The 65,478-nt window shown below is 37.7% G+C and overlaps 1 protein-coding gene across 1 annotated transcript; it reads left to right on the forward strand.

Annotated features, from left to right (window-relative positions):
* The first annotated feature begins 28,133 nt into the window (after positions 1-28,133).
* LOC143595662 (uncharacterized) lies at positions 28,134-28,574 on the forward strand. The gene has a single exon (XM_077074628.1). It carries the CDS (start codon positions 28,134-28,136, stop codon positions 28,572-28,574), a length of 441 nt encoding a protein of 146 aa, XP_076930743.1.
* Positions 28,575-65,478: the final 36,904 nt, after the last annotated feature.

Below are 65,478 nucleotides of genomic sequence, written 5' to 3' on the forward strand. Positions count from 1 at the left end.
AATGAGAGTCTCATTCGTATGTCTTTAATGTAACGAATGACACATTCATTATGTGTTAACTTAATGAATGTGGTCATCCCCTATATATATCTGTATTTATCATTAACGTAATAAGAAGTTTTTGATAATCATATTGAGCATTGTTACTCTGTCCAAATACCCACAGAACACACACAAAAACACGCACTAACGTAATTCATCCATCCTAATCGTATAATCATCAATATGAACGTCACCATGTTATCATCGATCTAGATCTGGCTCGAGCTTAATAAGCTTTCTCAACTGGTATCAGAGCTATCGATATGATCTTCATGATTGTTCATGTTCTAAACAAATTGAATCTATTTGTAATCAGTATTCAATTGAACAATTTTAAGAAACAGAGGTTCAATTAGAGATTCATTGAGTTTAATCAGACTGATTAATGGTATTAGAGGTTGAACTAAGAGTAATTGACTGAAAACTATGGTGATTTGAGGTTTTTGTTCAGTAAATGGATTGATTTGAGTTTTGATTGAGTTCTCGTTAATGGCAGGAATGGTTGAGTTTTGAATTGGTTTAATTGAGGTTTGGATTTAGTGGTTTTGAGCTCGGTTTAAGTCTGAAACAGATCGAATTCGAGTTCCGAGTGAATTGAAATAGGTTTTGTGGTGAAATTTGATTGATCTGGACTTAGTTGAAGATCTGGACTTGTTTGAATATCTGGACATTGATGAACACTTATGAATGCACATTCGTTACGATGAATGCACATTCGTTCATTGTTTGATATCTCATTCGTTAGAAAAACTACCTGATCATTCGTGACATAATTGTTAGACTCAGTCTGCCCAAGACTCAAATTATAATTGATGTGGCTAGTACGTTATGATCCAAGTCAAGTCATACCTAATAACAAGCTAGACAAACATCGATAATATTTGTTTATATATGATATGATCATAGTAAATAAATATTAACACTTATGTTATTTGGAAAAAAGGTTTCTAAATACATTGTACTTGTGTAATAAATAAATCATATGGATGATTTATATTTTGAGGAAGAGATTACATAGTGTTATTTAAGTTGGTTAATTAACAATATGCAAGACTAATTAACCTTGCATATTACTTATGTTATGTAACTATTTATTTATAAACATAACATATAAGTTTTATAATATAAAACTTGGTTTTTGAAATTTGAGAGGGAGAGAGAGCATGTGCCCACCCCTCACTTTCCTACACACTCTCTCTCTCTTTCTTGATTATGTAAGACATTCAATGGATATAATTGGTAGAGAGGGTGATGCAATAAAATCTATCAAGTTTCTCTCTCACACACAAGACCAAAACCTCTCCATCCTTTCTCTCTTGATATTTTCGGCCAAGGGACAAGAAGGCAAGGAAGAAGAGTTTTCAAGTGTGAATCCTAGCTCTAATAGGTGTTTTGTTGGAAGCTTGGGGTATGCTAACTTGAGGAGCTTCTCTATTGAAGTCTTGCCTTTCATCCATCGTCTTTTTCATCCGGTTTTGGTTTCTTGAAAGGTAGACTTTACATGCATGAACTTCTTGTGGTTGCATGTGTTTGTAAGTATGTTATTCGTATTTGGATCCGGGTTTTGGATTTTGCATGTATAAAATCGGTTTTATATTATCAAATTAACAAGATTTAAATATTATTCCTGCTGCGTTTTTCATATTGAGGTTTTATGACTTCGATAATCTTGTTAAAACCCAACAATGTCATCAAGAGCCGCTTATACAAATGAATGCTTCATTAGACCCAATTATTTTCGGGTTTATGGTGTGGTTCACCATTTGGTCGAAATTTTAAGGGTTTTGGTTACCCCTTGGTTTTTCAAGATTATACTTTACATACATGTGGTAATATTAAAAAAATTAAGTCATTTAGTTGATTGATTGTTTTGTTTGGACAAAATCCGAAACATTCGGTTTGGCTTTGTTTTGGCCGAAAGTTTTAAGGGAAAAAGGGGAGCCATTTTGGTCTTGTGATTATTGCATATATGGATATGTATTGGATGTTCATAACCTAGCCTTGGCCTTGTGTTTGGATGAATGTTTGTGTTGTGGTTGTTTGTTCATTCATATGGTTGTTTGTTCATTCAATATGGTTGTAATATTTTTTTATTTGGGTTTTGTAATCTATTTATTTATTTCATTTGGTTTGTAATAATAAATAGATTAGTTGTATTTCTTTTACTATAGAAAATTGTATTAGGATATAATTTTGTAAAAGAAGATGCAATGAAGGAAGCCCAAATATAGTGAAGAAGACCACAACACGGAGTGAACACTTGAAGCATTTGGATTCGGGATCAAGTGGGAGTTCACCGAGACAAGCTTGTGTCTTTTTGGGTCCCTTATGAGAGACTTTTTGGCACACTTGTTTCGGTCAACAAGTGTAGTCAATATTAGGTGGCTATGGTTATGAACTTGTGATTGTTTGTTTATACTTGTTTGGTTGATTTACATTTTGTTTATCTTATTGCAATATGGATTGTTAATAACTTAAAATCAACAATTTGCATAAAATCTGCTCCTTAGAAATCGTTAGATAATAAAATTGGTTTTATTAAATGCTAATGATTTCACAATAAAATGGGCTTTATTAATAGGAACTTTGAAAATGGGTTTTTCAACTAAGTACCATACATTTGAATGCATGCAAATACAAGGTACATAAATTTTTTTCCAATCTAGAATTTAGAAAACGAAAATCCCTTTTAAAAACAAGTCAAACACCATCATTTTGGGAACTCGATATGGGATAAAGGTCACCTAACCACATTGGAGGAAACATGTGAATTTGAGGTGGGTTTGTCATATTTGTGGGATAAAGGTCACCTAACCACTTGTATGTGTAAACTCACGCGTATGTGTAAGTAGGACGACTTATATTGGAAACCATGTGAATAGGGTCACCGAAGCATGGCATACAATGGTGTTGATGGGATAAAACATGCCAACTAAACATAAGAGGTTCCAATCGTCAAACATTGACTACCTTGTTAATTTAGAAAGTAGGATAAATGTTACCTAACTACTATTTAAATGTGATGTTGGGTTCTAGATTTTAATCATTAATTGTCTTGGAGACATAAAGGGTATTAACAAATAAAATTAATTAATGATATCGAAAATACTAAAATTGAGCTTTGTTAAATTTGTAGATGGCCGCAATCAACAATCCACCTAACGCTATTATCTCACCCATTCATAACCTTTCACTAAGAGCTATACTCAATAAGGATCGTTTCAACTATAACAATTTTATTGATTGGTATCGAAACTTGAGAATCGTTCTCAAGAAAGAAAAGAAATCCTACGTTTTAGAGGATCCCATTCCCGATGAACCTAGCGTTGACAATACCGATGACTATAACGATTGGTTAAAACACACCGAGGATTCGGTGCAATTTTCTTGCCTCATGTTGGGAACTATGATTCCCGAGATTCAAAAGGATTTTGAACTTCATGGGGCATACTACATGATCACCCAACTTATGGAAATGTTCCTTACACAAGCTAGGGTGGATCGCTTCGAAACGGTTCGAGCGCTTTATGCATGTCATATGGAACAACCCCATCGTTTCCTCTTATGCGCTTAAGATGAAAAGCCACATTGATAATCTCGTACGGCTAAATTTTCCCGTCTCAAAAGAGTTAGCCACGGATTTAATCCTAAATGGCTTAACCAAGAAATTTGAGACTTTTGTTATTAATTATAACATGAATGGATGGGACAAAAGCATTGTTGAGCTTCACGCAATGCTCAAAACGGCTGAGACGGGAATGGGTAAAAGGGTTTTACCGGTTTTCAGAATCAATGAAAGTGGAAATAGGAAGAGGCATCACCCAGAACCCAAAGCAAAGGTTGCTAAAGGTAAGGGACAAGTCATGGGTAAGTTCAAGGGAAAGGCTAAAGCATAACCACTCAAACCAAAAGAAAAGAAGCCAAAGGTTTGCATGGAGGACCTGTGTTTTGGTTGTGGGGAGATAGGGCATTGAATGGGGAATTGTCCACTATCTCAAAGAGTTGAAAGCAAAGAGGGATGCGGGGCAAACCTCAGGTACAAATTTCATGATTCATATTGATCTTAATATTGTTTCTTCTAACACATGGGTATTGGATACCGGATGTGAAACTCATATTTGCAATTTGTTGCAGGGGTTCAAAGGAAGTGATCAATATAAGAAAGGAGATACAAGTCTCTTAATGGGCAACGGAGCAAAGGTTGATGTTGAAGCCCGAGGAGACTACATTTTGAAGCTTCCAAATGGTTTGGAAGTTATTTTGAATAACATTTTGTATGCTCCTAGTTTAACTAGGAATATTATCTCCGTTTCTCTTTTAAGACAATATGGTTTTGATTTGAAGTTTGTGGACAATTATATTTGTGTTTTTATAAATGATGTCTTTTATTTTAAGGCGATGCCGTCTAATGGCATTTATGAATTAGTTCATGATAACACATCTTATGATAACACATTGTACCAATCAAGCACCAAGAAACTCAAAATGGATTTGAGTAAGACTTATTTTTGGCATTGTCGCCTTGGTCACATAAACAAAGATCGCATACATACACTTCAAAAGAATGTTCTTTTGGAATCAAATGAAGATTATTCATTTGGTAAATGTGAGTCTTGTTTACTAGGAAAGATGACCGAGGAAACCTTTAGTGGAACAAACGAAAGGGCAAAAGACTTATTTGGTATTATACATTCGGATGTATGTGGTCCTTTTAAGGCAATGCCAAGGAATGGTGAAAATACTTCATTAACTTTATTAAAGATTATAGTTGTTATGGGTATGTGTACTTGTTAAGACACAAAGATAAAGCTTTTGAAATGCTCAAAGTCTTCCAAAATGAAGTACAAAATCAACTCAATAAAACCATCAAAGTACTTCGTTCGGATAGGGATGGTGAATACCTAAGTGATGCCTTCCAATATCATCTTAGGAGTTGTGGGATCATCTCACAACTTACTCCACCCGGAACACCACAACATAATGGTGTGTCCGAGAGGAGGAAACGAACTCTATTGGATATGATTCGATCTATGATGGCTAGAAGCACATTATCTCTATCATTTTGGGGTTTCACATTGCTCTCCACGGCCCGTATTATAAATATGGCCCCAATCAAGAAAGTGGACAAGACACCTTTTGAAATATGGAATGGAAGGGCTTATCGGTTATCATATTTAAAGGTATGGGGTTGTGAGGCTTATGTCTAGAACAACACCCAAAACAAACTTGAAATTCAATCCACTAAGTGTATCTTTATAGGATATCCCAAAGACTCTATGGGATATTATTTCTACAACCCAACCAAGCAAAAGGTGTTCATTGCTCGAAAGGCCGAGTTCTTGGAAACTAAGTTCCTTATGGAAGGTACTAGTAGAACAGTGGAACTCGAGGAGGATCGATAACCACAAGCCGATACACGTTTGGTTGATACTAGCAATCAACAAGAGGTTGTTGAGAATGATCAAATAGTTGATCAAGACACACAAAACGTTCTCAAATCTGGGAGAATTAGTCATCGCCCTGAAAGATATGGATTTTTCATGAATGGATGCTATGTAGAAGATTCGGATGAACCCATCACATATCGTGATACAATGTCACAATCTGATTATGACAAATGGCTTGAAGCCATGAACGTTGAGATGCAATCCATGCATGACAACCAAGTATGGGATTTGGTTGTACCACCTCTTAATTCCAAACCGGTTGGAAGTAAGTGGGTTTTCAAGAAGAAACCGATATACATGAAACTTGGATGCTTATAAAGCAAGAGTTGTAGCAAAAGGTTTTACTCGAACTCAAGGGGTTGATTATGATGAGGCCTTCACTCTCGTGGCAACGCTAAAGTCGATTAGGATATTATTTGCCATAGCCGCATATTATGATTATGAGATTTGGCAAATGGATGCCAAAAACGCTTTTCTAAATAGACATCTTGAAGAAGATGTCTATATGGTTCAGCCCAAATGTTTTGTTGATCCACAACATCCTAACAAAGTATGCAAGTTAAAGAAATCAATCTATGGATTGAAACAAGCATCTAGAAGTTGGAATCACCGTTTTGATGAAGAAGTTAAAAAATTTGGATTCATCAACAACGCTGATGAAGCCTGTGTGTATAAGAAAGCTAGTGGGAGCATCATCACTTTCTTAGTATTGTATGTTGATGACATACTACTATTTGGAAATGACATTCCAACTATGGAAGGTGTAAAAACCTGGCTTGGAAGTTGTTTTTCCATTCAAGATCTTGGTGAAGCCGCCTATATCTTGGGAATAAAAATCTATATGGATAGATCAAGCTGGTTAATAGGTTTAAACCAAAGTACATACATTGAAAAAATCTTGAAAAGGTTTAAGATGGAGAACTCTAAGAGAGGTTTGGTACCTATTCAAAGAGGAACGATATTGAGTACATCTCAAGTCCAAGCTCAAAGGATGAGCAAGAGAAAATGAAAGGAATCCCATATGCATCGGCTATAGGATCCATCATGTATGTAATGATATGTACTAGACCGTATGTGTCATGCACTTTGAGCATGACAAGTAGATACCAACAAAATCTGGGAAGTAGCCATTGGATGGCGGTTAAGAGTATATTGAAATACCTTAGAAAGACTAAGGATATGTTTCTAATATACGGTTCTAGTGAGGAGGAACTCGTTGTAAAGGGTTACACGGATGTGAGTTTCCAAACCGATCGAGATGATTCTTGATCACAATCGGGATATGTTTTAGTTATGAATGGTGGAGCAGTTTCTTGGAAGAGCTCAAAATAAGATGTGGTAGCATTGTCCACCACATAATCGGAATACATCGCCGCTTCATTGGCAGCTCAAGAAGCTACGTGGATTAGGAAATTCATTGCTGATCTAGGGGTGGTTCGTACCATTCAGGACCCTTTAGAGATCTTTTGTGACAACGACGGTGCGATTGATCAAATCAAGGAACCTCGTGCACATCAAAAGACAAGGCACATTGTGCGGAGATTCAACTTCATAAGGGATGAAGTTGAGAAATGAAAGATATATATATTCACAAAGTTCACACCGATCAAAACATTGATGTAGGAACATGGAATGTCTAGTACTTAGGTCTTGTGTTGGTTAGGTCTTGATAGCATGTGTTAGTGAACTTGTACCTTAAATGTCAAAATCAGAAGAAGCAACTTATACGCCGTATATGTCATATGTCGTATAAGTTATAAGCCGTATAGCTTATACGTCGTATATGTCTTCATGTGTGCCTATTAATAGGTTGTTGGATCACTTGTTATACTTGATGCTCCTGACCAGTTGATGGAGTGATCCATGTTGTACTTTGGGCTTACACTGTCACATATCTTGTAATACCTTTGCTATCAATGATATAGATGAGAGATTAAAGAGATGTTTTCGAGTATTTTCACTGCGTTATGATTTCCGCTCATAGCGTCGTGGGGTAGATCTATTCGTGAACGTTCTGACACGTCACTATGAAGTCCCCTTCCTGGACTTTCAATTGGTATCAGAGCCTAGAGGCTCTTGATCTACCTAGAAAAGCTCAAAAATGTTCTTTTTATACACATTTTCGATCATTCCAGACGATGTAGCCGTTCAAATTTCACCAAAACTTCAAGGATTGTTATATTCATGGTGTTGAACAACATAATCAAGAATCAGATCATTCCTACATCATTTTCCTAGAAAATTGTGGCAAAAACTTAAAAAGACACAACATATGCGCCGCATAAGTTCATTACTATATATACGGTATATTTTTACATGTTGCATCTTCATGTCACATCCTCTCCGTATAACTTATCTGTTGAAATGGCAACGTATAAGTATTTACCTGCTTCTAAGATCAGTTGGCTCATACAAGATTATGCAATGCATACTAGACGTACATGTTGAAATATGAGCATATCCGTTATTGTCTCTTACGAGCTATAGTTGTTTGTACCTTAAGGATTCAAGACTTGTTATTTGGAGAGAAGATATGGAAGTGATTGGTTGACTTCTATGTGATTGGATGGTTGTATTGTTGGATCAAATACAAGTTGCTTAAAAGTTTGTTGTCAAGATGTATTTGTGGATTCATCATGGATGAAAATGGGAATTGGAATGAGATAGCAATTGGTTTGAATATTGTGGGGCTCATGAAAGATAGAAGACTTAAAAGTATCAAGCCGATGGAAGTAGACTTTGATTATTGGAATTTTCAAAAGTGGACTTAAATGTAAATTCATTCAAAGAAGGTCGGGAAAGCTTAAATGTGAAGACAAGTCTTTTACCTTGATGATTGAGTAAGTATGATGACCTAAATCTAAGCAATATCAAAAGGGGAGAGTTTGTTGAAGCTCGAAAAGTTTATTTGCTTGGATGCCACAAGACAAGTACTATCCAAGGGGGAGTCTGTAGGAACATGGAATGTCTAGTACTTAGGTCTTGTGTTGGTTAGGTTTTGATAGCAAGTGTTAGTGAAATTGTACCTTAAATATCAAAATCACAAGAAGCAACTTATACGACGTATATGTTATATGCCGTATATGTCTTCATGTGTGCCTAAAAATAGGTTGTTGGATCACTTGTTATACTTGATGCTCCTGACCAGTTGGTGGAGTGATCTATGTTGTACTTTGGGCTTACACTGTCACATATCTTGTAATACCTTTGCTATCAATGATATAGATGAGAGATTAAAGAGATGTTTTAGAGTATTTTCACTTCGTTATGATTTCCGCTCATAGCGTCGTAGGGTAGATCTATTCATGGATGTTCTTACACGTCACTCTGACGTCCCCTTCCTGGACTTTCAATTGCGGATCCACTCACGAAGCTCCTTGAAAGGCCAAAGCATGCAGGTCAAACTTGTGCCTTAGAACTTCGATATTCTAGTGATTCGATATGATCTATTTTGTATTTGGATATCGGAACAATTGTTAATTTTTACTTATTCATATGATTATAGTTTATGATTATGACATTTTGAGTTATGTTCCATTTTAGCATGTTTAAATCCATGAATAAGTTATTTATTCTAAATGTACGTAGTCGCTCATATTTGTGGGAACAAGTATGAAGGTAAGACTATTAGGAACTTGGATTGGTGGATATTCATAAGGTATGAATATAAAGCAAAAGGTTGCTGCCAAGGTTCAGAGATATTTATGGGATATAAATATTGGACTGACCCACTCTCAAATGTGACTACATGGAATCATAATACCTTCGATCTGAGATGCATATTCGGTCTTGATATTCACCAAATATTATACTTTGACTTAGTTCTTCGATGCTCTAAAACATGACGGTGCATAAGGATAAGATCAGGTATAGTACAAGGTGATTGTGAGAGACATATGTAGTTAAAAGGGGATTTGTCCCTCTTATTTGTTGAGAGTAAGATGTCTAATTCCTGCTAAGTTAAATCAACAGAGAATGATCGCTCTGTGTCTTTGGATTTGACATGACATCTGAGACAAAAGGATAAATGATAATTTCACCTAAATCATTTCAAGTAAGGGACTTGAAGGGCATGATGTTATTGAATGGCACTTCGTCATGCGTATTAGGGGTAGTAAACCGTATTTAGGCGGTATTTGCTACTTGCATCAATCTTTTATGTATCTTTTGCAAGTGGGAGATTGTTGGACCCGGTCTGCCCAAGACACATATTTTAATTGATGTGGCTAGGACGTTATGATCCAAGTCGGGTTATACCAAATAACAAGCTAGACAAACACCAATAATATTTGTTTATATATGATATAATCATAGTAAATAAATATTAACACATATGTTATTTGGAAAAAGGTTTTTAAGTACATTGTACTTGTGTAATAAATAAATCATATGGATGATTTATATTTTGAGAGAAGACATTACATAGTGTTTATTATGTTGGTTAAATAACAATATGTAAGACTAATTAACCTAGCATATTACTTATGTTATGTAACTATTTATTTAATAAACATAACGTATAAGTTTTATAATATAAAACTTGGTTTTTGAAATTTGAGAGGGAGAGAGAGCATGTGCCCCCCCCCCCCCCCCCCACTTCTCCCCCCCCCCCCTCTCTCTCTTTCTTGATTATGTAAGACATGCAATGGATATAATTGGTAGAGAGGGTGGTGCAATAAACTCTCTTAAGTTTCGATCTCTCACACACAAGACCAAAACCTCTCCATCCTTTTTCTCTTGATATTTTCGGCCAAGGGACAAGAAGGCAAGGAAGAAAAGTTTTCATGTGTGAATCCTAGCTCTAATAAGTGTTTTGTTGGAAGCTTGGGGTATGCTAGCTTGAGGAGCTTCTCTATTGAAGTTTTGCCTTTCATCCATCATCTTCTTCATTTGGTTTTGGGTTTTTGAAAGGAAGACTTTCCATGCATGAACTTCTTGTGGTTGCATGTGTTTGTAAGTATGTTATTCGTATTTGGATCTGGGTTTTTGGGTTTTGCATGTATAAATCGGTTTTATATTCATCAAATTAACAAGATTTAAATATTATTTCCGCTGCGTTTTTCATAAAATGAGGTTTTATGACTTTGATAATCTTGTTAAAACCCAACAATAACGGTTCATTCGTATCAAATCATTCGTGGATTCATTCGTTACGGAGACAAGTTACTGTACACATTCGCTAAGCCAGTCATTCGCTATTCAGAACACATTCTCTCAAACTTTCATTCGTTAAATCACTATACACATTTGTTAGACAACATTCGTTCGTCATTCTCTTTTAGAAACCCATTCGTTGATCTACTCATTCTCTACTCAAACATCATTCGTAAAATCAATCATTCTTTATCTCAAAACACCGTTCGCAAAAACTCATTCGTGTAAACAGTATTTTGCTCATTTGTGTTCTTAAAATAATACCCATTCGTGTGACAATTTTCTGATTTTGTCAATTCAAGTCCTTTGATTTTCTGAAATTGACAAAACATGTCTTCACCAAACCAAGCTTCGTATTACGCACTTTCTTCTCAAAATGTGCTGATGCAACAGATGCTTACTATGGACAATGAGATCGGATCTCATAATAAATGTCCTAAATTACTTAAGCTGTCGGACTTTGCTCGATGGGAACCAAGATTCCGAGCTCACTTAGGGTCTGCTCATTCGGGTTGAGTTAGACATCTTGATGTCGTGTATCTGGCACCACAAGTGGGTAGTGCTACAACTGGGTACACTAATAAGTTATTTCATTTGTATGAGGCAACTGAGATAAGAGATGCTGAAAACCAGATGAAGGTATATTCAACGTTGACAATGAATTTACCCGAGAATATCTTTCATCAATTTAGCTACGTCAAACCATGAGCTACATTGTGTGCATCACTGAAAACACGTAGTCTTGGGAATACTCTTGAAAGAAATAAAAACCATGGTAAAGTTTCAATTCAGGAATTTTACGCTTCTCAAGAACGAAACCGTTGAGGAGATTTTCAGCCGTTTTTGTAATCTCATTGCTGAAATGTCTACCGTTAAGTTAGAGCCGACTGAGGTGGATAAAATAGACACTTTAAAGAATGTGTTGCCACCGACGTATCCGACCTTCCTACTCGTACTTAAGGAAAACAGCCAATTCCGTAATGATGAACTCACTACTGAAGAATTCATCAACAAATTGGAAGAAAGAGAGTATGATATGAAGTGCCAAACTTCACTGAAAGACAGCCAAATCCTACTCTATATGGAGGGTCGTTAACGGCAAGCACCTCTACAGGCTCAGTTCCGATTACATCCTTTTATTCACAAAGTTCTACCGATGGAACTCAAAGTTGTAATTCAAGACCTAATGTATGTTTCATGGCATCCAGTGCGAATACGAGGCCAGGATCGAGTTAGTCTTGCTCTCCTCTAAATGTGAATTTGAAGGAAGCGGAGTAGCAGTTCGCATTCATGACTTCTTACGAACAACTAGTTGGGAGTAAAATAACAATGAGCGAACTGACTGATGAGGACTATGATCAGATTGATGCTAATGATCTCGAACTCATGGACCTGAAATGGAATATAGCCATGATTGATCGTAAAGTAAAACGATTTATGCGGAGAACCGGTGCAGATCTACCCTCGTGAACAAGCGGGTAGGATTTGATAAGTTAAAGGTAAAGTGTTACAACTGCAATGAATTCGGACACTTTGATTAAGAATGCGACAAGCCGAAAAAGGAGTATAATGGTCCTCGTAATGCTGATCGTTCTTTTGGAAAAATTGTACTGAATCTGAGAAAAAGAAGACGACAGAGGGGGACCAGGTTAAGGCTGGTAGCTTACAAGCTTTAGTCATGAATGAAGGGCTTGATTGGTCGCAAAGGTTATTGAGAAACCAGAAAAACCTCGCCATGGTTGAACCTACGGAGCATTTTGAACATGCCAGTGGGGATAATTTAACTGAAGACTGCGACAGTTTAGAATCAGAGATGGATTCTGATAATTCGACTGGTGAACAAACTGAGTCGTTCGCTTGTATGGCGAAGATCGAGGAGGTTTGTACCAATTCGTCTTTTAATTTATCTGTGAATGAGTCACACTAGACAATTACAACTCAAGTCTTTACCAAGTGTGAAAATTGTTGTGAACTCAAGTGTAAACTTGAGTTTGCATTACAACAAAACGATCTACTTGTGAACGAGCTTTCCATGTTGTAAGATTGCCACAGACAAAAATCCAATTTATCTTTGAGTAATCACGACTTGAAAGCTGAGGTTAAATGTAAACTGGTGATCATTGAACAATGCTTTTAGGAAATCCTAAAACTTAGAACCAGCATTACAAAACTAGAGAATGAAGTCTTAGAATTGAAAAATAATATCAGTAAATTTAGAGACTCGTCATTTCTTCATAATGAAATAATTGAGGTTAACCATTCGCATCAAAAGAATGGTAAGGTTGGTTTAGGTTTTGTGGAGTTTCCTTCACCTTTTAAGAGTGATTACACGAGCATTCCTGAGGTTGTTAAGCAAACTACAACCTTGGAAAAGCCCGATGTTAATCCAAATAATACGGAAAATGTTGATTCGATGAAACCAAACACTTAAGAATCAGTGCATATTAAGAGTAACTCGGTCTTCATTAAGAATGAATTTGATGGTTTGATCGAGGAATTGAATGAACCAGAGGTGATTGTGAAAAATAAGAATATTCCTTCTAACAATCACATCCTCTATGAACCGGAAGAATTCGAACAAGCGGTTTATGGTTCGAAATCTTTGGTCAATTCCTAACAAACCTTAGGTTTCAGTTAAAGTAAAGAAATCAGACAAACCACAGGTATCTAATGAGGACGTAATGATATTTGTTAATCCTCAACGTAAGCCTAAAGCAAACAAAGGCCGAGTCTTTAAGTTAAAAGGTCTAACTAAAGTCTTTTCGGATCATGAGGTTCGTTTGAATCTTTTAAAACACGAAATGATCGAGAGTGTCTACAATGATGACACGTCAAAGGTTACTAAGCTTGAAAAAGAGTTTCTTAAATCAAAATCATCTAATGTTCAAGCGAAACCAACTATGACTGCTTTTACACCAATAAAGTTTGTAAAATCTTCAGGTTTAAACAGTTCATCGATCACGACAAATCTTGAATTTTATAAAAATAAAAAGGGACTAAAAGAAACAGTTTCAAACAAGGTAACTCAAGACATTCCGAAGGTTGAAGTTGTTCAACCAAAGCCTGAAATCAAGCCCTCTGTTCCACCACAAAAGATTTTGGACACACGTTTGTGTTTCAAATGTGGTCAAACAGGTCATGTAGCGAAAAAGTTGAAGGCTAAGGTTGAAAATATCAAACCAACAACTAAAGTTAATACTCTTGTTTTTGACATGAAACTACAACCTAAGGAATCTCAAGTAGACGACTCTTTCATAATGTATTCGAACATTAATCCGAGAAAAGTGGTTTAGGTTGATGCTCCTAACGTATCAAGCAAAGTTGTTGACTTTTCTCAACCTATTTGTAAAAATATTGATTTGGGAGTGATTAGAGATGGTTATCTGAAAAAGAAAACCAAGAAACTGAATGAAAATGTTAAATTAAATAGTTCTCTGAAATTATCAAAAGGAGAGCCTAAGACTAAGGCTTGGGCTGCCTTTTTGAACTAATCATTTACTTTGTGTGCAGCGTTCATCTAGATCTATATCGAGCGATAAGTGGATATTAGACAGTGGATGTTCTCGACATATTACCGGAAACCTCGATATCCTCAACAACGTTAAAGACATTCTGGGAGGTTATGTGGCTTTCGCGGGTAATCACGGGGGGATGACTACTAAAGAAGGAGAAATCTCGAACGGACGAATTATGTTCGAGAGGGTAAATTATTGTAAGAAGGCAGACCAGAATCTGTTGAGTGTTTCAAAGATTTGTGATAATAAGTACACTACCATCTTCACAGATAAGGAGTGTGTTATCCTTCAGCCGGGATACACTATTCCTAAAGAAATGGCTATCATGCGATCTCCCAGATTAAATGATATTTATGTCCTAGACATGAGTACTGACATAACAGTTTCACCTTCTGAAACTTTTTTTGTCTCCAAATCAACGGAGAAAGACTCGATTTTATGGCACCGACGCATAAGACACATCCACATTCGTAAAATGAATCATCAGATTGCGAATGATCTGGTGGATGGTGTTACCCTTAAGAATTTCAAGCTTAATGATCATTGCGTTGCCTGCATGAAGGGGAAGCAGGAGGCGAAGAAGTCACACCCGAGCAAATCGATTAACTCGATTAAAACTCCACTAGAACGACTTCACATGGATTTATTCAGTCCAGTGAATAGGGCTAGTAGTGGTTGATTACTATTGTCTAGTTGTTACCGAAGACTTCTCTTGTTACTCATGGGTGTTATTTATGCGGTCTAAGGATCAGACACCACTTTTGATTCAGAATCATATCACTAAGATCGAATCGCTTTATAAATTGAAAGTGAGACGAATTCGAAGTGACAATGGTACTGAATTAAAAAACAATGTGATGGATTTCTTTTGTACTCAACGTGGAATATAGAGGGAATTCAACGCACCGTATATCCCTTAACAAAACGGTGTGTCTGAACGGGAAAACCGAACGTTGATCAAAGCAGCTAGGACGATGCTCGCAAATTCTAAGCTTCCCGTTCAATTCTGGAACGAGGCTATGAATACAGCTTGCGCTACGCTTAATCGTGTCCTAACGGCTAAGAATTCAAGAAGACCAGTTGTGAACTTCTGAATAACCGGAAGCCAAACTTAAAGTATCTGGAGCCATTCGGGTGTCCATGTACGGTATTGAAGAAAGATGCTGGGAAATTCAACGAAAAGGCGTTTGAAGGTTATTTTCTTGGGTATAACTCACCTAAGAAGCAGATCTTCAATTTTTCTACAGGGTATGTAGAAGAGTGGTACCGAGTTGACTGTCAAAGCTACACTACACCTCCAACCGGAAAGGGACCTGATTGGATGTTTGATTATGAAGCATTATTTAATTTGTTCACACCGGCAGCTGAAGAAACATCTAAAGACTTGGTTTGAGCTTATTTGGAGGAACAATGTCTTCCAAAGCCAAGTTCTTCTACACATGACGTGAACGAGATAAATAATGTATCGGAAACATCGAACGATGTTTCTGAATCATCTGATGAAACTGAATTCGTTGATTGCTCTTCGGTTCCTTTGGATGAAGCTCAAGAAGTTCATGAGCCGATTCAAATTAAAGACGTGTCGTCGACTATCTCTTTAGACACAGCCAAGGAAAATATCACCAATCTCGGTGATACTGTATCTGTTCTTGGGAATCCTTCCTTAAGGATTCTCACAAATCATCCCTTGGAGCAGATCATCGGTAATGTAAATCATGGTGTTAGAACTTGACACCAACTGGCTAATGTATTGATGAAGATGCTGATTCTAACGTATCTCCTACAAAAGACTCCGTGATGTGTGCTAATGCGGATATGCACGCCACGGGTATTCTGAACATTGCACGATACACCTGCTTCTTATCACAAATCGAACCGATGATTGTCACAATGGCACTCAAGGAACCATCTTGGGTAGAGGCTATGCAGGAGGAGCTGCAACAGTTTGTACGACTGGGTGTATGGGATCTAATTGAGAAACCCGACCGAGCAAAGCGGGCGATACCGACTAAGTGGGTATATATGTTCAAGAAAGATGACCGCAGGGTAATTGTGCGCTATAAGGCACGATTGGTCGTTCTTGGGTATAATCAGCAGGAAGGCATTGATTACACTGAAGTGTATGCTCCAGTAGCACGACTGGAAGCGATATGCATCTTTTTAGCCTATGCAGCATTTAAGAACTTCAAATTATATTAAATGGATGTTAAGTCTGCATTCTTGAACGGGGAGATTCACGAGTAAGTATGCGTGAAACAGCCTCCCGGATTTGAAGACCCTGACTATCGAGAGCAAGTTTACTGATAAAACCATATAAGGTTTACACCAGGCCCCGAGAGCCTGGTACAGCACGCTTGTTGACCATCTTATCGATAGTAGCTTCAAACGGGGGGGGGGGGGTTGATTGTACGCTTTTCTACAAGAATGTTGGTGATGATCTGCTCCTCGTCCAGATATACGTTGATGATATCATATTTGGCTCAACAAATGACAGACTATGCAAGGAATTCCAGACTACGATGCAAATGAAATTTGAAATGAGTTCCATAGGGGAGATAAGTTTCTTTTTGGGACTGCAGGTTCACCAGTCTGAGACGGGATCTTTATCAAGCAGACTATATATGTGAACAATGTCTTGAGCCGATTCAAGATATCTGCCAGAAAAATCCCATCTACACATCTTCCCGTGGGTCACACTTTGTCACCGGACGAATTGGAGGATACCGTAGATCCGACCCTATATCAAGCTATGATCGGTTCACTTATGTATTTGACCGCGTCTCGACCTGACATTACATTTGCTATTTGCTTGTGTGCCAGTTATCAATCAAGTCCGCGAGTGACACATCTTGCAGCGGTTAAGCGAATCTTACATTATCTGAGGGGAAATCCCGACATCGGGTTGTGGTACCCCAAGGACGATAAGTTTGATTTGACTGCTTACACCAATTCCGACTACGGGGGATGCAAGATCAACTTTAAGTCAATAACATTGGGCTGTCAATTCTTAGGAAACCGGCTTGTTTCTTGGCATTGTAAGAAGATGACAACGGTCTCTACTTCAACAGCCGAAGCGGAGTATCTGGCGGCCTCGAGTTGCTATTCACAAGTACTCTAGATCCAGCAGCATCTGCATGATTACGGTTTGAAGTTTCTTACTAATCCAATTTATATTGATAATTTCGGCCGCTATATCTATTATCAAAAACCTGGTTCAACATTCAAAAACAAAGCATATTGAAATTCGTTATCACTTTATACGTGATTCTTTTGAAAAGAAATTAATTGACATTAAAAAATTCATACGGATTTTAAAAAGGCTGACCTTTATACCAAAGCTTTTGACAAAATGCGTTTTCAATATCTGCTTGGTATAAATTGTTTAAAAACTCTAAAAGATGTTTAAAAGCTCAGTTAGATCATTTTTATTTTCTTTTTTGTGTTTTATTTTTTATTTGTAGGTTTTTAGGGGGAGAAAACAGAAAATACAAAAATATTGTTGTTTTTGTTTGTGCAGAAAAATTCTCAAAATCCAAAAACATTCAAATATCAAAAACCCAAAAACATCAAAAAATGCTCCACAAAACGAGTTCTTGAGCAAAAACGGAAAATGATAGTACATTGACGGGTTGATCTAGTACATAAATAAATTAGATTAAAAAAATACGCAAGGCCAGCAATAAGATATGCAATGATAGGCATGACAGACTATATAGGAACTGATAAGATATAAATATAACGAATGTTGTATCTAGTGGAACAACATCTTGACATGTGATATTATATCTGATTAAATAAAGTCAAAAAGGTGAAAAATTATTGTGTGTGCATACGTTCATTTTTGAAAAGAATTATGCTTTATATTTTCTTTAATTTTGCAAAGAAATTCAACTTTATTTTTTCTTTATTTTTATTCAAATATTGGATCCTCTCCTGCGCGATAAGATTATCCGACCTCAGGATTAATATTTGAATATCCTGCTTTATTTTCTTGGTGTTTCGTATGAAATCTTGGAATTTTTCCGCGCGATAATACGGGATTATCCGAATTGAGAGTTAAGATTTTATACAACTTTTGCCTATTTTTATCTTTTTAGTTTGTTAAAATGGAATATTATCTGTGTGTAGTAATACCGATCTTAAGGAAAAATTTTAACTTCCTACTTTATTTTCACTTTATTATTTTTGCATGAGTCACAGTTAGTTTAAAGTCATGAAAAACATACATGTGAATATTCACCGTATAAGAAATAGAAATGTTATATCTGATAGGTGGGGTCCACATAAGTTTCGTGCCTAATTGAACCTAAATAAATATCGTAAAGTTTCCGAAAAATCTGTTTATAAGAGGATAACTATATCAGCAATCATCGTTGGGTTACATGTACAATAATATCAAAATTTAAGTGTTACTTAGAGATTTCTTTATCAATATGATTCTCTACTCGAACTCACCAAAACATGTACTGCTCTAATAGTCTTGTTGTTTATTGCTTTACATTTACGGTATTTCATTTTTGTTTGGAAAAATTTTAAAATTCAACAAGATTTTACTTTTAATAGCATTATTTTTTATTTACCGAGCTAGCGAACAATTAATTCAAAAACAAAAAGATTTACCCCAATTTAAGTTAATTCGTGCTTAACGTATTATTTTTTTAAAGTAAAATCTGCTTAAGTTAATCATTTCCGATCAACAATTGATCGGGTATAATGTAAATAATATTATTTTATTCAATTAAAACCCCTATTGGGAATTAATTAATTATTTAATTCATTTGAAAACCCTAATTGGAAATTAAATGATTATTTAAATCATTGAATGAGTTTATTACTCATTCGTTAACGGATCTTGTGATTTGTTATAATAGTATTAACGAATGACTAGTCATTCGTCCTTATCCATAACATTTGGACTCATCCGTTATGGAATGCATATTCGCTTCCGCTGATCTAAAGAATGGGAAGTCATTCGTGTACTATTGTAATGAATATACAATTTAAAATATTATTCGTTAATAATTCAATAAATGTGGGTGTTATTCGTTAAAACCTTAACGAATGTGACTCTTTCGTGTGAATTATAAACGAATAACGGGTTTATATTAACGAATGGAATCATTCGTTAATTCAAAATTAACGAATCACCTTGATTCGTGTGCAACTATTGAAGGGGTTATAATCCCCGGGTGATGAATGGAAAGGTCATTCGTCCAAACACTATTTCGTCAAAACACAAGCCGAACTCTTGCAAAATTTTCTTACAATCCTTACCTTCATTGTTATCCAAATTGACTGATATATTGATGATCAACAGGTAACAGCGATTCTTGTGATTCAAGATTTGTAGGATTTGAAAAGTGTTTTAGGGTTTAAATTGAGGAAATAGTTTACGGGTTTAAAATAATTATAAACTGATCCAATGATCACTGATTCCAGATAATTTGAGAATTTTGCTAATGTATTAGTATATTTGAATCAATTTCGATTCAGTATATTAGGAGTAATTGAGATGTTAATATGAATTGTTTTAGTTTTAGACGATACTCATCGTTTTTGACTTTTGAATGTCTGGTTTATTTGGACTTTGACTTTTAATTGTCAAAATTAAGTTATTAATATCTGATTCGTTATAGTAGAACGAATAACCAAGCCATTCGCTAGCTTAGCGAATGTGGTTATTCATTTGAGTAACGAATGACTTATCTTTCGTTTGTCTTAACGAATAGGTAAGTGATTCGTTGTCATAACGAATGATTCATCTTTCGTTACTTGTAACGAATAGGTGAGTCATTCGTTATAGCAACGAATGTATGGTTAAGGTAACGAACAGGCTTATTCGTTAAAGCATTACTATATGAATGAGATCATTCGTATAGTTAAGTCTAACGAATGTATGGTCATTCGTTAATCAGAAAACATTATGTTTGATTATTTTAATACTAACGTATTATTTTTAATAGTATGGCTGACGAGAACGTACCTAATCCTGTTCCTGAACAACTATTGAAGCTGTTCCTGAACAACAACCAAAAGCTGAGGTTCAAGCTCAAGTTCAGGAAGCTGTACAAGAAGAAGTAGCACCTGTTTTGTTACCATGGGACAAGAAACACAATATATGTTCTTTCTTACAGGATAACTTCGAGGGTACACCGATGTTTGGGGGCATGATCAATTTCTTATTACAATAAAGAATTTACAAGGAGATATCTACAGACAGGTTGATTTTATCTGAGTATTATTAGGACGTTCTGGGATACTACTCGGTTTAATGAGATAGAGAACCAGATAGAAGCTACTATACAAGATACGCCGGTGGTTATGGATGTTGGGGTTATTAGAGACGAATTGGGATTTCGAGGTACGATTGATGACCGTTGTGAGTTTGATCGGGGGTTAATTCGTGGTTTGTTTATGTGGATAAGGTATAAGGGGAGTTTGGATCGTTCTATGTACAACAAGGCAAACTTGTACAAACAGCACAAGTATCTATTACACTTTTTGATTCATTTCCTTGGAGGTCGAAAAGTTGGATACGACGAATGCCGCATAATGTTGTTATCGGCTTTCTTTGCTTTACTGCTGAACAAACCATTCAATTTCTCTGAATTGGTTTTCTATCATCTGAAGGAAAATTGCACGAGCCAACAAAAGTTTTTAATGTATCCAAGGTTTCTATAGTTGATAATCAACGACTTGTAGCCTACTTTATTCAAGGATCCAATGAAGCTCGATGATTTGATGAAGTTGGAACATATTAATCTGTAGATGATGAGACATTTATGTACATACAAGAACCAGAGTCTCCAAGATTGGCCGAGGTATAAGCGATTGATTGGCCATCTTGCCAATATTGATTACGAGGCCCCACCTCATGATCGTCGGGCTCATGATGATTCTGATTCGGAGCGGGAGGGTGGCAATGGTGGTACAGGTGGTGGTGATGATGGTGGTAATGATGGTGGTCATGGTCCTAGTGTTGATTTAACTTATGCTGAAAAACGTAAGCGTAAGGGAAGGGAGCCGATGGTTGAGAAGGGCGATAAACCAAAGAAGTAGAGGGTTAGACATGGAACTAGGGTTGAGATTCTGAGTCAACCTCTTATGCCGACTGTTAGACCGTCTACACCTGTATCTGTTCCTGTTTCTACTACTCCTGTTATTCCTCGTTCTCCGACACCAGTTCCGATGCCTATATCTCCAGTGCCTCTGACTATAATATTGATGACGACAGCAATGTCCGATCCTCATTTTGGAGATACTCTTTAGAGTGTGCTTGCACAAATGCCAAGCCCTCAACCGCAAGCTACTACACTAGCAAGTCCTACTATGTTGCCCCGACCTGAGCACTCGTTTATGTCTTTCAATCGTCCTCAGGGATGCAACCAGTACACCCAAACTTCTATCACATGTCTCCTAATGCCCAGTTGTTTAACATGATGAATCTGATCCATCTGAAACAAACACGGATGCAAGCCGATCGTTTATTTGAAGATCAGAAGCGGGCAGAGCAGCGGAATATGTTTAGGCATATTCCATATATTCAGAAAGAAAACAGGGAGTTGAAAGCTCTGGTTGCTGCTTAGGGGGATAGGATTAAGAAGCAGGATGACATCATTCTTCAACTAACATGTAAAGAAGATGATGATGGTGGTGCTAGTGACCAGCAACCGGCGGTGGTAACACATCGTCGGCAGGTGATAAGGCTGGATCGAGTGGTGTTGGTGGTAGTGGGGGGAATAATTTGCAAATTATTCCTTATAAGGATTACACGAGAGCTAAGTCGATCGATACGATTGCGGCTAATATGATTATTTTTGTGGGTATGGATGGCGTTGTGCGGAGTATGGTAAACACAGATGAGATCGAAGAGGGTGAGTTTTTTTATAATTATCTTACCAAAGAACAAATTTCCCTGCTTATGGATCAAAAGATGAGGTGTAACAGTTGGGAAAGTTGGTGGACATTACATTGAGTTTGAGGAAAGTAGTAATCCTGGCATTCCACGTGGGAATGTGCCAGAGTATGATGAAGTTGAGGTGGAAGACGTAACTGCTGAGGAGTATCCCGATATGTATGCTTTGAACAACAATGATTCAGGTATTCCATACTTTACTACTGAACATTTTGAAGCAGCAGAGAAACGTATGAGAGAAGAAAGAGATAAGTGGAATGAAGAAGCCAAGACCAGTCACCTATCCACAAAAGAAAAGAAGAGGAAACGTGCTTTGGATAGTATGTTTGACCACACCGTCAAACGCATAAACAAGATGATCGAGACACTTCGATATAACGAACAAGAAGAAGTGAAACAAAGGAAGGTTCGATCATCGGTATACCAAATGAAGAAGTACAAGAGTCCGAAGAATGTCAAAGGTGATATGGTGGTGTGGCAGTATGACTCAGAGCTTAAAGTATACATGATCAAGTGGGAGCACAGCATTTATTATTTTAAGGGTATACATGACGTGCTGACAATGCCAATATGTGATGTGAGAACCTTGGCCAACCAACCATCCATGAATCAGGGAAACGACCAATGAGCTTCGTGGTTCTATGATCTTGGTTTAAAAAAGCGCGCCTAAGGCGAGTCGAGGCAAGAGGCGACCTAAGGCGAGGGCCTCTTCACTTTAGGCTAGTCAAGGCTAGCAATGTTCAAAAGGCGAGCCTGATGCGAGCTTTTTAGGCAAAAGGCGACCTAAAGCGAAGGTGAGGCGCTCGCCTTTCATACGCAAATGGTTTTTAAGCATCTAAATGTTGTACAATATGTTTTTTAGGTCGTATGTGTAGGTAGTTTATATATTAAATCATATATAATGCTTAAATATAGCTACATCATGAGTCAAGATGCTAAAAACCCATGATATATACATATATAAAAATTATATAAATGTGTTCGCCTCGAGTACGAAAAGCTCTCGCTTTTGCGCTGGCGCTTCACGCTTCTGTTTTAAACCCCGTCGCTTTTCTTCGCCTCTTGCTTTTTAAAACCAAGTCTATGATCATCTCTTGCATTAAACCCGTTATAGTTTCAAGATCTTCAAGCCTCAGGTGCTAACTCATAAGTATATTGATGAGATTGATCCGCACATGGGCTGGAGGAAAAGGATATTGCAGGTAAAGCCACCGAAGACGATGAAGAGGGCACCGATGAAGACCTTTCCTCAGAGTCTATTCACTACGTTCAACAGGTGGTATTATGAATACATAACGGGTGAAGCGGTAATTGTATTGGGTTCAGGATTGAACACGAAGTTCATACGTGTTATTGATCCCATGTGGCTCGTTAAATTACCAGCGTTTGATAACGAAGCACTATTCAATAATCAGATCCGATTTGCCAATGTAAGCGACTATGATCTGGCGATGAAGTTTCAACGAATTGTTCGTGTTTGCTATGCGTTCAAGATCCATAGCTGTAATGACTGGAAAAAGAAGATGTTCCAGAAGTAAAGTATAAAGAGCTCGAGACGAGGGGGAGTTTGTTGATACATCATATGAGCGTCTCAGTGTTTATATTATTATATTAGTTTATTAATGTTAGTTAGTACAGGGTTAATTAATGAATAAATTTATGTTAAATAGTTAGTCATGCACAACTCAGGAAGGGATTTACTATTAACTCTGAACGTAATAGGATCCAAGTGAGTTCTAGCCCCTTTACTCTGTGACATTTTTCAGGGCAGTGTGCATACTCCGATGTGATAGTTAATACATTTATCCTACGTGATAAGTGTATGATACATGTGTGATTTTATATTGATTGTTATTTTTATAGAATGTTTGTATGAAAGTATGCACGTATGATAATGAAAGTATGAAACGAAGGTATGGATGGTTGACAGGACATGTATGGTTGTATGGTTATGCGATGCAGAAGGGACCAGACCCTAATAATATCTGAGACAGTAGTAGGAGGGACCAGACCCTAATAATATATGAGGCAGAAGGGACCAGAACCTAATAATATCTGAGACAGAGGGACCAAACCCTAATAATATCTGAGATGGAAGAAATGGAATAGCTTACCGTATACCATAGGAAAGTATGAAAGAAAGTATATAAGTACGTATGTATGTACGTAAAGTATATATGAATGAATAATAGTAAGTGATGTATGAAATACCTATATTTGGACACGTATAAGTATGTATATGAATGTATGTATTTTAATTGATTAACTAGAACGCACTCAGCGTAGCTGAGTTTTAGTATGCACACAGGTGAATAGAATGAGGCAGGTTGCTTGATCAAGACACGTGGCAATAAGAGGAAGACTGGCATCGGTTAAGAGGAAGAATCAAGTGTTATTTATGTTAAACGTTTAAGACCTAAGTTATTTCGCTTTAACAAGTACTTGTGTTTTGTTGAATGTAAGACTTTAATATTTCGCAATTTTATTTAATTAACTCTTATTTTTGAATTATGTGAATGAGTAAATCTAACCCGCAAGAAAGTAGGGCACCCGGGCTCGGGGGCATTACAGGTTGGTATCAGAGCATAAATTCAAGAGAATAAGCATCCTACATGCTTAGACTCGAACAGAGAATGGGACTTAAATAAGAAAAGGAAGAAGATGCTAGTCCGAGAATGCAATGTGTCACTCAAGCAAGATTAATACACGATTTACTTCGTGTATAATGTAGGGATAAGTAAAGAAGTTATATGAATTGTGAGAAATAGAATTTTTTGTTTATACTTGAAATGTTTGATTAACTAGCTGTTACAAGTAGAAACGAGCACAAGTAGACTCATGAAAGGAAGTGTATAGGGCACGGAGAGTAACGTGAGCAGCTAGTCACCGCTGGCCACTGTTATTACCTGCAGCCTTACTATCCTTGTAGTAAATAGTTTCTCATGTGATGATGTTTCTGTTTTTCCTTTATAATTCAAATGGCTGGTGCTAAGACTACTGCTGGATAAGGAGGGCGCACGGGAGGCCGTGATAGACCGTGTATCCACCGAGTACCCTCTAAAGAACTGATTACTGACCCTAGTGAAGAAAGGAGCATGACTGTGAGAGAGGAAGAGTATCAGCTCGACCCTGCTATTCAAGATGCTATCACCCAGGTAGTTGCAGCTGCAGCTGCAGTGAAGAATCTCCATCCAGACAAGTCTACTGAAATCCGTACCAAGACTGTTGAGAAGACCGGGGAAAGTAGTAAGAAGCATACTAAGACTGAGATTGAGGCGTCAAGTGAGGTTTGTTCTGTGAAGGTTAACGATGGGAAGAGAGGCCGAGGTGGTTGCAGCTACAGGACCTTCAAGGGTTGTGACCCGCCTAAGCTGACTGGTGTGGGCGACACAATCGCTACTCTTCAGTGGATAACTGCAATGGACAAGGTTTTTCGTATTAGCAAGTGCCATCCCGACCAAGCTGTAGGCTTCACTACTTAGTCATTTGGTGATGAAGCTACGTTCTGGTGGGAAATTGTTGAGCAAAGAAAGACCGTTGCTAAAGTTAAGGCTATGAGATGGGAAGAATTGAAAGAGATGGTCATGAAGAGGTTTTGTGTTGATGCTGAAGGTGAGAGGGCAGAGACGAAGTTTTTGAACTTGAAGGTGTGAAAGATGATACACTGCGATTATACTACTGAGTTTAACCGTATGCCAAGACTGGTGTCTGAGATGGTGAATACTGAAGCTAAGGGGATCAAGTGTTATGTGAGAGGAGTTACACAAAACGTCCGCACACTAGTCAGGGCAAGTAGACCCGCTACTTTCGATTCTGCGGTTGAACTTGCGGAATTGGTCTACGATGACTTAGCGGTGAACGAAGTTGTGGTGGAAAAGAAGAAAGACAAGAAGTGGGATACTCGTGGAAAAAGGCACGGTTCTCAGCTGTGGAACCCTAGGGACAAGAAACGTAATGTGTATGAGAAGAACCCGTGTCAGACATGTAGGAAAAAATGCACGGTGGTGAATGTAAGCGGGGAAAAGTAATGATGTTTGTCATAAGTGTGGAAAAGCTCATGGTGGAGAGTGTAGGATGGGATTGAATGCGTGCTATAGGTGTGGGAAAGTGGTCCATTATGCTCTGAATCGTACTGCTAAACCCGCGTGTTACAAGTGTGGGAAGACAGGTCACTTTGCGAGAGAGTGTACTGAAGATGAAGCTGGGGGTAGTGGGAAGAGAGATGCTGAGAAGATAAGGCCGAAGACCAGAGCTTATATGCTGACCCAGGTCACTTTGTGAGAGAGTGTACTGAAGATGAAGCTGGGGGTAGTGGGAAGATAGATGCTGAGAAGATAAGGCCGAAGACCAGAGCTTATATGCTGACCCAGGAGCAGGCGAAGCAGATCCCCGATGTTGTGACAGGTACACTTCTAGTAAACGGTATTTCTGCTTCTGTTTAATTCGATTCAGGTGCTAATAGAAGTTTCGTAGATGTTACATTCTGTAAGTTAGCTAAAATGACATGTTGTCGTGTGCCTGAAACTTTTGTGGTAGAAACGGCTAGTGATACATCTTTTAGGATAATGAGAATGGTTAAGGATGGTAAGATAGAGTTAAAGGGACATGAGTTCCCTATTACACTTTATGTAATGACCTCAGAAGGATTCGATGTGGTTTTGGGAATGGATTGGTTGTCGGATTATGAGGCTTAGATAGTGTGTAAGAGTAGGTTGATAAGGTTAAAGTCCTTGGATGGTGGTGCAGTGACGGTTTTGGTGATAAGGAAAGTATGGGGCTTAACGTCATTTCGATGATAAAAGCCGAGAAAATGTTAAGGCAAGGGTGCGGTGCCTACCTGGCATATGTTGTCGACGCTTCGACGGAGGCGAAGGAAGTGAAAAATGTTCCTGTAATGTGCGACTATCCAGAAGTGTTCCCTGAGGACCTTCCGGGGTTACCACCGGAACGAGAGGTATAATTTCAGATTGAGTTACTACCAGGAGCACAGCCCGTTGCCAAAGAACCTTACCTCTTGGCGCCGTCCTAGATGAAAGAACTGATGTCCCAACTACAAGAACTCCTCGACAAGGTTTCATACGACCGAGTGTTTCCCCGTGGGGCGCGCCGGTATTGTTCTTTAAGAAGAAAGACTGAAGTATGATAATGTGCAATGACTGTCGCGAATTGCATAAGCTTATGGTGAGTAATAGATATCCGTTGCCACGGATTAACGACTTGTTCAATCAGTTGCAAGGTGCTAGCTGGTTCTCGCGAATAGACCTTAGATCGGGCCATCATCAATTGAAAATGAAAGAGGCAGACATCCCTAAGACAGCGTTCCGGAAGCGGTATGGACACTACGAGCTCCTCATGATGTCATTTGGTCTAACGAATGCCCCCGCGACATTTATGGATATGATGAATGGGGTATGTCGGCCGATGTTAGACAAGTCGGTTATCGTTTTCATTGACGTTATACTAATTTATTCAAAAATCGAGTCTGACCACGCTAAGCATCTGAGAAAAGTGTTAGAAATCTTAAAGGACGAGAAACCGTATGCCAATTTCTCGAAATGCGTGTTTTGGCTGTGAGAGGTACAGTTTCTAGGTCACATAATCAATCCCGAGGGGATTACTGTGGACATAGCATAGATTGAAGTGATAAAGAATTAGAAGACTCCGCAAAACCCAACTGAGATATGCAGTTTTTTAGGGTTTGCTGGCCATTATAGGAGGCTCATTGAAGGTTTCTCCAAGATAGTCGCACCGTTGACCCGAAAGACTGTGGTGTTCAATTGGGGTAAATATCAGGAATAGGCATTTGAAGAATTGAATAAGATGCTTACACAGGCTCTAATTCTTGTTTTGCTAAACGGTAACGAGTATTTAGTAGTCTGTGCTGATGCTTCGCATCAAGGATTAGGTTGGGTATTAATGCAACGAGGAAAACTCATAGCGTATGCGACCAGACAGTTGAATATGCATGAAAGTACGTACCCGACGCATGATGTGGAGTTAGAAGCTGTAGTGCATGCTCTTAAAATTTAGAGGCACTACTTGTATGGTACTAAGTGTACTATGTATATAGCTCACAAGAGTTTGAAATACTTCTTCGAACAGAAAGAGTTGAATATGGGGCAGAGAAGATGGCTAGAGTTCAATAAAGACTATGACTGCGATATCAAGTATTACCCAGGAAAGGCTAATGTGGTTATTGACGCCTTAAGCCGGAATAATGAAGAAGTTATTGCTACGGTGAAGTCCTACAAATTGATCGTCAACTCGGATTTCTTTAATGAGATTAGTAAAGTGCAGACGGAAGTGCTTGCAGATGAAGGGTTAATGAAGAAAGAGAGGATTTACGGGCAACATACCGATTTGATCGATAATACTCAGGGTGTAAAGATCATATTCGATCGGATGTGGATTCCGCGACACGGTAATCTTAGAGGTCGAATTCTAGACGAGGCTCGTAAGTCTCGATACTCGATTCATCCAGGATTCACAAAGATGTATTAAGACCTGAAAAAGGATTATTGGTGGCCGGGTATGAAAATCGAAGTAGTTGATTATGTCAGCAAGTGTTTAACTTGTCTACAGGTTAAGGCAACATCAGAAACCGTATGGCCAGATGCAGCCTTTGGAAATACCCGAGTGGAAAGGGGAGCACATCACCATGGATTTGATAACTAAGCTACCGCGTACAGCTAAAAATCATGATACCATCTGGATGATTGTGGACCGTTTGACCAAGAGTGCTCACTTTCTACCTATATGAGAGGCCATCTCGTCAGAAACGTTAGAGAATGTGTTCATTAGAGAAGTGGGGACAAAGCATGGGGTGCCGTTGTCGATTGTGTCCAACAGAGATACTCGCTTTACTACTAGATTCTGGAAGAGATTCCACGAAGCGATGGGAACAAGACTGAACATTAGCACTACGTATCATCCTCGAACTGATGGACAGTCTGAGAGGACTACCCAAACCCTTGAGGATATGCTATGTGCATGTGTGCTAGACATTGGAAGAAGTTGGGATGATCATTTGCATCTACCAGAATTCTCTTACAATAACAGCTACCATTCGAGCATTGGTATGCCTCCTTTCAAGATTTTGTATGGAAGGCGTTGAACTCCTGTTTGTTGGGGAGAGAATGGTTAGAAGGAGATTGGTATTTTGAAAGTTGTGCAAGAAACCTCCTATATGTTTGATCAGATCAAGGCAAGAATGAAAGCCGCTGAAGACCGTCAGAAGTCTTATGCTGATAAGCGTCAACGACCGATTTAATTTAACGTTGGCGATAACGTGATGCTTAATGCCTCGCCCTGGAAACGGATTATTCGTTTTAGAAAGAGGGGAAAACTGAGTCCATGATACATTGGACCGTTCAAAATCATCGCCCGTGTAGGAGAAGTGGCGTATAAGCTCGAACTACCTGTAGAACTGGAAGGGATTCACTCTACCTTTCATATTTCTCACTTAAGGAAATGTCTCATTAACGACACGTCTCACGTGCCGTTAATAGACATATAGGTAGATGAACGGTTGAATTACATCGAGGAGCCAGTTGCGATAGCTGACTGTAAAGATAAGCAACTTCGTCACAAGGTCATTCCATTGGTAAAGGTCATTTGGAAACACCGTAAAGGATCAGACGCCACTTGGGAAGTGGAGGATGAGATGCGTAGGTTTTATCACGAGTTGTTTGTGTAATAGATGGGTTTCGGGGACGAAAACTCTTTTAAGGAGGGTAGACTTGCCCGAAACCTCTTTTAAGGAGGGTAGACTTGTAACGTCCGACTTTTTAGAAATAATAAATAATGTAATATTTAAATAAACTTTGTTATTTAATTTTCCTAGAATAAATAATAAATTAATATGAGAGATGGTAGACTTAAATGGATGTAGACCTAACAATAAACATGGGCTTAGTAAACTAATGGACCTAAGGTCCATGAGTTGAGGGTATAAATACCCCTTAAACCTTTCCTAAAACCCTATATCTTATAATTCTATAACCATTCCATCTTTACCAACACACACTTTCCTTATTTTGAAACCCGAGAATGAGATCCAAGTTGGTTTAGTGATTCTCGCATCCAAACAAGAAAAAACAAGATCTAGCTCGTGTCAATACTAAACTATAAAACGAACTTCGCTAGAGGTACGCTTGTAGTATAAAGGTGGTTCATTTGATGTCGCTTCTCCATGAAAATTGGTAGAACCTTAGATCGGGGCCTAAAGGTTAATAAAACTATAAACTTGACATTAAAATATGAACTTTAGGGGTCGGATTCATTCGACTCATTAGTTAGGTTCGGCTCGTTTATATTTCTAGATCTAGCGAAAACGGGTCTTAAGAACCGATAAAGGTTCAAACTTTATTGAGTATAATAATAATAATAATAATAATAATAATAATAATAATAATAATAATAATAATAATAATAAAGAGCAGCAGCTCTTGAGTGCGAGAGAAAGAAAGAAAGAAAAAGAAAAAAAGAAGAAAAGAAGAAAGAAATGAAAAGAAAAAGGAAAGAAGAGGGAAAGGAAAGGAAACATATTTAATGAGCATATAATTAACATGGAAGGATCTTTAAATATCCAGTCATAGTTGGTGGAGTGGTTAAGGCATTAATGTGAGAGTGAGAGGTTGCAGGTTCGAATCCCACCCACTTATTGGGCCATGCGATGCGAATTGTTTGGGCCATGCGATGCGAATTGTTGGGCATGCGATGCTAATTGTTTGGTCCATGCGATTGGATTGGGCCTCTATGCGACTGGACTCATATAGTTGGGCCCAAAGGCCACTATACTCTATTGGGCCTGACCTACCCTAGCCCAAGATCTATGTAGGCCTATTCCTAGTTAATACAAGATAATCCAACAAAATAAACCAAACTAACCAACCTCGTCACCTCTGTTTGCCCCGATAGTTTTTAAGATAAAAGATCCAGTTAAGAAAAGAAATATATCTATATCTATATATATATATATATATATATATATATATATATATATATATTCGCGTTCATTCTCTTCAATTATATATATATACACACTCCTCTCCCTTATTATATCTATGTTAATCCCCTTTAATATAATATTGTATTAAAGGGGATTAACATAGATATAATAAGGGAGAGGAGTGTGTATATATATATATAATTGAAGAGAATGAACGCGAAATAAAGACCATCGTTAAACAAAATTATCCTGTTATATTCGTTAGCCCCAAACAAACATGTCTAGCTTATCAAGTACGCTAGATTAATAAAGTCCAAATTTAATTAATTATGTTAGTTAATACACGGTTTACTAATGAATAAATATATGTTAAAAAGTTAGCCATGCACAACTTAGGAAGAGGATTACTATTTACTTTGAACGTAACAGGATTCAGGTGAGTTTTTAGCCCCTTCACTCTCTAACGTTTTTTGGGGCTGTGTGTATACTCCTATGTGATAGTTAATACCTTTATCCTATGTAATAAGTGTATGACACGTGTGTGATTTTATATTGACTATTATTTTTATAGAATATTTGTATGAAAGAATGCACGTATGATAATGAAAGTATGAAACGAATGTATGGATGGTTGATAGGACATGTATGGTTGTATCGTTATACGATGCAGAAGGGACCAGACCCTAATAATATCTGAGACAGTAGTAGGAGGGACCAGACCCTAATAGTATATGAGGTAGAAGGGACCAGACCCTAATAATATCTGAGGTAGAAGGGACCAGACCCTAATAATATCTGAGACAGAGGGACCAGACTCTAGTATGGATATGAATGTACGTATGTTAATTAATTAACTAGAATTCACTCAGCGTAGCTAACTGTAAGTATGCACGTAGGTGAATATAATGATGCAGGTTGCTTGATGAAGACAAGTGGCAATAAGAGAAAGACTGGCATCGTTAAGAGGAAGAATCACGTGTTATTTATGTTAAACATTTAAGACTTAAGTTATTTCGCTTAAACAAGCACTTGTGTTTTGTTGAATGTAAGACTTTAATATTCTGCAATTTGTTTTAATTAACTCTAATTTTCAAATTATGTGAACGAGTAAATCCAAAACCCTAGCCTAAGTAGGGAAATCGGGCTCGGGGCCTAACATTTGTATTATAATAACCAATTACTATGCAATGGCTAGCGATTATTGGATCAATGACATAAAAACCTTGTCCTAAATGTTAATGAAGACAACCAAATAGTTGATGCAAGATTTGATAAGCAAAACACAAACTGTTTAAACAATCAATCAATAAAGCAAACAAGATTAAATAATATATTCAATCAAGTTCTTAATTAGTAAAGCACATAGAATGCAATCATAATCAGTTTACACAAAACCCTAGCCTAAAGTGATCACAAAGGCTTTTAGCTAAGAACCATGATGGAATCGCTAAACCTGATGTTGGTTCTGGTCTCCATGGATGAATTCTTGCTCGGGATGGGGTTGGAGAAGCTCTGGAATCCGCCCTAGATCTGTTGGATTGAATATTCGCTCTAATGGAGGTTGAAAACTTATTATAATTTCAATTAGGGTTTTCTTCCCGTTTTTTAGAGCCTTCATGTTTTTTCTCCATTTTTTCATGTCTTGCGAGCTAATACAACCTCATATTCAGATGTCCTCGTCGAGAAACCCGAAATTTATATATTATGGGTCCCGTAACTCATTTTCTAGCACATGATATGCCCGTTTTACTTAAACGCACTTTTCTGTTAACCTGTCTTGTTCAATTTTCACTTCGGCTTCGGGTTTCTCATCCATAAGTTTCTTGAATCCTTCATAACCATCCATATATGCTTCCGCCTTCTCGAGACTCACTTAATCTTCATCTGGATGGCTTTGAATTAGCTCGTTTAAGCTTCGAACACCTGCAATCATAAAAAAACTCAAAGTAATCATGTTCGCCATATATAAACAATTAAAATACATAAAATAACACATATATACAAATGATATTACCCTACCATCAGACGCCGGTTTGTTGACGTATTGTATTTGTGCACTTTTGTTGTGAAGTAAAAGAACACCCACCATTACCATCCTAGCCTAATAAAAAAAATTGTCTTTACATATCATCAATATTGATACTAATAACTCATTTTGCATCTGGATTCTTGTATTTAGCGTTTCAGGGCCATATAGAGGATATTCAACTAATTAATCCTCTACGAGACGGTCATGAGCAATTTCACGATCTTCATTTATTTTATTGTATTTGGTTCGCTTGAGCTTGCGGTATTTCAGAACACAATTTGAACCATTGTAGAAAAAAACATGGTTATTAGTTTAAGAAGTATTTAATGGAACAAAATGTGATGTGACGTTCATATAACGTGGTAAAAAAAATGATGAATTCGAAATACACCCCATAGTCAGTTTTGCTACCCTCATAATTATATTTACCATCAATAACTTTTTAATAACTTCTCTATGTTTTACATGGAGGATATCGCACTTCCCGGGCAAAAAGGCATATTTACGTTTGTATTAGAGTATTTTATTGATATTTTCATAGGTAACATGACTAGCTTTTGAACCCGCGTATTACACGGGTTTTGTCAAATGTTAAAGATAAATAAGGTTTGTTATTTTAGTTGTGATTCTTAAAATACTTGTGAATTAATTTAATGTAGACTTAATGGAAAAAACAAACATGGTTGACGAAAAGTACTAAAATAGCATGATTTTGGAAACACTTGATTTGCAAGAAATTTAAAAAAATGTACCAAAGTTGTTTAGTTGGTCAAACCTTAGGTATGAAAATGACACTTGATTCAATAATGAATATAATTCATACTATGTTATAACCCATTTGACAAAATGGTTTTGAACCATGACCCATGAATAGCTAGAATGAATGAGATAAGAGATTAGGAATTAGCTGAAATGTGAGTCTGACATCTAAGCTTTAACATTTTCTTTTATTAGTATTGTAAGATAAGATAAGATAAGATAAGACCCAAAGTAAAGAGACTCAAGTAAAGAGGAGCGAGAAGATTTCAAAATTAAGTTTTTATATTAGTTGAATCTATACATTGTTATAATTGCTTTATATCTTACTATCAAAAAATATATTTGCCTTCCCCACCCTCCCAAAAAAAAGGATTGTGGTTTAGATCCTTGAGAAAACCCTTTTCTTAATACTTTTAAGTTCTGTTTGATATACGATAATAAAATGGAAAATGAATTAGAGAATGAAATAGATATGAGAATAGAATGGACGAAGTAATTAAGTGAATCATTACCATTCAATTTTCTTGTTTGGTTGCCATACGAGAGTGAAATAAATTATTACTTTATTTTATTTGATAGATAAGAAAATAAAAATAAAATTGATGGTGACTTGAGGTGGTGGTGGTGGTGTTGGGATAGTGGTCGGTGGTGGTGGGCGGCGACGATGATGGGGGGGGTGGCAATGGTTGTTCATTTAGTTTAGTTTTAGGTTCTGTTTATTTTTTAAGAGGTACAACGTCTGCAGTCTGCAGACCATATCTGCAAACATTTGCAACAGAAGAGGTGGACCAAATATCTGCAGTCTGCAATAAGAAGATTGTTTGTTTTTTAACGCCTGCAAACTTGTAAAATAAACATAAATTTAAATAAACTGATTTTTTTAAACTTATTCAACATATTAAACAATTCAAAGAGGGAGCATATCTTTTTTATCACATTATCATACTCCGGTAAACAAACTTTAAAATCAAATTCCTTGGAAAATCACTAATCAAGAACAACAGTATAAAAAATCTCAAAGACGACCACAACTATAATTAATAGTTGATTCTCTTGACTCGGCCTCTCCTGGCCAGCATTCTGATGGCCGGCTTAGTGATTACGGAGATGGGGAGATTGACAGAGATGGAGTTTCCGACGCCAGTGGAGAGATCGTCAGGGATGGACTAAACCGGCGGGCGGAGAAGAAGTAAGGCGTCAGGACCGTAAATCTAGTGCAAATCTTAAGAAGGTTGACATGAACACACAGATCTAATAACCGAAAGGCCTATTGAATATTCTGGTGGAATCAGAATATTAAACGGATGGGAACGAAGGTATGTGACAATGGACACGAAACAATAATTGATAATCAATAAAATCAAAGGCAAAGATTCAGTGCATTTAATATTTCATTGAATGTAACAGTGAAAGGAATGCCTAGGGTTTCGTGACGGCGGCGGCAGTACAAGGAGACAAGGAGAATATTCATTCGAATGTTTATTCTCTCTTGTAATTCGTTCTTATCCGCTTCCGAAAATTGAAATCTAGGACTCTATTTATAGCCCTAACATTCCTTCTAGAATTCCCTAATTATTACATAATGATTGACAAAGTAGAGTACAAGTGTAGTAGTCCTAGAGCATAATATCTGTCTTACCCGAGCAGACTTATGCAGTGCATGCTCGATGAGTGACTTTGAGCACACTTTACTTAGAATAATTTCTTATAGAAATTATTCATCTCTAGCATGCTTCATCCTCCTTGACTAATTCTTTCTTTGCTTCAATTTGTCCCTCGAGCAAGCCTATTCTTCTTGATGTCTTCAATTCTGTCTTGAACTTATTTAGCAATTTTCTGCATGCTCGGATGTATAGCTTGCTCGGAACTGAACCATGCTCGAAGTCTATACTTCGCAACATATGGCATCTTCTTATTGCATCCATGCTCGTCACCAATGTGCTCGGACATCTTGTGCTCGGATCACTTGGCTAAAACTTGAATGATTAAGTTGTTTGCTCGATTGGAAATCCATACTCGATAGAAGAACACTCTTGCTTGGAGAAGTGTAGCTTGCTCGAAGCCTTCAACACTTAGAAGAATATGCTGAAAGACCATGCTCGAGGTAGTAAACCATGCTCGATGATCTAGGCTTGCTCGTATTCCATACTTGGCTAATTTCTTGAGGAGGTTGAGAAGATTCCAATCTTCCTTTGTAGATATCCGACTCAACAATCTTTCCCTAGATTGGAACAAGCTCAGATGCACCAAAAACATACCTGCATACAGTTACACATGTATCAAAATTCGAAGATAGTCGATTTAGGCACAAATGTCATTACATTACATAACGGAATTCTGCCATTTAGGCATTACACATTAAATTCAAATATTGTTCAAAACAAAAGGTGAAATATACAATCACAAGTAAAACAAAGATTAACAGGAATAAGTTTGATCATCAGTATGCTCCATCCTGCTATCTTCTTCCAAGGCTCCTTTCAGCAGCTTTCTCCTTTTTGAGTTTCACAAAGGCAGCCTTTTGTTTGAACATCTCCAACTCCACTCCATCTTTAGAATCAATAGGAAACTCTGCATTGACAATGTCTTGTAAGTCTTGGATGTGTATGAAGTGTAGATCTTCATCATACTCAACCACTACAATAGTTCCTCCTGATGCATTTCTGATTGATATAGTGTCTTTGTTTCGGTTATAGGTGAGATGGGTATCTTGCCATTTTGTTGCACTAGAGAATTTGGCTCCATCATCTCCCTTATCATGGACAAGCACTCTTTCAAAGGTCTCCTTTTTCCACTTGAGCTGCTTCCCTGATGAGTTTTGATTTTCTTGGAGTCCCATAAGGAGAGTTCCAAAGTGTGAACTTCATTTATTCTTTTTCTTCTCCTCTCTCTTTCAGCCTCACTGTGTGCTTCTCTCCTTTTCTGCTTGAGAAATGGGAATCCTTTCTCGAATTGTTCTTTTAAAAACTTTAAGAGATCATTCCTATGTTGACTAGCAAGATGATTTCTTTGTTGATTATCATGAAGATTTAGCTGGGCCATTCTTTGCAGTTTCTCTTTTGAAAAATTCCTCAGGTCATCCCTAAAGATTATCAAACTCTCATCATTATCTTCAGTCACAAATCTTAAGGTCTTTGATCATTTATCAAAGTAAAGATGTGTGGGCAGATTCATATTCTTTGTAGATTCAGGCCTCACAATCTCAGACCTTACTGCAATTCTGCTTGAGCTTATTTAAGGATTCTTCCTTGCTTGCTCCTTTTCTGAATCTTCAAACCATTGTCTGATGGTTTCATCAGTCTGCATCATCAATCTTCCCATATTTGCACCTCTTTTGTGTAGAGCGCTCATCATTTCAGCTCTCACTTCTTCTTCAATTCTCCTCCTATCCTCCAAGATTTTTCTTTGAGTTTCAACATATAGCCTTTGCTCTCTATGATATATGGCAAGTAGTTGATCATGAGGCATGCTATTAAATTCATCTTCATTCATTCCCTTTTCCATCACAATATTCTTCAGTGTTTGCACTCTCTGAGGATCTTTAAACCATTCTGTGACTTCTGCCTCTTTCTTTTCTGCCTCTTCCTTTTCCTTTTGGAACTGCATCTTCAATTTTCTTTCCCTTTGGCAGTCAGCAGTGCATTTCTTATCCTTATGTGAGTCCTGATCATTTGTACTTTCTTCTTTAATTCTTCAAGAGATATATTAATCAGAGAGTTGTAGCTATAGCCATGTAATTACAAAAACTTAATGTCTTTGTGTTTGCCTTTCAGTGAATCATACTCTCTCTCTCATCTTTAACCTCCTTCTCAATTATTTTTCTGTTTCTCTCTGCCTCTACAAACATTTTCTTTCCTTCTTCCCTTTTCTTGCTCAGCTTCTCTACATAATTTTCTACATCATCCACTAGAGCATTCTTGTATAGTCTTTCAAATGTATCAAATGATTGTAGGTTTAGAAAGGCAGGTTTATGTCCGACTTTTATCAAGAATTCTCGTTTAGACTCCCGACTCCTCCATCCATCAGCCTCTTGTGTAATCTTTTCCTTAGACATCCTCTGAAGGTATTTTTCGTCATATTTGAGGCTCAAAAGGTAGGCTCTATCTTCCTTTTCTTTGTCATTAGTCTTCTTTGTCCTTTCCTCTTCTTCATCTATCTCCATATGTTCATCTAAGTTGCGAAGGGCTCCGATCATGGGTTCTTCAGTTTGAGTTATCTCTGGCCCTTCAACAACCTTTGGTGGTGTTTCCCTTCTTTTGTAAATTTTCACAGATTTTTGTCTTTTTTACTTTGGGGGTCTCAATCTAAGATGTTTCTTTTCTTTTCAAAGACCCCCTATCTTTAGTTTCTGGCTCAGTTATTGTTGGCTCATCATTCACATTTACAGGTTCATCATCAAATATTTCTTGAATTCTGGGTTCATTGACGTGAGGCTCATCATCTGTCACTTCATCTATCCTTGGCTCTGGTTTATCTGTTAATAGTATCTGACTAGCGTTCCATTGTTCTTCACGTTCAGCTGCTTGAGCCCTTCTTGCCGCTGCCACAGTTTCTGGTGCAAACTCATCTGGATTCAACAAGATATCATAATGAGTTCTAAGCATGACCAGTTGGGCACTGAATTTCACATATGTGTTCCACGGCATTTTTGGTCCTTCATTCCTTTTCGATTCATCTCTGACGCCCAGACCAAATTCAGTTTCATTTTCAGATTCTGGCTCAGACTGTGTAGGCTCGGGCTCATTTATGGTTTGTGCTACTGGAGTTTGTTCTTCAAATTGTTTTTTTTTTGCTCCTCCATAGCAGCCCCTATGGCCTCATCAGCTAGCTTTTTCAGTCTCTCTTCCTCTTTTTCCTTCTTTTTATGCTAATCAGTGCTTCTAGCACATCCTGAGGAACATTCTCTTCATCTTCTCCAACTACCATATTATTTTTTCTTGATTAATAAGTTTCATTACAATCTGAACAGACTCAACTTCAGCAATGTCTGGATCCACCACATCATCTCTTTGAAGCATTTCATCTCCAGATTGCATTTTGTGTGCAGATTTGGGATGTAGATCTTCATCAGTGAGTGCAATCCCTTTTCCTTTCAGTTTTCTATTTGTAATCTGCTCTTGACTTTCTTCTTATTTCTCTGACTCCCCCTCATCCAGTGCATCTTCTTCATATTCTTCATTAAAAATCTCAAGAGCATTGGATGTCCCCACCTCAGCTTCTTTTTCACTGGCCTCATTCTATTTTTCATTTAAACATTTAAGGGCATCTGCTTGTTGTTAGACATTCTCCCCCTATTTTGGTGCATCTGAGGTCTTCTCAACCTCAGCCTGCTCCAGGGTTTGAATCCGTTGTAGTGCATGCTGCAGAGCTTGCTCCAACGCCGCATTCTTTCTTTCCATAAATGCATTTTTTTCTCTAGGCATGATGTTCTGGAACTCCAATTCTGCATTTTCCTAAATGATGTCATAGATATTTGCAATTGAGGGTGGAGTTTCTTGGATGGGTTTTAAATCTGGTTCAGAATAGGGTTCAGGGGATGGTATGGTGTAGGAGACATGTGTATCCTGAGTAGGTTTATGAACAGGGAGGTTGGTGGTGTAGAAATATGTGTTTGGTGAAGAGGTTGAACAGGTGGTGATATTGGTGGTGAGAGAGTAATTGGTTCAAGGAAGGGTGAGATTGGTAGTGTTGGGAATGTTCTATCGTGTATAGGTTCAGGACTTGAGTATATTGGTTCTGTGGTGGCAGGAGATGAGGGAATGTTGTCATGAGTTGGATCAAATTCCAAGGAGGATGTATCATCTTTGTCTTCAGCAGGGTCTGGGGAATCTAGTGGTGTGATCTTCTGAATCGTTTCAGTTTCATTTGATACCACATTTGCAATAAAAACATCATCATCTATTTGATCAGTTGCTACTTCACTGGAACCGAAAACTGGTTCAGCAACTGGTTTAACAACCTCATTTGCTGGTCCACTATCAGCCTCTGGAATTTCTATATGAACATCTGGTCCAGGACCTACAAATACGACCATCTCATTCCCAACTGGATCAATAATAGGTTCATTGACTTCAACATTATGACCCATAACATCAATATTTTCAACTTCATGTGCAATTGGTTCAACAATAGGCTCATTATTAGCACCATCATTTGCATCATCCTGATCATTATCATCATCCGAGTCACCATCACTTCCACTGTCTTCTTCTTCATCATCACTGTGACCAGGAGTGCAAGGTACATCAATTACCCCAATCTCAAGAATAAGCAACCAAGGGAGAATGTCTCATTCTACCTTTTCATCATATTTGCTTCTTGCCTCCTTGATCCTTTGACAAACATTCGGGTCCTACAGCCTTAGAATGCTCCTGTCAGTGGTAGATTCTGCAGAGACCTATTGATGAGTATTTGAAGGAATCTTGGTTACATAAGAATCTCTGATTTACCCCCTTTTCAGCATTGTACACCAAACCAGTAAAAATAAATCTTGAAAAGTTGAATGGTTGCTGATAGAGGATGGCTACGGTCATGGTAGCAAGCTCCCTACTTAATAAAGTTCAAGTTCCTCTTCTTGGAGAAAGGAACTGGATAACATGATTAATCAAGAATCTATAAATCAAGGGAAAGCTTCCTTTATGAAACTATCCTTCATTCACCTCCTTGGTATCCCATTGTTTCTTGAAAGATTCACATAAGTCTTGGGACCAAATACAAAGACAGCACCTCATGATTGTCATTCAAATTTAGTGCCTCTCTGATTGATGCTTCAGTTACTTCAATATCTTGATTAAGGACAGAGGCTTCAATTCTCTTCCCATTGATGTCATTAAGATAAGTAGTAGAGCCCCAGAAATCTGTGATATGATTTCTATATATCGTTGGGTTTTCCGTGAGTGCCACCCTTAAGTTGGAGTTATGGAGGAAGTTGATCATGAGCTCCAACTCACTATTTTCATTATCCACTTTCAACCGGGCACACATGTTGTGCCTCTTTTCGAATTTCATAGCCATCAGTTCTGTTCCGTAGTAGTTTGCGAACCAAGGTCGAAACAGAGCTAATGGCTAATTTCCAAGTAATAATCGAGCACAAATAAGTATTCAGAGTAAGCAGGGGATACACGAGCAAGAGGGTTTTCGTTTAGGTAGAAAGAGGGAAATGAAATGTTTGGAAAAGTTTCTAAGTTCCCCTTTTATACCTAACGTTTGGATAGTACACCCGATTTGTCGTCTGGTGCATAAAAGTTGTCATTTAATTCAAATTAAATGTACCATCCTCGCTCGAGTATACAGACAAAATGAACAGCTGTATCCCATAGTACTCTAAATCTTATCCTTAATTGTGCTCGACTTTCTTCCAATAGAAACTGGTTAAGTATTTAGAAATATTTCATTTATGGTTTGCTCGAAGAGAAGTATACTCGAGAGAAAAACTTAGAAAAATTTAAGATCCTTTGAGATATTTCAATACTGTGTTCGAGTACACCCATGATCGAGACCCTTAACCAACCTCCAACGTTGCCAACTAATGTGAAGTCACACATGCTCGAGTATAGGATCATGCTCGAGATTATCTCAAAATCAAATACAACTTAAAGATGCAAGTCAGTATGCTCATGAGAACAAGTATGCTCGAACAACTTGAAAAATCTATCATGTCAATTTGTATGCTCAAACAAGGCAACAATGCACGCATCAAGCATACACACATACTCGAAACACCTTTCATTTAATCATTGAAGAAGATTGTGCTTGAACAGTATAAAAGTGATTTCTATGCTCGAAACACTAAAAGTTTTCGGAGCACATCATTGTGCTCGAAGAGCAACAGATGAGATATCTATGCTCAAAACAATTTTCAATGCTTATCATTGTGCTCGAAGAGCAACAAATGAGATATCTATTCTCGAAACACTTATAAAAGTTCTCAAAGCATATTCGTTTGCTCATAGAGCAACAAACAACACATTCAAGGATACCATTAAGCTTGAAGCATATTCTAACTCCTAGAACATACTCGAAAACACTTAAATCAATCCAGATTTCATTTCAGAACACACCATCATCTGTTCAGCAAGCTAGACAGCTACCACACTCAAACCTTGCTTAAATTAAAAAGATAAATCATTTAAACCACTGTTTAAGGTGAATAAGAGATCAAAATTCAGTTGATAGATCACAGCAAAATAGTTTTATAGAAAGATCTCAACATGGGATCATATTATTCAATAACTTTCACAACACTTCATGGTCGACCTTATTATGAACTAAGTCAGGTTGACATTAGGTATTAGCACTAAGGATGATTATCATAGCTTTCTGTGATATATTTAAGGTTCAATTAATGCATAAGGACGGAATGGTCAACACTTTGAACTTCAGGCTGTCCCTAATCTTTTCTCAAGGCTTATTTAGCTTTCTCAAGTCACCCCAATTTGACTTCAACCCCCTGATGCCTTGGTCAAAATGGTTTTAAAATTTTGAGCAGACTTATTCAGAAAATCAGACTTTAAGGTTGAACATTGGACTTACATGCCATCCGGACTTACATGCCTTACATTTAGGGTGTTTAGGACTTATTTGTATGACCCACCCCTGTAGTTCCCTTGGAGCCCCTTTAGGTCTGAATAAATAAAAAAATATATTCTATTTGTAATAATTTACTTAAGTTTTTTTTTAAACTTGTATTTATCGTTATCCTTTTATTTCTGCTCAGACACGAAAATAAACATATCTTTTTGGTGATCAAAACACCAACAGGCTCGTGTGTGACTGGATAATTACCTTTCTGCCCATCATCTGGAGAGATGTGTTAGTGAGCATACCTTAATCTTCAAATGTATCACCACATCTGGCTTAGCATGATCATTATATTTGTATCACATAGGCAATTATATTCATGAGAAGATACCATACAAATTGTCAATGACTAAACAGAGACCTTTTAAGTCTATAATCAATGTGTTAGGAGATTAAACAATGTACTATCATTTCCCATAAGGTTGGATACTATTTCCATATAGAAAGACAATTTAAGCTTCTTCAAAGCTTGTAACTAAATGATCTTATTATTTCTCTTAGGAGATCACCGAAAACTGTTTGCTTAGACAAAAATAATTTATGTTTCAAACTTTACTTTCGTTGAAAAATTCATGTTGCACCTGATTTTTGAAAAACATTTTATCATTCAAGCACATATGACTTACAAACAGCACTTAAGATACACACAATTAGCAAACTCATACAGTCTTGAGTAATCTTTCACTCGAGCACACAAGAATCCTATCGAGCAAACTTGGAGTTTATCATTTCAATGCGTGTGCTTGATGGACTTCATTATAGTCCAAGACTAACTCATTGTGTTCGAGCAACTGATATGTTCTCGAAATACTTTTCATGAAAGTTCAAGACTCAATGATTGTGCTCGAAATACTTCATGAAGGTTCAAGACACAATCATGGTGCTCGAGCAACAGATTTATGCTCGAAATACAAGGAAATGCTTTCAAGACATATGTCCATGCTCGAACAGTAGAAACATGTCACCTGTGCTCGAAATACTTGAAAGTTCTCAAGTAGGACTATTAGTGCTCGAGGAGCAACAAAAACAATATCAAGCACGGATCCATGCTCGAAATACTTAAATCACAAAGTTTATCAAGTATGCCTATATTTAAGTACTAGAGACATGAATATCAAAGACATTATATTTCACATAAGCAATTCATCAAGCATGATTCATTCAATCAACATGGTCAGTCAAGCATACATCAACAATTCATGCAATTAATCATAGTGACCATCAAATAGATAGTCAGTAAGCAACTCACTTAAGCACACATCATCAATCAGATTTCATCAACATTTATCATACCTAGGCATTTTTAAAGAAAATGAAACCCGTTTTTATCTAAAGGTTTGGTGAAGAGATCAGTCAAATTATCAGATGTATATACCCTTTTCATTTCTATCAAGCCTTTTTCACTACAGTCCCTAATAAAGTGATGTCTAATTTCAATGTGCTTAGTCTTAGAATGATGAACAAGATTTTTGACAATAAACATAGCAGCAGTATTATCAATTAAGATAGGAGTAAGTAATAAATTCGGACCACAATCCAACAGTTGATTTTGGATCCATAGAACCTGTGCACAACAAGTAGATGCAACAATGTACTCAGCTTCAGCAGTTAACATGGACACTGTGTCTGCTTCTTGTATTGCCAAGACACTAGCCTGTTTCCAAGAAACTGGCATTCTCCTGAAGTCGACTTCTTACTCATGTTGCAACCGTCATAGTCACTGTCTGTATAGGCCATCAAATCAAAAGAGGGGTTCTTTGGGTACCGAATTCCTATGTTTGGTTTTTCTTTAAGATATCTGAATATCCTCTTCAATGCCAACATGTGGGAGACCTCGGGGTTAGATTGAAATATTACACATACACATACAGCAAACATAATATCTGGCCTAGATCCTATCTTGGCCCGATACTCATGCTGATCCACTGGCTCCCCCTTTTCATCAGGTACCATCTTCTAATGTGTGTCCATTGGTGTGGACACTATCTTGTAATCCTGGCACTTGAATTTGTTGAGTATTTCTTGAACATACTTTGATTAGTTTATAAAAATACCATCTGCCTTGTGCTGTACTTGTAGTCCAAGAAAAGAGTTCATTTCTCCCATAGAACTCATTTTGTATTTTGACTTCATCACTTGTTCAAAGTCTTTACACATTTATTCATTTGTTGAACCAAATATGATGTCATCAACATACACTTGTACAAGCAGTAGATCTTTCTTCCATTTCTTGTAAAACAAAGTCTTATCTATGGCTCCATGGTAGAAGCCATTATCTAACAGGTGGTTTAAAAGCTCATCATACCAAGCTCTAGGAGCTTGATGTAATCCATACAGTGCTTTACTTAGCTTGTACACCTTGTTTGGATAGATTGGGTCTTCAAATCCAGGTGGTTGAGTTACATACACTTCTTCATCAATCTTCCCATTCAGGAATGCAGACTTGACATCCAATTAATAGACTTTAATGTTCATGGATGCTGCATATGCTAGGAAGATCCTGATGGCTTCTAGTCTTGCAACAGGGGCAAATACATCTTCAAAGTCTACTCCTTCTTGTAAGCACCCTAGAGCCACCAGCGTTTCTTTATTCTTGATAACTAACCCTCTTTCATCCTTTTTGTTCCTGAAAACCCACTTGGTGCCAATTGCATATTTTCCTCTGGGTTTGTCAACCAAATCCCAGACATGTAAGTCTCTGAACTGAGCAAACTCCTCCTTCATTGCTTCTACCCAGCTGTTGTCTTTTAAAGCTTGGTTGATGTTCTTTGGTTCAACTTGGGATAGAAAACAAGAATAAAGGCAGATGTTTGCTTTTTAGAAGAACTTCTTGTCACCCTTTCATGCAAGTCACCAATAACGTTCTCAGCAGGATGATTTCTTTCAGTAGAGGTAGTCTGAACAATTTGATGTGTTGTTACTACTGATTCAAGATTTGTCATATCCACATCAGCAGTATCATTCTGAGACATTTCTTCAGATTCTGAAGTCACTTGGTTTAGAGTGCCTACAGATGAGGATGCTTCAGTGCTTCCAATCTGAAGGGAATCAAACAATGACTGGAATCTGTCTGTCTCTTCAGGTTGACCATGTTGCTGACTCTGCACTGGTTCACTTTCTATGTCACTTGGGCCTTCATTTGATACTTCAACTGCAGCTGCTTGATCATTGATCTCCATTTCATTTGGTCCTTGGATGCTTCTTTCAAAGGTGAATCCTTTTTCCTCAGTTGCAACAGATGACCACAGCTTGCCCAGATCAATTTGCATTTGCTTTCCTTTCTCTTCAATACTTGTCCTGAACATGCTATCATCCATGTCCCACTTCATTGTAGATTTTGAAAGATTTGATCATCTTTTCCAGATCAAACAACCATTTGGGTCCTTCTACATTGTTAAAGTGATTTTCATTGAAGATTATGTCTGAGGACACAATGACCAGCATGTTCTCTTTAACATATACTCTATAAGCCTTTGACTGAGTTGAATATCCCACAAAGCAACATTCCAGAGATTTGAACTGAAACTTGTTTAGATAATCCCTTGTGTTCAGCAGTGAACATTTACAACCAAAAGGCTTTAAGAACTTCACATAAGGTTTTCTTTTGAAGATAATCTCATATGGAGTCTTGTTGTGAGTTTGGTTCAAAAGAACCCTGTTTTGCACATAACATGTAGTGTTGATAGCTTCTGCTTAGAAAGTCACTGGTAAGTTTGCATCTGCTATCATGGTTCTTGGAGCTTCAAGCAATGTTCTGTTTCTTCTCTCTGCAACACCATTCTGCTCAGGAGTTCTCGGAGCACTGTACTGTTGAAAGATCCCTTTAGAAGTGCAGAATTCTTCCATAAGTCCATTCTTGAGTTCTGACCCATTATCACTTCTAATCACTTTTACCTTCTTCTCAAGTTGATTTTCCATCTTCAGTACATAGGTCTTGATTAGCTCTAGAGTCTCATCCTTGCTGCCCAAGAAGAATACCCATGTAAACTTTGAGAAATCATCTGTTATTACCAGGCAGAATCTCTTCTTTCCAATGCTTGGAACACTTACAGGACCAAACAGATCCATGTGAAGTAATTCCAACATCTCATCAATTGAATTTATCAATTTGCTCTTATGTGAGGATTTATGCTGCTTTCCTTTAAGACACGAGATACATTTTTCTTCCAATTTGAATTCTCTGGTAGGAAGTCCCACAACATGCTCACCTTTTACCAGTTCGTTCATGTTTTTGAGATTTACATGACACAACTTTCCGTGCCATAGTCTGGTCTCATTTTCAGTAGCTTTAGAGATAAAACATGAACCACCTCTAGAAATTGCACTTTTCATTCTTAGCTCATAGAGGTTCCCATTCCTTGGAGACATCATCATAATCATTTCTGGTGGAATGACAAATTCAGGCTTGAGGATTAGGCAATGTTCATCATTGAAGGAAACCTTGTATCCTTTATCACACACTTGAAAAATGTGGAGTAAGTTATATTGTAGTCCTTCAACATTCAGCACATTCTCAAAAGACACTTTGCCATTTGTAAGAGTGCCTCTTCCAACAATCTTTCCTCCATTCTCATCACTCCCAAAAGCAACAGGTCCTTCAAACTTTCTTTTATATCACAAGTGCTTCCCTATCACAGGTCATATGCCGGGAACATCCATTATCCATGTACACAAATATAAAGATCAGTTACAATCTGAGCTACAAACTGGATCAGTTTGTAAGTCAAAGTCTTGTTGAACTTCAACAGGAGTTGGAACTAGATCTTTATAAACTGTTTCACATGATTCATCAGAATCAGACTCATATCCAACTGGTGACTTGATACTCCCTTCAATCTTGTCAAGCACGGTGTCTTTCCAGTTGTTTATCTCTTGTTTGGTCTTCCATTGATATCCTCTTGGTTCAAAACCCTGTTTTAGGAGGAATTTTTCATCCCCATTCAGGACTCCAGGTCTCTTCTTTGATTTTCCTTTATCATTTGACCTTCTTCCCTTGACAAGTTTTCAGAGTCCTTTGATTTTTCATTAATTTTCAGAACTAACTTGAGCCTCTTTTCGAAGGTCAATCTTTGATCCTCACTATCAGAAGAATTTCTCTCTCCATTCAAATATTTCTCATACATTTCTTTGTATCCTTTCATATCAATCCACTCACAATGTCAGGAACTTCAAATGTCTCTTCAACCACCCAACATGAATCAGTATGATGTCTATAGGCATCACACTTCTTGCACAACACTTTTGCAAAGCTTCTAATGTCTTCAAGCAGTTGCTTGTCCTTGATCTTATCACTGGGCTTTGGAAAGTTAAAACTAAGTAGGTTTTAGGACATAAAGAATTGGTGAAGCCCACCTTGATTTGTTTGCTGACATCGGGTATTTGAGGATACTTTTCTTTGACAAAGGTGATCTTCTTCAGTTTGGTTGGAGGGATTGAGGAACTTTCTACTTGATCAGCTACATATCTTCTCATTGGTACATATTTAACATCCCCAATGTCAAACAGCTCATGGTTGGAGAACACAGGGTAAATAGAAGGATGTTGATCATATGTGTAGCTCTCTGATTTATCATTCTTGTTCTTCGGTTGAGGTCTTTCACATATCTCAAACACCTTATGTTCTCTTCTCATCTTCTTACAGTCCTTATTGAGTTTAGGGGTTGTTTTTGGTAGCTTTGGAATCTATTCACTGTTCTTTTTCTTTGAAGCTTTCTTATTTCTCTTCTTGTTAACTGAAGATCTGCCACTTCTGCAACTACAATTGCTTTCTTCACTGGAGTATTCACTCCATTTCTTCTTTCTCAATTCAGTCTGCTTTACTTCCTTCTCATCTGTCTTAACAGGCTCTTTCATGACAAGCTTTCCTTCACTGTTCACAATTACTTCTTCATATTTATTCACAAACTCTTGTCTGTCTTCAAATACACTCTTGAATTGCTTTAGATATTCATTTCTGCTCTCTTTGTCTACCTTGAGTGGATATTTGTCACAAAAAGGTGGTGGTACCTTCTTGTATTTTTCTTCAGGTGTTATCTTTTCAACATATCCCACAATATTTCTAGTAGATACAAGGTTTTTTCAGAAACTCCATTTGGAATAGCAACTCAGAATTTTTGAGCTTCTCTTCTGTGTACATCTTCTTCAGACCTGCAATCTCAACAATCATCCTTGATTAAGTCATGTAGGCTTGCATACAATCTTCCTCCAAATTTTAATCTGATTTTCATATGTGGCGTCACTTGTCTCATAGACATTCAGAAAAGCCTCTTTCCTTCAACACTTAGATTTCCACATTCCAATCTCCTTGTTGAGTTCATCAATTGTGAAAAGAATATCAGAAATAGAAGGTTCAGATTGTACCTGTGATGCTAAAGACTCTCCCTTTTCCTGCACCTTAGCCATGAATGCAACATTGGCTTTTTCCATTTCTATAGCATGGTTGCTCCAGTCAAATTCCCCATCTTGTGGTACCAAAGTTACTGCAACATTTCCCTGATCTCTAGCTTGATTCACAGCATTTGCATTACTTCTGCTCTAATTGCCCTGAATTTGAAGATGATTGTTTCTTTGTTGTTGCTGAACTTGGTGTTGCTGGGATCTGTTGTGGTTCTGATAGGGGTTATGATTAACCAGTTGATTTCTCTGTTGAGTTCCTTGATAGTTTTGATGTTGACTCTAATAGAACTGATTCTGATTTACTTGATTACCAAATTGTTTTGGCTTATTACATTCCATGGTAAAGTGCCCTGGCTGTTGGCAATTATAATAAATGGCTTTAGACTTGTCAAATCCAATACGGTCATTGGGTCCCGAGAGAGATGATCTCCCAGTCCTGTTATACAGCCTTTTCCTTCTGACTGCCAGCATTGCAGCTTGCCGTTTTATGTCCATATCTTCAAGGTCATCTTTGCCTATCTGTTCAAGGTCCTCTTGCACTATAATTGTGTTTATCAGATTTTTTGCAACGAAGGCATGGTAGGAATCTGTAAACATAGAGAATAATTCTTGATAATATGTTCCATGACTTGAGTTGTTTTGTGTGAAAGGAAGTTGTCCACTGGCTGTAGAAGCAGCATCATCTTCAATCATTTAGACATTAAATCTTGCTTAACTTCCTCCACACATTGATCCAGACTCAATAGGCTCTTCCACTATTAGCTGCTGCTGTGACTTAAGAGTGAGATTTCCCATAGTTGCCACTAAAGCATTAGTCACTGGGAAACTGGGTTTCTCTTCTCTTATCATGTTATTTTTGATAATCTCATGCTCAGCAGCCTTCAAGAATGCCAAGACATCATCCAATTTGAAATTTGGAAAACTAGCATTTTCTTTAATGAACTTGCTGTTGTGTATCATTCTCCAGACATAAAGGATAACAGTTTCTTATTTGGCTCAAAGTTAGAAATCTGTAAGCCTATTGTACTGATTTCGTTCACAATAGTCATAAACCTCTGCAACACTAACTTTAGTCATTCACCTTCCTTGAACTTGAAACGGTCCTACTTTTGCTTCAGTCTGTCCTTCTTGATGTCTCTGAGCTCTGTGTTTCCTTCAAACATGTCTATGACTGCGTCATACATCTCCTTTGCGGTTTTGTAATGATTGACATTGGTCAATATCTCCCAAGAGAGACCTAATTTTAGCATAGACAGTGCCTTGTCATCTCGCCTCTTCATCTTTCTCTCAATGGTGGCATTATTATTTGGAGCGAGAGAGGGAATGTATTATCCATCCTTGATTGAGTTCCACAGCTCAGGATCATTATAGTTGATTGCAGCTTCAAACAAGACTATCCATTTGATAAAGTTTTCTTGTCCGATTAACCTTGGAATCTTGCTTGTTGATACCTCTTGATCATCCATCTTCTCAGATCTGAACTTTCACAGACCAAAACTTGGTAAAGCTTCAAACTTTTCACAAATCTTCAATCCCGTGGCCTTCAGTGAGCTTCCAAAGCTCTGATACCACTTATCAGGACCGTAAATCTGGTGCAAACCTTAAGAAGGTTGACAAGAACACAACGATCTAATAACCCGAAGGCCTATTGACTATTCCGGCGGAATCAGAATATTAAACGGATGGGAACGAAGGTATGTGACAATGGACACGAAACAATAATTGATAATCAATAAAATCAAAGGCAAAGATTCAGTGCATTTAATATTTCATTAAATGTAACAATGAAAGGAATGTCTAGGGTTTCGTGACGGCAACGGCAGTACGAGGAGACAAGGAGAATATTCGTTCGAATGTTTGTTCTCTCTCGTAATCCGTTCTTAACCGCTTCCTAAAATGGAAACCTAGGACTCTATTTATAGCCCTGACTTTCCTTCTAGAATTCCCTAATTATTACATAATGATTGACAAAGTAGAGTACAAGTGTAGCAGTCCTCGAGCATGATATCTGTCTTACCCGAGCAGACTTATGCAGTGCATGCTCGATGAGTGACTTTGAGCACACTTTACTTAGAATAATTTCTTATAGAAATTATTCATCTCTAGCATGCTTCATCCTCCTTGACTAATTCTTTCTTTGCTCCAATTTGTCCCTCGAGCAAGCCTATTCTTCTTGATGTATTCAATTCTGTCTTGAACTTATTTAGCAATCTTCTGCATGCTCGGATGTGAAGCTTGCTCGGAACTGAACCATGCTCGAAGTCTATACTTCGCAACATATGGCATCTTCTTATTGCATCCATGCTCGTCACCAATGTGCTCGGACATCTTGTGCTCGGATCACTTGGCTAAAACTTGAATGATCAAGTTGTTTGCTCGATTGGCAATCCATACTCGATAGAAGAACACTCTTGCTCGGAGAAGTGTAGCTTGCTCGAAACCTTCAACACTTAGAAGAATATGCTTAAAGACCATGCTCGAGGTAGTAAACCATGCTCGATGATCTAGGCTTGCTCGTATTCCATACTTGGCTAATTTCTTGAGGAGGTTGAGAAGATTCCATTCTTCCTTTTTAGATATCCGACTCAACATAAGGGGAGCAGGGGGTGTGGTGGAGAAGAGGCTGCCGGAGGTGGGGTTGGAGGTGGTGGCAACGGCTGTAATCTGGTCGAAGCAAAGGCGGCGGCCGGATCGTCTAGTAGAGGCTGGGGATGGGTGGCTGGCCGGCGGTGCGATTGTTGTGAGGGGGACGGTCGGCTGGCCGGCGACCGTAGAGAGGCAGTTGTGGAGTGGTGGTGGCTGAGTGTGGTGGAGGAGAGGGAAGAGTGGAGGTGGGAGATTAGGGTTTGAAGAGAAAAGAAAATATAATACTGAATAGTGTGAGAAGAGGTTTAAAGAGATAAGAAGTGGAAAGACCATGTCTGCACCAAGAAGTGGGTGCGCAGACCTTTTTTAATGAAACATCTTTGGAAAAACAAACAGTCTGCAGAGAACTATGTCTGCGCGGCACAGACAAAATAGCCCCTAAAGACCTTTTTTAAAAAAAAAAACATTCCCTACTCATCTGATTTCAATCACCAAACCTAATTTCAATCACCTAACCTTGTTAGTTTTTTTTCTAAGTATTCGTATTTTGGTAAATCAATATGACAAGTTGAAAAAATAACACAAATTTTAACCAAAACTAAACAAATAGTTATCTAAGTGTTTTATATCAAATTTATCATTATGCACGAATCTAATATTTTTTACATGACTTCATTCAAAACGTGTTTGAACATTATATAATACCTTCATATATAATATTTTTTTACATGACTTCATTCAAAACGTGTTTGAACATTATATGATACTTTCATATATAGTTTTATACAATGTAAAATGTGGTTTTCGTCCTCATGGTTTGTCAAAATCTACGGTTTTAGTTAAATAGTATCAAATTTGTGATTTTCATCCTTTTGGTTCATTTCACTTGCAGTTAAACCCGAATTCATTAACCCCGTTAAGTTTGGTTGTTAAACCCATCAGTGCGCCCCTCACGTGAGTGATAGTTTTGTCCTTTATCTCCACAAATAAACCCCAGTCCTAATTCGCAAGCTCCCTCACGTGAGGGGCTGGGTTGTATGTCGGAAAAAATGACAAAATTGCCCTTCACGTGAAGGGCATGCTGGATTTAACGATCAGACTTAACGAGATTAGTGAATTCGGGTTTAATTGCAAGTGAAATGAAACCACAGGGATGAAAATTGTAAATTCGAAACTATTGGATTAAAACCAAAGATTTGGACAAATCACATAAGAAAAACCGTAGTTCACTCTTTTATAGATTTATATATATATATATATATACATATATAGGGGAGATTTCAAATAAGAACCCATTTGAGTTTTAAGACCTCAAAAGAACTTAGTGGAACGATTTTTTTTCGAATTTTTTTTACACATGCGTAATATATGTAAGTTACATACACGTAAAAAAATTACATAATTTTTTACGCACCGAGTCGACTTTTTACACATGTGTAACGGACGTAAAAGTTAGTGTAACCACTTACATATTTATTCTCTCTCCTACTTTGACTTTTTTACCAGATTTAATCTCAACCACATATTCCAATCCATTTAATTAAACGTGTGGCCTAGAATTGAGTTCTTAAGTTTTTAAAACTCAACATGGTTCTTAAAATATCCCTCCCATACATATATATATATATATAAGAAGTATAGTTTGAAAATCCTCTTGAGTTAAGAAAACCTTATGTAACATCGTTTTTTTTCGTTACATGTAATATATGTTGTTACATTTAATACAAAATATCGAAAACATAAAAAAAATGTTTTGCTATTTTTTTACATTTTTTTAGTAATTTTTATATATGTTTTCAGGAGTGAGAAAATGTAAATAAACTTTTACATTTTTTATTAACTTTAATTGTGCACCATAATATTTAATTTTTAATTAAAAACATGTGGTTGAGAATGGGTTTTTAGAGTTTTCACAACTCAAGTGGGTTTTTATTCTAACTTAACCCTATATATATATATATATATATATATATATATAGTTAATAGTTACTGTTTGATAAAGGGGATAAATGTTTGTCTTTCGTTAGTTTTGGAGCTTCATTACAAAAATATTATGTTGGAAAAGGATTTTCTATTTCCTCTATAGAGTAGAATGAAAATGAATGGTGAGTCAGTAATCTAAATTGGTTATTTAAAAAAATGACTCCAATACTTTCCTGTGTGAGAAAGTTTGTTAAGCCGAGAAACTGATCTGGAGTCAACGAAGAAGAGGACCAGCGAATAGGAATCAAAGAATAGGAAACCAACAAATACGTGTGTTCCAGATTTAGGGTTGTTGATATATACAACTGATAAATTGTGGCCCGACGTTAAAAACACTAGCAAACCTTATTCCAAATTTAGGGTTAAGTGTCAAGTGAAGCCCTGCGTTCCATTTATAAATTAAAGTATTGCATACAAATTACAATAATAAACATAAATTAAAGTTATAAGTATTAGGAAAATAAAAAGAGAAGATAAATTTTACCAAAATACCAATCACGCATGTGAAATGCTTAATTAATAGTAGGGACTAGCATGATTAAGTGACTGAATTAAAATGAGACTAAACGTAAACTAAATGACTGAAAAACACAAAAAAAAATAAATTAATAGAATCTTTTAAACTAAAAACGAAAAGACGAGCAAACCACAGTCCCTAAAATAGTACTCAACTCTATATTTTATTATTGAAATTTGGTTACTTGATCTAACTGAGTGAATTCTATATTTTTAAGTTGATGGATGTTTAAAAACCCAAACATAATAACCGAAAGAGAAAAAAGTTCATGATTGGCAACAATTTGTTTAGGTATTATTATGATTATGATTATTATTTTTGCATAGATTGTACAAGAAGTATTAACATTTATATTTAGAAACTAGATAACCAGTAGAGTTGGTTTAGTTAGATTGTAACTAGCTAGTTGGCTTTTTGAATTGAATGTGAAGGGGGCAGAGTGATGGGTTAAGTATGGGACAGTAGATGTAAAGTCACCATCATTCATTACTAGGAGAGGAGTTGAAACTTGAAAGAGATCATTTTGTCCTTTATACTTCCCAACAAAAATACTTGGTTTCTTCTTTTGAGTTTCGACGCATCTCATCTTCACATGCAACATAAAACCAGGAGCTTAACGCATCAACAATATAACTAATTAAACAATGACTAATTATAAAAGAGAGAAATAGGGTGAGTGAAGTTTTTATAGTATAGGGAGTGGTTTAAGTGTTGTGAAATTGAAGTGAAAATTTAAGAAATATTGTGATTTTTCAGTTTATTTGAAAAGTTTCTGTAGAATCATAAAACAATTTATATATTTTTTTAAAAGTGGTTGTCAGTAGAGAAGAGAGAAAATGTAATGATAAAGGTATAAAATTATTATTTAATTGAACATGTGAAAAAAAATATTATTTTTATTGTAATTTTGAATTTAAAAATAGAGGAAAGTATGAGAATGCTCTAAAAATTAGAGGTGCACAAACCAGTTTAAAACTCAAAATCGGTTTGGGTTAAAATCGATTCGGTTTGGTTATCAAAAGTCAAAATTGGTTTATGATCAGTTTTGGTCTGAGTTGAAACCGATTTTTTACCATGTTATGATCGGTTTCGGTTCGGGTTTTGACCGGTTTTGGCCGGGTTCTGTTCGGTTAATCGGTTTTGGTGAAGAAAGTTACAAACGGGTTCCGAACCTAAGTTTTCAATCGTTTCCAAACAGGTTTCTACATATAGCGACGGATCCATGAATTTTATTTAGGTAGTGCACTAATTTTAGATGCTTCAATTTCATGAAGTCGGATAAAAAATTTCGGGTCGGTTCGATGGTTCGGACAAAGTTTATTACATAATAAAATACCATTAAACAATAATAAAAAAAGACACCATCATTATATATTAAAAAAATACATAATATAAATACAATGGAAGAGTGCGGCATCTGTAATTTTGTATAATTGTAACAATTTTGTTCTATAAAACTCTAAAAGGCAGTATTAAAAAAAGTTTAGGGAGATGGGAATCGAACCTGTGACCTTTAATTATCAAAACTAATGTCCTATCACTAGACCAACAACTTTCAATGTAAATGAGATGGTTCCTGTAACGGACCAGGATTCTTGATCCTTGTGGATCAACTATTTTTGGCAGCTCTTACCAGGATTGAGGATCCTGAGTGGTTAAAGGATCCTCAGCAGTCGACTTCAATTTATATTCTAATCTATCTTGCAGGTAAAGCATGAGCTTACTGGAATTCCTACTTTTACGGAGAGCATATTTTACCAGGTCCATCCAGCTCGTCCATATTCATGAACGGTCATGAAGAAAAAGTAAACAAACGTGGCCGGGTTTGTAGGAATTAGTTAGTATACGTTATAATTCTATGTATTTATATGCTGAACAATTGCTGATAACACACACAATTCTCAAACACTTAAAACTCTTAGCAGAAACACTTGTATTCACGATCAACTATTGTTCCACCATTTGTAATCTTTTCGAGTTCAATATAATTAGTAGTGATAGTTTTCACTACCCGAGGTTTTTATGCCGGTGGGATACTAGTTACCAAGGGCTTTTCCTCGTATAAATTTTCGTGTTCATTGTCTATAGTTGTTACTTTGATTACATTAATTCATACGAGCACCAATCCTCACATACGAATTTGGTTCCTTGATCCTTAGTCTGATTTTTAACCAAAACAATTTGGCGCCCACCATGGGGCCATTGGTGCTTTAATCACAAAAAATCCTTACCTTTATTCAATCCCTATAATAACTCATTCAATGGCTTCTTAAGGTAAAACTGTTCCCACAACCGCTGCTTCAAGTGTCTCGGCTCAAATGGCTTTGCCACCACTGCCTGCATCCACGAAGTCGCAAAAACCCATAAATGTTGCTCATAAGAAGGAGACTGTTGTTTTCTCTGGACCGAAACCCACTACGGTATCCCAAACGGTAACTGCTAACAATGATGTTTCTGTTTTATGTTCATAGATGAAGAACTATATAGAGCAGCAGAACAAGACCAACTAGAGGATCCTTAGTGAGATCGAGGAATTCAGGAGAACTAAGAAGGCCGCTGAAGCACAAGCCCCATTATACCGAGGATGCTTGATTTAAGCACTCCAGATTTCCAGGATCAAAGGTGCCCAGCATCCATTTATCCTCAGCAAGGATCCTCGGACCTCTCCCAGAAGAGATTCTCTGACCAGTATTCACAAGGATCCTCTATCCTTCAACAAGGATCATTAGGTCAACCCTTAAGATACTTCAATCACCATTTGCAAGGATCCTTAGCATTCCAATCTGGACCCTTAGGATTCCGTCAAGGATCCTCCACCCAACAACTTCAAAGATCCTCAGTCTTTCAACCAGGATCCCTGGGTTTCCAAACAGAATCCATCATCCATCAGCATCCGGAATCCTACTATCCTTATGGAAAGGAACCCCGGTCCAGACCACTGGAGGTCCATGAAGGTGACTTCATACCTATGCAAACCACTACTCCTACTAGACCAACTCTTGATGCTTAAACAGTGTATCCCGCACGCAACTATGGAGCGAGATCTTTTGATCTTACAAGAGGTAACTTTTATGATAATCTATCATTTGGCACTAATCATGGTGGTATGCAGGATACTGGGATCAACTAAACCGTAGCCCACGAGCTACAAAAGCTCAAGGATATGAAGTTATATGATGGATCCACGGATCCTGAGGAACACGTAGCCCTATACCGTGAGAGAATTGAAATCAACCCAATCCCAGAAAGGTTGAAAGAAGCTTGCTTATGCAAAGGCTTTGGCTCAACCTTCACCAAATCCGCCCTCAAATGGCTGCTAAGTCTTCCACCTTATTCTATTAATTTCTTTTCTCATTTGATCAATCTATTTAATAGTCAATTTTCATGCAGCAGGTCCTCTGAAAAATTAACTACTGATTTATATAGAGTTGTCCAACCTCGTGGGGAAGCCCTTACACAGTTCCTTACAAGGTTTGGAAGAGAGGCCTTGGAAGTTCCAAATTTAGATGTCCCGACAGCTATTGAGGCATTCAAAATGGGGTTACAAAAGGACTCTCCGTTTTATCAAGATCTTGTGATGACCCCTTGCAGGTACTTAGATGAAGTCCGAAATAGAGCTTTAAGATTCGGTTGGTCGTTGGTTCATTTTATTCCATAAATGAAACTCCGGGATTTAATACAATATATATATATATATATATATATATATATATATATTTCCAAATAACTAACTTTATAACACCTATTATAATATCTTCAAAGTTCAAGGTGTATAGTGAAAATGTATTAATTAAATTGATATTAAAGAAACTTGAAAGTACAAGGGTATAAAGTGTAAATTCTATTTAAAATATAAAATAATATATAAAGCCTAACCATACCCATCCCCTACCCCGTTTTTCCGGCCCGATTTTTCGGCCACCGGAAAACGGATCCAGCCACCCTTAAATGCCCCCTAATTATCGCTCTTTGACCCGTATTTTTAGCATATCGTGTTTAGTTGACAATAGCAAACGTTAATCAACAGATTAATTGCTTTATAACACGCGTTTAACCGATGATTAATCCGTAACACTCGCCGGATTTGTGGGGAAATCAAATTAATGCAATTAACTCGTTATTGACTCAATTGATAGTATAAATAGAACGCCCTAACAAGCTTAAACTCACACCAAACCTCGAGTAACACACTTATAATCCGAGTTCAAGTTTGCCGACCAAACTTCCAGCCATAATCCGTTCTCCCTCTTCCCGGCACCACTCGAGGTAATTAATACATTGTTTTAAATCTTTTCAACCCGTCTATCATAACCCCTAACATAAAAAGATCAAACATGGAGGAATTTAAATCAATTGAAATGGTTAGGGTTTATGAAGAAGATGAAGTTTAACTTGAGTTTATAAACATTTTGCTTCTGTTTGTGTTCAAAATTACTAACCTGGTCTTCATCAGGAGTGGTGCTGAGGATAAGTATTCCTTCAAGGATACAAATACCTTTTCTTGCTTCTCTCCCCATTCGAATTTTTGATTCTTCCTCAGGATATCATAGAAGTCTTTACACTTCTCTGAAGATCTTGAGATAAATCTGTTGAGAGCTGCTATTCTACATGTTAACCTTTGGACATCTTTGACATTTCTTGGTGGTTTAATATCCAAGATAGCTTTGATCTGCTCAGGGCTTGCTTCTATTCCTCTCTTGGTAACCATATATCCAAGAAAATTTCCTGCTTTGACACCAAAATGACACTTGGCTGGGTTCAGCTTCATGTTATACTCATCCAGGATGTCTACTTCTGTTGCCAAGTCTTTGAGATGATCCCCAGTCTTTGTTGACTTTACCACCATGTCGTCTATGTAGACTTCCATTGTGTCCCCCAGTTGGTCTATGAACATCATGTTGACGAACCTTTGGTATGTTGCACCTGCATTTTTAAGTCCAAAAGGCATTGCAGTATAACAGTATGTGGGAGTCATGAAGGCTGTATCTTCTTGATCTGAAGGCTCCAATTGAATATGTTGGAATCCTGAGGATGCGTCCATGAAGGTTAGCAGCTCGTGGCCAGCAGTTGCATCCACCATTGAGTCAATGTGTGGGAGTGGGAATGGGTCTTTTGGATAGGCCTTATTCAGGTCTGTGAAGTCCACACACACTCTCCACTTTCCATTTTTCTTCTGGACAACAACTAGATTGGCCAACCATCTAGGGTATTGGACCTCTCTTATCATCTTGGTCTTGAGTAGCTTCTGCACTTCCTCTTGTATGATAACGTTTCTCTCAGGAGCAAACTTCCTTCGCTTTTGATGTACCGGCCTGAAAGATTTATCTATACCAAGTTTATGAGTAATTATAAATTTAGAGATACCTATCATATCTTCATGTTTCCAGGCAAAGGTAGAAGCTCTTTTCTTTAGGAAGGTTATTAACTCCATCTCAATATCCTCAGGAATACTTGATCCTAATAATACTTTTATCTCAGTATCCTGAGGATCCAAAGATACTTCCTTGACATCCTGTTCTCTTGCTTGCAAGACCTTCCCTGGCTGTTTCTGTAATTGCTATGCTTGAGTAGGCTTTGTAGTCCACTTCATTGATGAAGCATAACATTCCTTCGCATCTTGTTGATCGCTTTCAATCTTGATGACCCCCCCCCCCCAAGGACTTGGTAGTTTCACACATTGATGATAAGTTGAAGGTACTGCCTTCATGCTGGGGATCCAGGGGCCTGCCTAATATCACATTACAACAAGATAATGAGTCGATAACACAAAATTTTTGTAGAGAGTTAGTTCCCTCAATATATATTGGAAGTTTGATTTCTCCCAAAGTGTTCTTGGCCTTGCCACTAAATCCTACAAGAACTGAGGATTTTGGGATAATCTCCGTTTCTGGGATACCATCTTCTTCAAGGCATCCATTTGAATAATGTTTACAGAGCTTACTCTAACAACGAGTATCCTGCGCACTAAACAGTTAGCTATACATAACGTGATTACCAAACCATCGTGGTTGGGATCCACAAGATCACATCGATCCTCCTCATCGAAGGATATGATCCTTTGAGTTGTTAGAGTGGAAGTGCGGAGAGGTCTTTCACCGTTGTACATCTTTGTCTCTTTGGAACGCTTCTTAGCTGCTGAATATGAGGTTCCACATATATCGGATCCTCCTGAGATAAAGGGTACGACCTTTGCTCTGGGTGGAGGTGAAGGTGCCCTTTCAGGTATCTTCATAGGATCCTGGCTCTTATTCTTGTTTTTTCCAAACAGTTCCTTCAGGTATCCTTTGCTGAGAAGATATCCTATTTCTTTCCAAAGTGATATGCAATCTTCAGTGCGATGGCCAAAGTCTTCATGGAATGCACACCATTTGGACTTTCTTTGATGGATCCAGGCTTTCCATTTTTCTTAGGCCATCTGGCCTTGTCACCGAGATCCTGCATTGCACAAATCACAACACTAATGTCAATATTAAAACAAAATTAAGAGATTTTAGGATACTCTTCATCATCCTTATCTTCTTCCACAACATTTATCCTGGGATTATCCTGCTTGGAATAAGGCTTGGGCCTTATATACTTCTATGGAGTGTCTGACTTTCTATTGGTAGATTCATACTTCGGGATAACCGACCTTCCATGAGCTTTCTTGTCGTCATCCAGCCGAATATATCTTAATGCCATGTTTCTGACTTCATCAAGATTCATGCATTGGGTCATGACAAGGTCATCATAGAAAAGAGAATCCTTCCTTAGTCCCATCTTGAAGACCTCGACAGCAACTGCCATGTCAAGGTTGGGGATCTCCTAAGCTTCCCTACTAAATCTGGTTATATAATCCCTTAAGGATTCATTATTACGCTAAACAATTCTATATAAGCCACCTGTCATTTTCTCAAAAGATCTACTACAAGAAAATTGGTTTTGAACAAATTAATCAAATGAGAAAATGATGTATTAGTGTTGGAAGGAATACTCAATAACCATTTGAGGGCTGTCCTCGTTAATGTTGAGCCAAATCCCTTGCATAGGCAAGCTTCTTTGATGTCAATGGGAATGGGGTTGATCTCAATCTTTTCCCTGTATTGAGCTACGTGTTCCTCAGGATCCGTAGTGCCGTCGTACAGCTTCATGCTGGGAGTTTGAAACTTCTTGGGGATTTCTACGTCGCATATATGCCAAGTAAATCTGGATAACTTATGGCTTCCTGCGGGCACTTCGGCTATGGGACGTATTATCCCTGGGATACTGGAAATCATATCCTTCATTTTCTGCAGTTCCCTGGCTATCTCGGGGGTTATCCCCTTATCCTGCACATGTCCATGGTTAGTGTATAAATTAGTATTAAATAAACTGTTACCGAGGTCATGGTTAGGTCTCTGGTATCCTGAGCCTTGACGACCAATTCCTCCATTGAGGGTATCCTCAGGATAAGGTGACGCCTGCATTGGGATGTCATCTCCAACATGCATTTTAGAGGACATCATGGGGGATCCTGATGAGAATATGCCAACTGGCAAGGTTGAGGGAGGCTGCATGTTGGTGAAATCTGGCCTCGTTGGTCTAGGTAATTCCGAGGATACCGGAAGATAAGTTCCTCTGTTTCCTGATTGCTGCTGAGATAGAGTTCTTGTTGATTGTGTCCCCAAGGATCCGGGATTCTGAAGGATAGATGATCCCGGAGAATCAAAATCAAGAACCCTAGGCATGATTGGAGTGCCCCCCTGCCCTGGTTTCTTTTTGATTCCTTCAATCTCCTTGAATAGCCTTGAGTTGGTCTTCTCTTGGTGTTCCATGTGAGTTTTGACCTATTTCATCAAGGCGAAAATATCATTGTTAGCAATAACCGGGTCTACCCGTGTAGAGGAACCCGCGAATGGTGGAAGTTCCCTTCTGGGCTGAGTATTTTTCTTCGGCAATGGTGGAGGTCCTGGGTTGATGCTTGAGGCAGCAGTGACCACCGGAGCAAATATAGAGCTAGCTTTTGGTTGTGAGGCCATATCGAAGGGATAAGGTGATGGTTAATGAAATGAACAAATATGAAGGATTTAAGCACCGTTGCCCCACGGTGGGCGCCAAATTGTTTTGGTCAAAAAGTAACAACAGTGTTTTGGTAACCAAATTAGTAAAATGGGACCATGTGCTTGTAAATATAGCTTGAACACAGAGATTTGTTGCGAGGAAAAAACTCGTTATCCTTGGGATAACAAGCAAAAACCCCGGGTGGTGAAAACTATCACCTCCGGTTTATTAATAATAAAGGTGATTACAAGTGTGGAGCTCAAACTTGATCGTGATTACAAAGAATGCGAGTACTAGTAAGTTCTCGAGTGCTAGAGTGTGTGTTATGATCATTGCTTAGAGCTCTATTTAAAATAAACAAAGTCTAACAACTATTGCCTATAATTTAGGAAACTTTTGGACTAAATCTAATTAGTCGTTAATCTCTCAATCAATACGTTTCCTTTTCTGCAAGGAGATCAAGCAACGGTCTTTGACCTGGTAAACATGGAAAGTAGCAAATATTGCGTTAGTTATATAACGTAATTAGGATACTTGTTACCTTGGAGGATACCGCATCCTGGATTCGTTCTGAATATAATCTTTGCTGAGGATACTGAAAAGCCGTGCCCTATGTTGGTGCATGATGTCAGTAGTTCAGTGTCTAGTGTCTGTAATCGTGTTTGTAATGTTTTATGTTTTGTATAAGCGAAGTTGCTAACAAGTTCGCTGATATGGGCGAACTTGTTAGACAAGCGAAGTTAGTGACAACTTCGCCTGAACATGCCAGGCGAAGTTGTCGTTATTATATAAGCCATCTGTTACGGCTTATTAGTAAAAAATTAATTAACATTCAGTTTTACAGAGAGTATTCGTGAGAGAGAGTCTGTAATCAAGTGATCTTCGTATCACGTGTTTAAGGTTGGTATACAACGTGTTTGATTATCGTATCGTGTGTTAATCGTATTGTTTTCTATACTCGTAACGTCTTACATAGGGATTCCGCACCTACGTAGAACGCGATATCTCGTGTAGATCCGGCTGGGAACCTACAATTGGTATCAGAGCTTTTGCTCGATTGTGTGGTTCGGGATTATCACGCGGGTATAGAAATCGTTCCGTTCGACTATTCGCGGGACGAGTTTTCTGAGCTTTTGTGCTATACTCTCCTCCTACAATCTTAAACAACCCATAACACCTTCACAAACCTCGAAAAACCCAGAAATCTAATCTGCAGAAACTTCGTGTTCATCAGGCGAAGTTGCCGTCACTGTTACTAGGGTTTCGGCGAAGATATAAGGTTAAGCGAAGTTATCCACAACTTCGCCTACCTCTTCAAGTTCGCTTACCTCAAGCGAAGTTACCCATAACTTCGCCTACCTCCCAAGTTCGCTCAATTTAAGCGAAGTTATTCTCAAGTTCGCCAATCCGGCGAATTTAAGAAAGTGAGCGAAGTTTCTAATTCACGCGAAGTTAAGTTTTAAGCGAAGTTATCCACAACTTCGCCTACAGAGCTGTTTGAAAATAAATTTTTTGATTTTCGGATTTCTTTGAGTTTTGAGAAAGATGTCTTCGATAAACATTACTGAACTAGTAAAGATGGAAGTAGAAGCAGGTTCGGCTACAAAGGCACCCAAGATGCTTAAGAAAACTGATTATGTAGCGTGAAAAGATCGTTTTGAACAATATGTCAAGTATCAAGATGCCAAGATGTGGGTATGCATACAAGATGGTTACATTCCACCTACTGTTGAGTATGAGGGTCGTGATCAGATCAAGAAGTACAAAGAGATGGAAGATGAAGAGAAGAAAATGTATGAAGCCGAAAGCAAAGCTCATGCAGCAATTACCATGGCTCTTCCACAAGAGATTCTGCACACTTTCAGAAAGTATAAGACTGCTAGAGAGCTTTGGGAAGCTCTTGAAAACCGTTTTGAGGGCAATGTGGGAATTCGTGCCTCGAAAATTAAACTTCTAAAGACCCAATTCTCGGTCTTCAAGTATCTGAAAAATGAATCACTTGATGATATCATCACTAGATATTATCATCTGATGACTGAACTCAGCAACTATTCAATTGCATACAAAGAATATGAGATTGTTGAGAAGCTTCTTGATGCTCTCCCACCGAAATGGGAGATGTATACAGTGTTGATGAGAGAAGATAAAGACTTTGTTGACTATGACCTTGAGACAGCAGTTAACAAGCTAAGAACGTTTGAACTGAACATGGTACGAAAGGAGACACCTACCGATCAGGTTCAAGATCCGGGTATGTATGGGGCAAAGGTTAACTCAGGATCAAGTACGAAAATGGAATCATCTGCTTATTACTCTAAGGGAGAGTCAGGCGCGAGCTCAACACATGAGGGACATGTATCTCTCAACATGAACGGTGATGTGTGCTATGTAGCTGGAGGGTCAAATGCTTCTCAACCTCAAGCGACCAAGAGTAGTTATTCCCCTAGTGTTTCAAACAACAACTACTCGAAGATGCCCATGAGTGTCAAATCTGCTGAACAGCAGTTTGCTCTCTATGCATCCTTTATTGCTTCGTATGAGAACTACATTCAGGGTAAGATCGTTGATCCTGCAGTTTTGGATGAAGACTATGACCAGATCGATGCTGATGATCTGGAGGAGATGGATCTGCAGTGGCAGATGGCTATGATTGTCAGAAGGGTGAAGAGGTTCATGAAGAAGACTGGCAGGAAGTTTGTCGGAGAGAGGCCAGGGTTTGATAAGTCGAAGGTTCGCTGCTACAACTGTCAGCAGAATGGCCACTTTGCAAAAGAATGCAAGAATGAACGTGTAGAACGCAGTCAGAACAGATCTACACAGCAAAGTGGTAGTGGTAATGACTATAGAGCCATGATTTCCAGACAGAACGAGGAGTACAACTGGAATCTGCATGTTGAAGAAGTATTTGAACAGGCCAACTTGGCAAACATCGAAAATGCAGATAGTGAGAAGAAGGGAACTGGCGAAAATGAAGCGTACATGGCAGATGTAGCAGACCAGCTCTCCGAGGTAAGTACCGAACTCCCTTGTACTAAGTGTGAACATCTGTCTGAACAACTGACAACTCTAACTGATCAGTTTGTTAGTTTGGATGCGCAATATAAAACTTTAAAAGAAGATCATCATTTCACTAAAGCTAGAGAAATAGTTACAAAGTAAAAATTAAAGCTAGTGAAACAGATATTAAAAGTCTTAAAGCAAAGCTTGATGAAAAAATTAAAATGATTGATCTTAGCTATGAAGTTCTAGAAGAGAAAACCAAACTAATAGCTGAGAGGGAAAAACAGATAGCTGATCACCAGGTAAAAGTGGTGGAACTTAACAGGAAACTTGAACAATTCAGAAATTCCTCCGCTATACTTGATCACCACATTAGTGATCAAGGTTCTCCAAAAAGGGAAGGAATTGGTTATCATGAAGTTCCACCACCTTTCAATCATAATTACACTTTTAACCCTAGTAAGCAGAAATCTGTCGATGTTGACTATGGTCAGACAGTTCCAGTTCAAGTTACTACTAAAGAACCAGAAGTTAGTAAGCATGTTGCAAGTGTTAAGATTTCTGCTCCCCGTCCTGTCTCATCTAA

This window comes from Bidens hawaiensis, unplaced genomic scaffold, assembly GCF_021521415.1.
Source record: "Bidens hawaiensis isolate Kalapana, Puna unplaced genomic scaffold, B.hawaiensis_p1.1 tig00045429_1, whole genome shotgun sequence".
Classification (NCBI taxonomy): domain Eukaryota; kingdom Viridiplantae; phylum Streptophyta; class Magnoliopsida; order Asterales; family Asteraceae; genus Bidens; species Bidens hawaiensis.

What these genes read in the sequence shown, in the direction of transcription:
- LOC143595662 (XM_077074628.1), top strand. Translation starts at nt 28,134, where the DNA reads ATGTATATAGCTCACAAGAGTTTGAAATACTTCTTCGAACAGAAAGAG.